Here is a 59,624-nt window from a genome sequence, read left to right as displayed (position 1 = left end):
AACCAGGCAATGTCCACCATGGTGTACCCACGTGAAGAAGCCCTGGAGAGACTGAGCCAGGATGAGATTGTCCTCAACACTAAGGCTGTCATGCAGGGCCTGGAGACCCTGCGCGGGGAACACGCCCAGCTTCTCAACTCACTGCTTGATTGCACCCAGCCACCAATCGCCCAGGAGAAGTCGGGGCTGCTCCGCAAGAGTCTGGAGGCCATTGAGCTTGGCCTGGGAGAAGCACAGGTGAGAGACCGAGTCCTAATTTTTGTTGTCTAGGATTTACTTAAGTAAACAAAGAAGCAAAGAAGAAGAAATTGTCATGTGTTAAAATTTCAGCTGGTAAAAGCCCTAATTTTATTTGTACTTTCTAATTTCTCCAGGTGATCATTGCCCTGTCCAGCCACCTGAGCGCCGTGGAGTCGGAGAAGCAGAAGCTTCGCGCTCAGGTGCGTCGGCTCTGCCAGGAGAACCAATGGCTGCGGGATGAGCTGGCAGGAACGCAGCACAAGCTCCAGCGCAGCGAGCAGAGCGTTGCCCAGCTGGAGGAGGAGAAGAAGCACCTGGAGTTCATGAACCAGATCAAGAAGTTTGACGATGACGTGTCACCCTCGGAGGAGAAGAGCCAGAGTGCGGGTGGTGGTGGAGGAGGAGACACTTCAAAGGACAGTTTGGATGACTTATTCCCCAACGACGATGACCAGGGAGCAGGTATGACATCAGCAACAGTGCTCGGGGAGATGATGACAACATGCTTGCTGAATATACATTCAGTTCAATTCAGTTTACTGTCAGAAAAGACAAAGAAAAGCAGGAAGAATTTGAGAAGCTACACTTGAAATAGTTTCATTTTTTGCTTAAACCAGTCTGAGGCCTTAGTAGAGTAATTCCTTACAAAGGATTCACATCCCAGTTTACAGGAGCAGGTGCCTGATACTAGGGGAGAGTGACCAGCAGTGGTAGACCACAGGAAGAAGAGTTGATTGGTCATGCACTGGGTACTCACAGCCATTTTGCATGGCTGACCTTTTTCCCCAGTAATAATGAACACCCAGGAGCCAAGTCGGGTGTGTTCATGTTGAAGCATCAAAGGTCGTATGTTGTAGACCCAGAAGATATGAATACACATTAAAAAAAGAGAGGGTACCCATTTATTTTGAATTAGAAATTTCTACTCCGTATGAACCTTGGATATTGTGTAGGCATCATGATACATCCAAAGCCGGTACAGTTGATTATACAGGGATTTAAGCGAAGTCACGGTTTAGGATTGAAGTAATAAGGACTGTGGATAGCTGAGAGTGTGTATGAAAAGGTCAAACCAGCATTTGGTAATAGTTTTTGTTTACAGCCATAAAAATCTTCAGAAGGTAGAAATCTCTGAAAGTCACACCTGAAATTTGATCATATCCCTTAATAAGTCATATTTTCATTGAGGTTAAAGTTGTTAAAACCATACTGTGTGTGTGTGTGTCACAATTACCTGCAGGGTAACTAAGGCAGCAGCAGGCTGAATGCACAGCAACAGAATCTGCTGTGTGCCACTCAGAGCTCAACACAGTCATGCCTTTCAGTAACAGAAATGTTCACCCTGAGCTTTAGGAGTAATTTAAACACTGAGGCACAAGCTATTTTCAAACCTTAGTTTTGATACAATCAGGCCCTTATATAAGTGGTGAACCTGCAGTTTACCAGATAGATTACTGAATTTGTTTATTGCAGAAGTTGTGGTTTGGTTAATGCAAAATGTCACTGTCTAAACAGAAGCTCAGTCAGGAAATGGATTTTTCTACTGCAGATAAAAAAGAAGGTGACTTATACAGTGCATTCAGTTTTCCTCCCCATTAGCCAGACAGTAAGTGCTGCTGTACTCGCTTCTTGGTCTCTTTAATTATTGATGGCTGAATACTCATAAAGCTTGTTCACTTTTTAATGTCAACTGAACACTCAGCCATAACATGTTCAAATATGTAGTAGACGCAAAGATCTCTTATTCTGTTATAATTTTGATATAATCTTCATTGTGACATCGTGTTGTCTTTATAATGTCGCTTTTTGTTCAGAGAGGAAGAAGTGGAGGGAAAATATAAAAACCTGAAAGTAGAGGAAGGTGACGAGTCAAATCAGAGACACCTGTGTGCCGGGGGGAGGGGTAAAACTAACAAACAGACTGGAGGAGAACAGAAAAGAGGTATGACAGCGCTTAAAAAAAGGACATTTAAAAGAGTGGTCTAAAATTAGAGTAGTACATAAGAGGAGATATACAGAGTTGCAGTTGTTACAAGAAACAGCTGGATTTCAGTGGGTAACCATGTGCTTCTGGGTGGGTGCCACGCCTTATCTTGCCTGTATCTGGTATGCAATTTAACAATTTTGATCATTTGTCACATTTCAAAGTTCCGCCTCCTCAAACGTGAGAATATGCTGCTTTTCTTTGTCTCATGTGACATTAAACTGAACATCTTTGGTTCTCATTCTGCCATTTGCAGAAAGCGAGCATCATCTTTTGCTTTAGGAAATTGTGATGAACATTTACAGTATTTTGTTTGTTTGTTTTTTATTCTATAATCCAAACGGTTCATCAGAGAATTGAGTTTGTATTCGATCATTGATCTCTTTGATTTTATTTAGATAACATTTATCTTAGAGGGTAAACAGCATGATAACAGCTAGCTAGGTTTTCTTCAGCAACAACTTCGATAATAGCAGATTCTTAAATATATTTCTGCTTTTCTCTGTTATCTAACTCTAAACTGAATATAATTGATTACGTCTCCTGGGGCTGTGAAGTTTTGACATTTTAGAAAGTCACAGTTTTCTGATTATTTGGATGAAATAAAATGTGACAAAAGGTTCATACTTCAACTTTTCCGGTTCCTGCTTTCACACAGATTTTCAAGCAATTTCTTCATTTTCGTCATTGACTCTTGAGTATCTGATTCATGTGTTTTGTGAAAACAAGTATGATGTTCAAATGTATTAATTTATGAGCATAACATGTTAATTTCCTAACTTGCAAACTAGAATTTAGACAACTCTGTTCTCAAAATGTGAATTCTTTCCAGTGATGAGTTCTTCTTCTATGCAGTAAAACTGCTCTTACAGTTTTTTTGCGATGTGTTTGTGTGTATGTTGCAAATTTCAGGTGTGTTTTGCAGTTTGAAAAAGTGTTTTCCTAATGATTGTAAGTTTTAAGTCTTGAACAAAGTGTATAATGTAAGAAAAAGTGTTTTGTGTTTTTGCAAGTGTGTGATGTTGAATTGAGAACAAAATGAAAAGTAGAAAATATGTTTGTACTTTTGGTTCCTGTGTTTAAGGCATGGTTTTGATGCTTTGGTCTAAGTATTCACTTTTAGTGTGTAAGCAATCACAAGAAACTGTAAAGGATATAATACCAGTTTTGACCTTGTACACTCTCATCCGTCCTCCAGCCCAGCGCAGCGGAGAGGTGGCGGCCCAGCAGGGAGGCTACGAGATCCCGGCACGCCTCAGGACTCTGCACAACCTGGTCATCCAGTACGCCTCGCAGGGAAGGTACGAGGTGGCTGTGCCACTGTGCAAACAAGCCCTGGAGGACCTGGAGAAGACGTCTGGACACGACCACCCCGACGTGGCCACCATGCTCAACATCCTGGCCCTGGTGTACAGGTGAGGATCAAAGTGGAGATTGTGTTATGACCTAAACATTTACAGAGGTTTTCAAGCGAAATGATTCAGATTTTGAGAAAAGTGCTGCTGTTCTGTTTTGTCCTGCAGAGACCAGAACAAGTACAAAGAAGCAGCCCACCTCCTGAATGACGCCCTGGCCATCAGAGAGAAGACGCTGGGGAAGGATCATCCAGCTGTGGCTGCAACTCTCAATAACCTGGCTGTGCTGTACGGCAAGAGGGGCAAGTACAAGGAGGCTGAACCCCTCTGCAAGAGAGCGCTGGAAATCAGACAGATGGTAAAGACCATCACCATCAGCTCAGAATATAGAGAACAACTTGTGTAAAATATTGTATCTTCAGGACCAGGGTATAAAAACTGACAAAACATCACTCACAATAGAAATGAATCAAGACACAAACGTATACCTTTTTTTAAAATTTGCAGATGCATCAAAACCTGAAAACAGAAAAAGATCTCTCAAATCTGTCTTCCTGTTGGGTCTAGGTGCTGGGGCAATACCACCCAGACGTCGCCAAGCAGCTGAACAACTTGGCTCTGCTGTGTCAGAACCAGGGCAAGTACGACGAGGTGGAGTACTACTACAGACGAGCCCTGCATATCTACGAGTCCAAACTGGGAGCCGACGACCCAAACGTGGCAAAGACCAAAAACAATCTGGTGAGGACATTATTAAGATACTGGATACTTGGTATTGTTTCTGTCTGCAGGTCTTCAAACTCTTTAAAATGAGTGAAGATGTCACTTAAATCTGATGCTTTGTCTTGTTTTAATTCAATACATTCAGTTTTCTGTATGTTAAATCCTAAATTCACGAGAAAATCTGCCTCTTCTGTCCTCTACCCTAATGATGTTTATTTAAATATGATTTTGATAAACGAGTAGAACATTTTGTCCATTTTGGATACATGGATTAAACATTGTCCGTGTTCTCCTCAGGCCATGTGCTACCTGAAGCAGGGCAAGTTCAAAGATGCTGAGGTTCTGTACAAAGAGATCCTGACCAGGGCACACGAGAAAGAGTTTGGATCTGTCAACAGTAAGTAGAGCCGACAGTCAAACTGCTGTGAGTCACTTAAAGCTCCTGGGCTGTGCAGAGAGGAGCAGGTACTGGACCAGGCTCAGATGGGTATTTCAGGTACAGGCCGGTACAAGAAATTAAAGAAAAAGAATTTAAACCATTGATAGACAAACATTCATACTGTCCAAACAAGCATTGAATGCAAAGGAAAGTGAACAGAGATTTATGGTTTGATAAATTTATTATGTGATCACAGTGAAAAATGTCCAGGAGCTTGTCTGTCAGTCTGACAGTTGCTGTGTTTTGGGATTCAGGTTTAGATTTGGCCACACGCTGATCCCTCCCAGCGCCCTCAGCAGGTCACAGGATTATTTCGTGCTATTGAAGCGTGCGAAGCAGCTTAATGTTGATGTTTCCCTCCCGCTGCCGCTTAGCCTATCAAACCCTTATGTGCTCACATGCCCTGAACGAGAGAGGGCCGTGACATGAGTTTGGTGAGAGGAAGCCATGTGTTTAAATGAAGTCACGTGGACAGAGAGGTGTCACTATGAAATTTAGATCAGTCCTTGTTATTTTCTGGCCAATTCATTTATTGATGCTTTTCCTCACTTTTTTTTTTTTTTTTGCTGCTGTTGTGTATCAAATAGTGTTTATGTGACGTTTGTTTTGTCCTTATTTTGCAGATGACAACAAGCCAATCTGGATGCATGCAGAGGAGAGAGAAGAGAGCAAGGTCAGTTACTCAGGTCGACCTCTTCCATTTCTCCCAGTGGTTGGCAGACTCCCCATTATGGATAATGGATTGGACAGTGACATAAGTGATGGACAGTAGCAGACTGTACAAATGACAACAGGGACATTTTTAATAGTCTCTCTCTCTCTCTCCCTCTCCCTCTCCCTCTCTCTCTCTCTCTCTCTCTCTCTCTCTCGCTCTCTCTCAGGAAGCCCGCAAGGACTCTGCTGGACCATACGTAGAGTATGGGAGCTGGTATAAGGCCTGCAAGGTGGACAGGTGAGTCACACAACTGACTTCACTTCAAATATTAAACTATTAATTAATTAGCATTTATGTCAAAAAATAACCAGACATTATTTTCTGTTGACAAATCTTTAGAAATGATGAATCATTTAAAGAAAGAAAAGACTTACAAAGAAATACAAGCAACAGATACAATACAATTATATGTGAGTGATGGTGCTCATCAAGTCTTAATGCCTTTTTAAAGACAGTTAAAAGAAAAACAGCATCACTATACAACAAATTGACCATTTCCTCCCAGTTTGTCCCAGGATTCTCTGTTTAGACCACATGACGGTAAAAGTCACACTGATAAAACTGATCTGGCCTTGAAAAAATGCACACTGGCCAGTATCCAGTTTTAATAACAGGAACAAGCTCTGCAGATAGGTGCTGTTTTACTGCTGCAAGCCCTAAAACCATCTTATGACTCAATTCATCGTTGTTTCATTCAAGGTGAATGGAGTAAAGAATAACTAATTTAAACAAAATCAAGGTTTTTCTTTTTCACATAAAACATTTAGTTACACACATTTAAAAATAAAATAAAAACAAATAATGTGTCTTGCTGTTTTGTTTTTTTTTGAAGCCCCACAGTGAACACAACCCTCAAAAGCCTGGGAGCTTTGTACCGTCGCCAGGGCAAACTGGAGGCAGCAGAAACACTGGAGGAGTGCGCCAGCAAGTCACGTAAACAGGTACCACACTAACACTGAGCTGAGTTACTGCTGTTAGATGAGTCGTCTGGGCTCTTTTCAGCAGCTCTTTCAGTGAAGAAGCCTGATTAGTTCTAGTCATTACAGCTGTGAGTTATTTGCACATAAACTACGTCAGACTGATGTTAAAGCTCAGTCACAAAGCTCATGTGTACATTGTAGTAAAGAAAACTTAAGATCATAGACATGCTGTGTGGGCTATTGTATAAAGGCTGTATTTTTTTCAATCCTCTTAATCACTCTCTTAATCTTTGTGTTTCTTTGTCTCTGTTCGTGTGTGTGTGTGTGTCATCTCTCAGGGAATCGATGCTATTAACCAGAGTAAAGTGGTGGAGCTGCTGAAGGACGGGGGAGCTGGAGGGAGCAACAGACGACAAAGCAGGGAAGGAATCAACGGACCAGGGGGACAGCGGGGGGAGAACGAAGGTGACGACTCCGCTGAGTGGAACGGGGTCAGTTCACAGATATTAATGAATTTTAACACTAATGAAAGTAGTAATGAGTTCATCTTGATTCATCAAGTAGAGAACATGACACAAAGACAACATAACCTTGCACACAAGGCTGTGAAAGGTGTATTAATGCAATTACTTGTAAGGATTATTTCAGACATTAATATTGAGATGCCCTTCAGCAGGGCTCCTCAGCTCTCAGCTGTAATTAAACCAAAAGTGTGGAAACCAAGCTCAGTCTCTCTGTCTGCCGAGCCTCAACAGGAAGTCTTTCATCTTTAGCGCCCGCAGTAAAATGTTTTGTTGTTTCCTCAGGATGGTAGCGGGTCTCTGCGTCGCAGCGGCTCCTTCGGGAAGCTCCGTGAAGCTCTGAGAAGGAGCAGCGAGATGCTGGTGAAGAAGCTGCAGGGGAGCGGACCTCAAGAACCTCGCAACCCAGGGTAAGGTCACTGTTATCATAGTCAGGAACCAGGTGGAGGACTGCAACTGATGATTTCCATTTTTTACTAATGTCATCAATCGTTATTAGTTCCCAGAATCCAAGTCACATTTTCAAATGGCTTCTTTTGTCTGACCAACAAACCCCAAATATATTAAGTTGGCAGTTGGTTGACCTTGACCTTGGAACTAGCTGTATGACCTTGGAAATGACAAGCTCCTCTTACTTGGATTTTCTCTCTCTGTTGATGAAGGCCATGAAATGCATCTGAAAGCTCTGGAATTTATATAGATGATCAGAATGAAAACAAAAAGCAACCAAACTTTACATGTAAGAAGCTGGAACCTGTGTAATTATTAAAATTGTTTCTGATTTAGTTTTTGTTTGTTTGACTAATCAGCTGATTAATATATTTTAGCTATAGTTTCAGCAGTGTGTTTTATGGTTGTACAGATGTTGTAATCGGTTTGTTTCAGTTTGGCCTTTTTCCCCCTCAAACGTTTTTCATTCTTAAAGAGACTTGGGAGTTGGATTTATTGGTACTGGATGTAGCTGAATATGTTAAATCTCAACTTTATAAAGGCAGTCTTTGTCTTTAGTTCTCATACACTGATCTGCATTGGTAGGTTTATGGTTTGATTTTGTTTCAGAATGAAGAGAGCGAGCTCCCTCAACTTCCTCAACAAGAGCACTGAGGAGACCACACAGGTACGCCTGCTCATGACTGCACGCACTGCATCACACATTTTCTAAAATCTTTTATAATGCATAATATTAATGATTAAACTGTGAAAGTTAACTTTAGATTTTAATTGCTGAATAGGGATGTCAGTTATCTGATATCTGGAAATGAAATACCTGACAAATCCAGGTGCTTAATCACATTAGGGCTAAATCCTGTAAATCCAGTTCTGTCATAGATCAGTCAAGCTCATTGATTTGTGGCGTCGCTCACAGTGGCATGAAACGGCCTGAGATAATAAAAAGTCGCTGACTCAGAGGAATCTATGTAGAATACATAGACAGTGTTGCCAAATCTTAGTACTAACAGGCACTGGATTGTTTTCAGGACGCCAACTCCGGACTGTCAGACTGCAGGGGACTGAGCGCCAGCAACGTGGACCTATCCAGACGCAGCTCCCTGATTGGCTAGACAGCGACAGGAAGTGGGACTGAGGAGGCACAGAGCGGCCCGACGCGGAGAGGCTGGTTGCAGCTTGGTTTGATCAAACAAACACACTTAAAGCTCAATGCAGAGATCAAACACTTGCACCTGCAGCATATTTTTAAAGAACACTGGAAAAAAAAAAAAAAAACCTCACCACACTAAACATCATCCTGTAAGACACAGTCGCTGCTGCCGTTGCCGCTTCACTGTACAAACCGCTGCCATCCATCAGAAAGAGAATATTTAGACACACATTTATCAGCATGCTGCTTACTAGAACGTGGAACGTCTGCACCTGACCGCCTCGTGTTTTAGACTCATAGCACCGTAGCAAAGCATCGTATCCACATCGTGACGAGTCCGTTTGCTCAACGTACACTCTCATGTGCAGACATTCAACCTTAGGTAGGCTATATGTACCCAGGTTTCAGTTCAGAGAGGTGTTTGCACTCTTGTATATTTCACCAGTAGCATGAAGTCTTTGCTGATGCTAACCACCCATTGAATGCATATCAGAGACGGTTAAAAACGGTACAGTCCGATTTAGATTTTAACATACAAGCAATATAAAACATACATCTTGGATTTTCAAAAAACAACAGCACTAATTATTTAAACCTCACTTTTTGCCTTCTTGTTTTTTTTTGTTTTTTTATGTATATACAGTTTTAAATTATTTGATATTTCATTCTTTGTATATAGTGCACATTGATTTTTTTGTTTTTTCTTTTTGTTTACACTCTCGAGTTAAAGAGTCTCAGTTGGAAAAAATACTACATTATCTGAAGGGGGGGAGACTGGAAAAGAAGGAAAGGAAGAAGGGGAAAAAAAGGAGTGAAAGAAGGAAAGATAAAAGGAAATATTGAATTGGGCACTTAATTAATTATATCAATGAAAAGGTCAAAAATACTGATAATTTTGTACCTCAAATCACTGAAATCTGCTGACATTCAGAATAAGCTATCAGACCATCAAGTTTCAGTCTAAACTGTTGAAAAGCACTTTGAGCATGACAGTCATGGATATCTACTGTATATCCAGCAGCCATGTTGGTATCTACAGAGCAGACAGGGATGATTTTTCACTGGATCCTCTAGTAGCCATGTTGGAGCCAAAAACAGCGTTTTTTCAAATGAACTTTCTTGCTGATTCGGGGGTCGGTCGGCAGGAGAAGAAAATGGGGGGGGGGGGCAGAAAGTTCATTTGAAAGTAAATTTACAAATAAATCAATCATTTCAAGTTTAATCAAACACTATAATCGATGCTTTCTTCTCCTCCCACTAATGATTCATTTTCAAATAAAGTGAAACAGCCATAGGTCTGAATGATACTGAAGGAAAATGTGGAAGAAATGTTAAAAATAATTTGTTTACAGTCATTACAGCAGGATGTTTGAGGCATAATCAACCCTCATTTAAAAATATGTTCAAAGCTGATGCGGAGCTTCAGCTACAATATGTTTACTTTCGTTAAGAGGATTCTTCTTCTTCGTTTTTTTGTTTTTTCCTTCATTTACTGTTGTTGATTATGTATCTTTTTTTTTTTTTTTTTTTTTTTTTTTTACAGAACAATCCTCAGTGTTGTTTTTAATTCTGACTTGGGTGGATTTTATCAGTTGACAAAAACGACCGGAGACCATCCATCCTCAGTGAATCTTGTGCAGAAGCGTTTTGAGTCTGAGCTTTTACATTGAAAGTCCTGAAAACTGATTATTTGAATGTTACGTTTTATGTGGATTGTAGGGTGTGCCGGCGTTTACACTGGATTTTTGTTTTGTTAGGAGATGAACTCCACCAAAATGAGACCAATACAAAGAAAACTGTCCACAGAATGTACACGTCGACATCAGACTCAGCCGTGATCAGGTCGTCCAGAAAATGCTTTTTTTTTTTCTTGCAACTTTCTTTGATCCTTGTTCTAAATCTTCCAATTCAAGAAAGTCAAAAAAAAAAAAAAAAAGGTCAATTCAAGACGACCTGAGTGTGATTTCAAAAATGAGAAGATGCAGGTTTGTTGTGAAGGCATTTTGTCAACGTTGGTGCATTCACACCATCGCCATGTGCCTAAATAAACCGAAGTCACTCTTCTTGAAATCACCTTCCGGTGCAGTCACATTGCTGAGTCTAAAAAGTGCTAATTCTTCTATCAGCTTCTGAATGTGCAAGGTGGCGCAGGTTATGGATTGTAATTAAGAAAAGAAAGATAAAGTAAGTGCATCAAAGGTGGAAAAAGTTGGTGTTTAAGAGGAAAAAAAAACAAATGAATGAAAGGGCATTGGAAAGACATCGGGAGAGGAAAAGTGCTTCAAGTCTCGTTCGCAGCAAATAATGTACAGAATTATTCGTGTACAACCTTTATATGTATGTTTACTGTATGACACACACACACACACCCACACACACACACACCCACACACACACACACCCACACACACACACACCCACACACACACACACCCACACACACACACACCCACACACACACACACACACACACACACACACACGCAGGAATTATGGGAAATTCCTTTAATCACACACAATCTCAACACCACGTAGTTGTGTAAAAAAACTTGGTGGAACACTAATTTGTAGTTGAAGGTCTCCAAAAACGCTCTAGAAACATCAGTGCTCCGCAATACACACAGCATAATACTAATCAATACGTCACGGTATTAATCAGTCACTTATTCACTCTGGGTTGGTACAGTGTTAGTGCTCCATAAATATATGAACATTAAGTCGCTATTTAGCTCAGTAAAATAGATGAGAAAAATAAAACTGCTGCAGTTGTAAATATTTATCTTGACTCTGTCGCAGGAGGAGTTTGATCCAAAGCTTCAAAGATTAATCAGATCCTTGTCTCTCTGATCTGCTTGTCCAAATATTTATGGAGATTAATACATGTGCTCAGAGCCATGGATGGTAAATGTTGTGAGTATGAAGGTCATGTATATGTGCAGAGACTCCTAATTTCAGCTGCTGTATTGCTGATGATGGATCTTATTGTGAAGGGGCCAACCTGATGTGTATTTTATCAAAGGTTCAATAAAAACAAATTCCACTTTTCAAACCGATTCTGTGTTTCTTACATTTTCATCCTCATAACTGACGTCAGAAACGACTGAAAGGCGACTTTGAACATGAACGGAAATGGGTTTGACCATTTCAAAGTGTGAGTGTGTGAGAGAGAGACAGTTTTCACAGCTATGGCTGGGAGTGTTAACCGTACACTGTCACAGCCTTCATATATGTGAGTGTCTCTCTGTAACTTCCTGTCTCAAAGACAGCTGAACCCCACACAAAGGAAACCAGACTCACCAGAAATGATGAGGAGAATGGGCGACACACTGATAGAGTGATCTGCTGTAACCTTGTTGAGATACTGTTCTGCGACTGAGGTGAAACATCGGAGCGTGAATGAACCAGGGTTAGAAAGTAAGATTACTCTCTTTAAGTATACTGAGTTGGTACTAAAGTGTTTTTATTGTGGCGACAGGAAATTGTCTCTCTGAAGCTTATTTATATCCTGAATATAATACTACAATGGTTGTTATTTAACATTGTTAATGAAAAGATTAAGTCATTTACCTAATCATGCTGGTGATTCCAACAATAAGAAACCGGTACAGCAGTTGGTAGACAACATATATGTAAATATATATATTGTATGTATGTACAAATGTTTATGTCCTCAACATTACTTAAGATCTCAACCATTGCACAGTGACCAAAAATGTGTTTTATTTTGAAATGCCACATTGAACCTCAGCAGCTTTTTGTCTATTTTTAATCAAAAACTCTCAAACCAGAATCTGCTCATCACATTTCCTGCTCTTTCCTATCTTTGTTTGTGTGAACAGTTTTCCCACAGGCTTCCTCTCCATGTCCGCAGTGGCTCCCTCCAGTCCCACCAGTCTCGCGGTGCCGGCTCTAGTCCAGTTCCAGCTCGGCCTGTTCAGGGAGGTGGTTCAAGTCCCTGCCAGCAACCTGAGCTACCGCCATGCCAAGAGGCTGGCTGCAGAGGTCATAGAGCGCAAGGTAATCAAAACATCTGGCTGGTGGTGAGTGTGTTGGGCATTAGACAAGGAAGCCTCAGAGGAGCCTTAAAGGGGCATTCCACTCATCTTACACATGGTGTTTAGTTTAGTATTTAGGCTTTACTGTTGCGCTGGAAGAGCGTTTCCAAAAAAAAACAAAGTTCAGTTTGAGACTAAAATTTCATTATGATGTTGAGTTGCATTATGGGAATTCTAGGATACAGCATTTTTAGAGGTTAATCCTCGTTCGAGAATAAAAGTCAGGATATCTTTGCATCAGTTTTGATCATTGTTTAAAAGAAGTCTGTCCCCCTTCTTTATGGAGGTTTGACACTAAATTTGTTGTCGCTTTAACAAAACAGCTGAGTGATTTATCTTGAAATTAGTGTCGCTGCCTGTTTTAATCTCCTTGAATGGATCTGCAACAGACGGCTGGAGTTGGTAACAAGCAAGTCACAAGTTTTGCTTTTGACAAGAATGTGTCTGGATCAAATCCCACAGCGGCAGGTAAAAATCTGCCGTTGAAAGTTGTGATGACGGCGATCGGGATGTTCTTGGGCACAGCACTTAACCCACAGCTGCGCCAGTGGAAATCTGCAGCATCTCCAAACTGACAATTACAGTGCTGCAAAAGCATTATCAGTGATAACAAATGGTAAACAAGAAAAAAAAAACAACCTGCTAACACAGTCCCACTTGGAAAATATTTTGTGTGACGTTTCGAGTTTCTCAGGCTTGTCAAAACTGTCAGGAAGTAAAGTAGATTTTGAAAAGGTCACCTCGCGCATGAAGGAGGACTGTGTAGGTTACTATGTATAGTGTGGCTTTTGAGAAACCCCTAAGTGTTTGTGCATTGATGACTGATGCAGTGTTTGAAGGATGTTGTAGTGGTTTTGGCTGATTATACACACACACACACACACACACACACATCTGATTTAACCTGCATTTTGTATAACCTGCGTTGTTAAATTGGGTTAGATGTCAGTTCAGTAAACCAGATCTGGAACGGTGGGATGTTTTGTAGTTTGAGTGATACAACCAGTTCAAACTTTCTAACATGGTGGTAACTATCGGTTTGTCAGAGCAGCATTTGAATCTACAACCAGTAATTTGAATGCTGCACTGAAACTGTAGTCGAGGTCAGATAAGGTTGGTCATGAATCGCAGGTGTTGGTGACTCTGTCAGTGTGTGCAGGTCTGGTCTTCACACTGCCTCTGTTATAGGGACTGTGTGGTTGACAAGAGCGCAGCAAACTTTCCAACCACAGCCTCTCCCCCTCCGTTTCAAGCACGCACGCACACACACACACACACACACACATTCTTCTGCTGCGCTCACACCAGCCTTCCTTTCAGCTTTGATCTGTTGTTTCCAGGCAGCAGGTCAGCGCAGTCTGAAGAATGTGTATTTGTGTGTGTGTGCACTGTACACAACAAACCCAACAACACGAGCGCACTACTGCAGATATATCACATACTGTGTATATGTGTCACTGCTGGGTGGAAACCCTGTATCTCCAATATTGATGCCTAATGTTGTATAATTTTATGATATAGACTTTAATACTTCTACCTGGGCAGAGACCTAGATCCCATTACATTCCTCTTGCTTGTCAAAGCTTGTATGTCCGGGTAGAAGGAAGTGTTACATAGAGGACAATAGATTTAACACTCAGCCGGCTGTGAAACTTCTCTCTCAAGATTTAGAGATGATAAAAATCACTGAACAACATCAGACCCAGCTGATGATGTTACTGGCTGAGCAGAGCTCTGATTCTTTTTCTGCCTCCTCACTCCTTTGTTCACAGACACGTCGTGTGTTGAACCACAGCTGACCTGCGGCACATCACCCAACAGTATGTTCGGGACCGTTTCTCAAACGTGCTGCATATTTTTGAAGCGGTTTTCTCTTTTGCCACCTTGCACCGCTAGAGATGTGAAAAGGGCAAATCATTAGTGACAGACGGACGTGACTGTGTTCAGCGTTTCAGATTGTATCATGTTTGATCTCTTTATCTTGCAAGCACTTATTTCTGTCTTGTGGAAACTGTAACTAGGTCGTGCTTTGTGATGGTTGTAGATTGTTTACAGAATCGTTACAGACTTTCTCGACATGTTGAGCTTTTTCTCCAGGTTGCTCCAACTCCATCTCTTGCTCTCTGACCAGGCAACACTGGCTAAATATTTACGCTCCCTCTTTTTCCACATTGAACAGTTACATATATTGGAACATGTGCAGTGGAGGTTTAAAGCCTTGTTCATTTTCTCATGTATTTTCCTGCATTATGTTTCCTCTTTTTTCATCCAGGATACAAACCAACAGCCTCTTTTGTCTTTTCATCTATTGATGCTCTATTTTAAATAAATATAAATAGAGAAATGATGATGCTGGAAAAGTGAGAATAAGTAATGATGTTTTAAATTGAGCTTATCTCAACCCGAGTCTCTGTGTGTGTTCAGGCTCCAGACTGCAGCGTGGTCGGCGTCGGGGAGAAGATTTTGCTGTTCCGACATCAGCCCGCCTCTGAGCAGCTGCTGCAGCGCCTGACAGACCGCGACGAGCTGCAGGATGGAGACCTCATCGAGGTCATCATCGCAGGTCAGGGGTCAACAGGAAAAAAAAAGCTTACTGTGGATTTACTATCAGTAATCTATTGGCTCTTTATCCCATTGTCCCTTTTTTATTGGCTGATTCACAGTTAATTCATTCATTCAACACTGCACATTTCCAAATCCCAGATGTTTTGGACTTTCATGCTAGCCATAGTTTTGTTACAACAGCTTATTTAGGAGAAATATAAGTCTTATTTTGGAGGGATATTTTCATAAATACTGTGAGATGACATCATTTTTCAAATTAAAGGTAATTTGTTTTCAAGTATTTCAGTTCCATCCTCCTCAGAGCCACACAGGCTGTTCAGTTATCAGTCAGTACTTCTTTATGCCGGCACACATCACAAAGTTACTGAATGTCCCTGTGAAGCTTGTTTTGGCAGGTAAACCTTATTTTCTTAAGCCTCTGGCTGCACTTCACTTCATGAAATACAAATCTGCTGCAAAACTGGGCCATAAAGAAGCAACACTGTCAAAAGCTTCATTTTAAATTCAGGCACTTGAATCTCACTTCTACTTACAGGTAATTTTGATTGATGACAACATCAGGAACAGCTGGAAATTATAATATTATGTATTTCACAGGAATGTAAATATGTTAACTTTTTAAATTATGTTTATGTTTTATTAGTAATTTATGTTTTATTCCATGTGGTAATTAAACTATAAACTATTAATTACAAAATCAACAGGGTGCAACAAGTTAAAAAAAAAAGAGATGTGAGAAGTCGATCAGACAGAAAACAAACAGATGCGATAAGACAGATGTGGACCTGTGCACCCTCCACGCTGCTAAGCTTTGACCCCTGCATGCAAGATGGTTATAAAACAGAGGTGTAGAGCACCGTCCTAAAAGCTCAGTATTCATTCTTGCCAAACAGTGTCAGTGTGAATATATTTCAGTTTTCAATCTGTCTCTTCTTGTTGATCTGACTCAGTATCAGCCTCCGTGACCGAGATGAGGATCCGTCCACACTCCCTGCTGGTCTACTCGTACCGGACTCCCACTTTCTGTCACCACTGTGGAGAAATGCTGTGGGGCCTCGTTCGACAGGGGTTAAAATGTGACGGTAAAGCTGCTCACGCTACTCGTTATTTACCTCAGTCAGCGTCATTAGCCAGTGTGCGGGTGAGACATTTTATTCATTGGTCAAACGTTTTCACCGAACCACAAGCGGCTTGTCCACCTCTGCCTCTCTCCAGGGTGTGGATTGGACTTCCATAAACGTTGCGCCTTCCAGTTGCCCAACGACTGTAGTCGAACGCGGCGTCAGGTCAGCACCAGCCTCTCCCTGTTTCCTCCCCGACGACCCCGTGTGCACTCCCTCTCTAATCAGGCGGGAGGCAGTCTGGAGGAGGTGAGGAAGTAGCCGCAGTTTATTTTAAAAAGGGTTTACAGAGTTCACACATTGTTTTTGATGATCTTCACCAATGACTTCCGCTGTCCTGTCCTTCACCAGATCAGCATGTCCAAGCCCTCATCCAGGCCTCCGTCCTGGGCAGAGCCTCCGGTGTGGCTGGGTGTCGGGTGTGGGGACAAGAGCAGGGCTCAGGTCCCTCACACCTTCCACATCCACAGCTACACCAAACCCACCGTGTGCCAGTACTGCTACCGGCTGCTCAAGGGGCTCTTCAGACAGGGGCTGCAGTGCTCAGGTGAGACGCCTGAGAAACTTTAGAGAGGATTGTCTCGTCCAATGATTGAGACTGCAGAGGCTTCTTCTTTTGCACTTTTGTGAGCTACATTTTGTCAAGAGGCTTTTGTCGGCTCTGCTGATGAACAGAGAGCCTCAGAGCCTCTTACGCCAAGACTGAAGAGGCCTCTCGCAGTACATGATTTACCTGGAGGAAAAGAGTTTTCATTTACTGCAGGAAGATTCAAAACCATGTCCAAGTATCTATTGCTCTAAAGTTTGTGATGCAGTGATAAAATTCTCACGTTTAGATTAAACGTATATGGTCAGCAAAAACTCGTGCAGCAGCAGTGGTTTCCTGGGTGGATGTTATTACATATTAAACATGTTCCTCCACTGAGGCCAGTTTTAGATGATTTGTTTCAACAAAACCTCGACTTTGATGAGTCAAAGAGCTTCAACTCTGGGCCGAACTACATCTGTAATCATTTGAATGGAGGAAAGTAAACTTTAAATCACATTTAAAAGTTAAATTCTCGCACTCTCATTTTCCATTTTGTACACGCATGAGTGTCGCCCTCATGTTGTGGCCGAGCAGCTTTTATTTTTCTGTCAGAGTTTGAACCGGCCACCTCTCCTCTCTTCATCCTCTCTTCATCCTCAGACTGCAGGTTTAACTGCCACCGGCGCTGCGAGCCTTTAGTCGCCAGAGACTGTCCGGGAGAGAGGAGAGGCGTCAACGGCGAAGGTGAGCAGCGATCCCTGGAGGTCCTCGTTTCCACTTCCTATTCCGGGCCTGACAGTCACTCTGTTAGATCATGGTTCTTTGAACAGGCCCCCGCTCTGATCTTCTCATTACGCTGTGATGAGTCAAAGCTGATTCACCCTCCTTAAGGATATTTGATAGATTCAGGACTTGGCCTGATTTTAAACTCCCAGAAACATCGCATGTGTCCAGACAGTGATGATGATTAGTGGCATGATCGTGATCAAAGCCTGTTGAGGTAACCAGGATTATGATTTAAGATCCTATAATATACCGTATAACTGCATTTGTATATTTGTACTAATGACAAAAATCTCAGGGTATGAATTTGTCTGCTCTTTAAATAATAATATCAGGAAAAGCAAGAAATATGGGCCATTAAAACAACCACTTTTAAAGCTAATTAACATCAATTCAGATTATTTGATTAATTTAAGTCATAGATCAAGAAAAATTGTAAAACATGTTTTCATTTCAGTTTCTGAAATGTTCTAATTTTGTACTTTTCTCTGACTTTAAAGAGAATATTTTCAGGGTTTGGACTGTTGGTTGAACCAAACCAAGCAATTTAAGCAATTTCACTCTATTTTTCCGAATTTAAAAACATTATGTGAAGGTTATGATCAGTCACATGACTCATATTTTTGTGCCCATGATGTCATAATGTGTTCCCAGAATCCACAGCAGCTGGTCACAGCTGCCCACCAGACCCAGACGACAATGAGTCAGAGCTCACCAGTATAACAACACTAGATCTCTCTGACGACGAGATGTCCACTGACGGTGACTCGCCGGCAGAGTTCAGGGAGGTCGAGCCAATCAGGTTAGAGGGCTGTTAGTTCATACTGATGATGTCATCCCATCTGAGAGGTGACTGCGGTGTGTGGTGGTGATGCCCTGATCTTGTCAGGGAGTTTCAGTCTAACTTGCAGCTGTTGTCGTGTACCACCTAAACGCACACACACACACACACACACACACACACACACACACACACACACACCTTTCACTGCACACATCTGCATGACAAACCTGGTTGTGGTCAGGGAACTTTTGGGACACGCTGCCCCCTGGAGGTGTTCAGGAGGTACTTTGACAAAACACAACGGCTCTGTCAGTGAAAAAAGCAAAGTGACAAATTCAGTTTGAGTCTCAAAACGATCCTTTTTTCTTCACTTCCTCTCATCGTTTGTCCTCCTTCCCTCCACCAGTCCGTGTTTCAGCAGCAACATCCCTCTGATGAGGCTCGTCCAGTCGGTGCATCACACTAAGAGGAGAGCCGGTGGAGTCCTGAGAGAGGGGTGGCTGCTGCACCACACCAACACTGACATGCTGGTGAGAAACACTTCTACTGAAACTAAAACTAAAACTCTGTGCAAATGTCTTTCAGGATGTCTCGGACATAAAGAGCTGCAGCTGTTTTGTTAGTGATTCTGTTGGTAAATCCTCTTTTATAGGGGAAAAAATACATTCACTGACTTTCTATTTGTTTTACATCCAGCTCGTCTTTATGGTATAAGATTTGTGAATGTGCTTGTGACGTTTTAGTGTGTGTGACATTAGAGTCTAAACCTTTTGATTGTGACCTGTGGAGACTGCAGATGAAAATGAGCTCTGACCAACCCAACAATAAATCAAATAAAATACTCACATGCACGTCTTTAATTATTATCCTTCTTTCAATTTTTTTAATCACACTTTTTTTTTTGCTTTTTTCTGTCCTTGTTTGCATATCTGGGAGCTAAAATACCTGTTTGTTTAAATATGCAGTAGGAGCCATTTTTTGTGTTGTTACAAGTGGTGTCACAGTTTTGTTGAATGATGTAATGAGGCCACACCAAACACTTAATCTGATCCACAGAGGTGTTTCTCAACTGCTGACGCCTGGTGGTTTTTGAGTCGATGTCTAACTTATTGTTTAAAGCTTTTGAAGCAGATTATTTCACACACACACACACACACACACACACACACACACACACACACACACACAGATATGAATGTGAGCCCAGTGGTCAAACGTAGTCAGCCACAAACGCTCAGTCAAACCAGTCAACCCAGTATGTGGAGTTTACTGAGAAGAAGCTTGAAAGTCTGTTCTGATTCTTAACTTATTCAAAGTCATTAACTTCCCACACATATGATGAATTATTAATTATTTCTGTCTTTTCTTCTCCCAGAGGAAACGTCATTACTGGATCTTGGACAGGAAGAGCATCACTCTGTACCAGAACGAGATCAGCACCAAGTACTACAAAGTAAAAGCTCTTCATTAGCAACAAACGATTCAGTAGTTGAGTCACGTTTCTGTGGCTTTATACAGTGAGATTGACCTTTAATGACACCAGCTGAGTCGCACAAGAATGAGTCAGAATGGTTTCTTTACATCAGAGGTGTCTGATTTGCGGAAACACATGTTTTTTAAACTAATACCCATAGTTTAACCACCTTTAGTTTAATCGCCTCATACAGTATTGCTCTTCCTCCTGCAGGAGATCCCTCTGTCCCAGGTGCTGCAGGTCCGAGGCCCCGCCCAGCTCTCCACGCCTTTGTTGCCGGGCGACAGCGCTCACTCCTTTGAGGTGGTGACGGCCTCGCTGGTGTACTGCGTGGTGGCGGGAGAGGACGGGCCCGCCTGGGAGAGCGCCATCCATCAGGGTCTGATGCCCGTGGAGAGCAGCGAGGGACACGACGACAACCGCGGTGAGACGAGAATAACATCAAACATAATGAGATTATATAACCAACTATGTTTTGATGAGGATGATGGAACATAAACTCAAACTTTTTAATAAGGTTAAATAACAAACAAGCAATGAATCATATCAAGTGTTTGTTAGACAATAATTATTATTATCTTCCATCTGTATGATGGTATCTGTCCTCTTCTGTTTCCAGATGATCATTCACACAGAGACAGCACGGTAAGCATCAACTGGTTCACTCCTGAATTTCCCGAAGAGCTGTTTGTCACACCTCACCGTGTCACTTTGTGTTTCAGGACATCAGCTCGGTGTACCAGATCTTTACGGACGAGGTGCTGGGTTCAGGACAGTTTGGAGTGGTGTACAGAGGTGAGCTGGTTTTAACCCCATGGTTAGATCAGGAACAATATTTAAAAGGATACAAATTATAGGAAAAGTGGAGAAAAGGTTTTTGGTATTTGTTAGTTTTTGTTAGTGTTAAGCAGTTTTTTTTGTTTTTTTTGGCAGATTTTCTAATTAAATCTTCTTTCTTTATTCATGATGGATTGTTTACTTCCTTTTAGACAGTCTGACACTGTTTGGATATTCAGCTGACTTCCCGTGCACTGATGAAAAGACTCTATAGGCAGCAGTTAATGAAGAACACGAAGAAATGAATTCATTGAAGTTTTAATTAAAACCAAATTCATTCTAGGAAACGTCCCAAGAAGCGGAGAATTATGAAGCTGTGAAATAAAGTGACTCCAAAATGTATTCATGCAGAGGAACTGATTGGTTTAGAATGAGAAAATATTGAAACCCAGGCCGCAGAGCTGCACCTAAAGTGTTGTATCTGAGTTCCTTAATCTTAGTGAGGCATTTTTTTGTTGATTAAAGTTTTATTAAAAAAAGTGTTTTCTCACTCCTCAGGTACTCACAGGAAGTCGGGTCGGCCAGTCGCCATCAAAGTCATCGACAAGACGCGTTTCCCCACCAAACAAGACAGACAGCTGAGGAACGAAGTGTCCATATTGCAGGTACACATACATTTTCATTACATGTGTGCGTGTTGGCTCTGTAGTGTTTTTATTTTCTGTAACACGTAATGCGTGTGTGTGTGTGTGTTTTGTCCAGAATCTGTCGCACCCCGGTGTGGTTCTGTTGGAGGGGATGTTCGAGACCGTCGAGCACGTCTTTGTCGTCATGGAGAAGCTCCATGGAGACATGCTGGAGATGATTCTGTCCAGTGAGAAAGGACGACTCCCTGAACGCAACACTCGCTTCCTGGTTATGCAGGTATCAGATCCAGCACTGATCATTAAACACTCATTACAGGGATGGGATGAGTCCATGTCTTTACAGTTTACTGACTCTTTCACAATAAAAGTTTAATAAAAGACAAAGTTATGTTTTATAAATTTTACTTAAATTCTCCTTCAAAAGTTGCGAATATTTGAATAAGAAATAAATTGAGTAATTTTAGTGCTGACAGCTGTTCCTCAGTCCAGGGACCCAGCACCATGAGAACAGGAATGTTTTTCTGAGGCTCCTCCTGCATGAGGCTGATAAGTACCGTCTCCTGCTTGTGTCTGCTGCAGATCCTTGAGGCTTTGCGCTATCTGCACTTCAAACATATCGCTCACTGCGACCTCAAACCTGAGAATGTTCTTCTGGCCTCTGCAGACCCCTTTCCTCAGGTGGGACTTTATGATTTTTATTCAAATTCCAGCAGAAGCAAGTTGTCACAGCATCTTCCTGAGTCACCTCTGCTCTCCGTGCTGCAGGTGAAGCTGTGCGACTTCGGCTTCGCCCGCATCATCGGCGAGAAGTCGTTCCGCCGCTCGGTCGTGGGGACGCCGGCCTACCTGGCGCCTGAGGTGATCAGCAGCTGCGGCTACAACCGCTCTCTGGACATGTGGTCTGTGGGCGTCATCACGTATGTGAGCCTGAGCGGGACGTTCCCCTTCAACGAGGACGAGGACATCAGGCAGCAGATCACCAACGCTGCCTTCATGTACCCGCGACAAACCTGGGCCTCCACCTCACTGGAGGGTAACAACTTTGTTTATTCATATTTTTTAACCTCCTATCACTCATTTTCTTTCCATTAATCAGCATGTTCCAGCTCCTCATTGCATTATTAAGATGTTAACAGTGAGTGAAACATTAAAAACCCTGCACTTCATGTTTGTTTTGACTGCATCATTCAAACCGGTTGAAATATTTAGCATGTTTTAAATATAGGGTCACCTGTTTTCTCCTGTTGGCCACTGGGTGACTCCAGTGCACCACTTTTAAAACAACTTCTTTGTCTGTGTGTGTGTGTCTCTCTCTCTCTCTCTCCTCTCTCTCTCTCTCTCTATCTCTCTCTCTCTCTCTCTCTCCAGCGGTGAGTCTCATCAATAACCTGCTGCAGGTGTCGGTGAGGAGGAGGTTCAGTGTGGGCAAAGCTCTGGGACACACCTGGCTGCAGGTCAGATACATGACACACTGAGGGCATATTCATTTTATATTACTTTAACATCCCAGTTTGATTTACTGAACGCACTGATGTTGGCAAAGATATCGTTCATTGTAAAAGCCATGTATGTTATCAGTCTATTCATTTAATAGAATTTAATTTTCCTAATATATTTAGATTGGATTATTTCAATTTCAATGTACACCAGTATTATTAAGAAAAATTAGGGAACAAAAACTGATTTGAATTGAAAACAAATTTAGAGAATTATGTGTTAAATATCTTTTAGGATTTAAACATTTTATTTTAGACTTGACGCTGACTCGAGAACATTTCCATCATGTCAGCTCTCCTTCATCCTCTGTGTCTCCCCTGCAGGACTTCCAGCTGTGGTGCGACCTCAGGGAGTTCGAGCAGAGGATGGGCTGCAGGTATCTGACACACAAAGGGGACGAGGAGCGCTGGATACGCTATGCCCAGGAGAGAGGCCTGAATTTCCCCTCCCACCTCAGCTGACACGTGACCTCAGCACAAGGGTTTAAAGGTCGGACAGTTTTTAGTCTGTGCAGCGTAGATAAAACCAGAAATGAGACACGCTTCATGCTCGAAATCCTGAATTTGTGGGAGAGCAGGGAACCAATTATAGTTTTCTTAGCGTTTGTAGGTTGTTAAACATCCCAGTTTTCTGTGGTCACCAATGTTAGAATTAAGGTGTTTGTAGTGGGAACAGGAAGATAAATGAAAGAATCTGCAGGAAGCTCAAGTGGCCACAGCACAATTATTTCTACTTGTATGCAGGAGAAAAAAAAATCACAGATCAGTCTTTATCTAGTTGTAAACATAATGAAAAAACAACACAAACAACTGCTGTTTAGTAATATAATTTTCCTTTTTTATTCCAAGTTGTAGTTTTTAAACTTGAACTGTGTGAAAGTGAGTTTTTGTGGCGTCAGTGAATGAATGAGCTGAGGATGAGGAGAATGGAGCACAGATAAGAAAAAAATCATCGCGAGTCAAATCACACTGGTTATCATGGCCGACCTGTCATTTAAAAATGGGACCAAAACCCTATGAGCTTCCTCACTGACATAGGCCTGCCATGGTCCCACGTACAGTATCGATTCTTCTTTAGTCCACAACTTTCCTGATGCCCTGTCTCTCACTGCTCGACACCTCTCTCTGTCTGTGTCCCTCCTCCATGTCACTTTAAATGTAGCTCACGGAGCGTGGATAGAGAGGGGAGAGGTGTGTGGGATCGTTCTCTCTGGCCATAACAGTTTGCCTTTCTGTCTTCCTTCTTGAGTCCCCCATCCGGCCATGGCCCTTTCTTTGTCTACATTTACCCACAGTGCTTTGCTTTGAGCTGCTCTCTCTGTTTGCAGTCTTCATTTTAATATTCAGCGCTTCGGTTTAGGTGCTCTCATTCATCCTCCGTGTGTTTCTGAGCTTCTTAAGGGTTTGAGATCTCCAGGTTAAATTTAATCTTTGCTAACGTTCAGGTTTCACAGTGCTGAGGTTTTTTTTGTTTTTTTTTTACAGAGTGAGATTTTTCAGTGTTCGACTGGCTTTGTAACATTGTAGCACCTGACTCGACTCGCTTCGCTCCTCTGCTGACTGAACTGTTAACAGGCTACTGACGATGTGGTTTGGGTTTGTGTGAGATTAAGGAAGAGTCAGAGACTCACAAAGACATTTGCATTTCTAAACTTCAACATAGCATGCATCTGCACAAATACACAACCAACCAAGCCAACTGACCAACCAGCTTTTTTATCATGTTTTCTTCTTTAATTACCCTTCTACAAAAAAATATGTCATCTCAGAGAGAGGGCGGAGAGCAGGAGGCTTTGCTCAATGTAAGATTTTTTAAAACTTCTTTCTCCCTCATCACCACCTTCTGTTGAACATCTCCTGAAGGCAGGTATGTTATATGTATGCTGCTTACATAAGTTCAGTGCAATACCCGCCTCACTTCTGGTTTTTAAAGGCACTTGAAAAGAAATGAGGGACAGTCCAAACATAGTTTCTAAGATTTGAGCAGAGTCTTCTACTCTCACCCTCTCTAGGCAGTGTTTACGGGGGATGGAAAGAGCAGGGAGAAGGATGAGTAAAGGGGGAGGAAGTTAAGATTTGAAAGAGGAAAAGATGATAAGAACAAAGCGTATAGAAGGACAGTGGAAGGGTTTAAATTGCTCTCTCCAAACAGGAGAAATAGGGGGAGCTGGGAAGAAGGGATGAGAGGAGGAGGTGAAGAGAAGCAGCTGTGTTTATAAGTCGCTCTCTCCGTAGAGGGCGCTGGAGAAGGAGATGTAGTCCAGGGCGCCGGGGGGGCTGTCGCTTCCGATGTACCTGGTCATGCGGCTGATGCAGTACTCGGCCTGCTCGGGTGGCAGCTCCCTGCGCAGCTCCTCCACTGTGATGTAACTCTGGAGAGATTTATAGAGGCAACAAGTTGAAGAGTTGTAATGGCCCATAGCACAAACCCACTGATGCATCAGTGAGGATTAGATAAGACCAGTGACTAATGTTGACTTGGCCAGGAGCTGAGGGCCTTCTCTCAACTGACATTTCCACACACGCTGAATTTTGCAACGGACGTACTTTAAATTTTAACTGCTCATCATTTAGTTACCAGTGTTTCACTCTCAAGCCAAAACAGCAACTGAGAAACTGATATCACTCCAGATTTAAAGGGAAATGTGGCATTTTTCTCATTGTTGTTATTATGATGTTATCAATGATTGTCTTCAAATCCTGCTCCAACTAAATCTTGTCTGTAAAAATGTAATTACTGTTTATATGTCCGCTGGAAAGTTGTTGGGTCTGATTATTAGCTTAGATATTCCTCGGTGTGAAGCTAATGGGACGCTGTATTTGGCGACTTACCTTGTCTGAGGCCAGAATCTTGAAGGAGGCCATGACCTGTTCTGCGGTGTCCGTCTCAGCGGTCTCGCGGGTCATGAAGTCGATGAAGGCCTGGAAGGTCACCACGCCTGTGTTGTTGGGGTCCACCAGGGTCATGATACGAGCAAACTCCACCTCACCCTGTCAGAGAGAAAGGGGATGTATTACATCTTTCCTATATAATTTAAACAAGTTAGTCGGTACCATCAAGGACGTGACCTTTAAATCTGATCATTTTTAATCAGTGACTCCAGGTGAAACTCTGTCCTCCCACTATTTCATATCCACTCAGTGTATACAGGGGGAGGCAACCAAGATTTTTTAAATTTCTTAAAACAAAATTAAATTAATATCAAGCTAAACAAGTCAAGTTGATATTAGAGTCATTTTCGTTTTGTAAATTCAGACTTTGCACTAACCAGATCGTAACCCATGGAGATGAGGCAGGCACGGAAGTCGTCTGGGTCCATCATGCCGTTTCTCTTCTGCAAAGGAAAAAAACATCTGGATTAACTAATGGAACAAATAGATATAATACAGCAGGATCTCTGGTGCAGGGGCCCACGTCTTCATTTTTTATTGGTGCTACAACACCGAGTGTCAGGATCCTAGTGATCCTGACACTTCTAGAAAAGGGGGAAAAAAAGACGTGTGCACATCTGTCAAACTGATTTTGATGTTTAAAAAATAAAGGCGCTTTCCTGTTCTTTATGTGTTGCTTCTTATTATTACTTTCAGTACCTTTCTACTGACACTAGCACAAACTTGAAGTCAGTGAACACCTCACCCTGTCGAAGTGGTTGAAGGAAGCTCTGAACTCGTTGAGCTGTTCCTGGCTGATGCCCTTGGCGTCGCGGGTCAGGATCTGGTTCTCCACCTCGTTGATGGTTCTGGCGATGGTGGTGAGCAGCTGCTCCCAGCCCACGCGGATGTGCTGCAGTGGTGGAGGGAGAATAGATTAACACCCCCGTTAAACAAGAAAAAAGATGGACAATGTGAAGTCAGGTGGTTGAAGTTTACTGTACCTCCATGGTGTAGTTGGTGTGCTTGTTGTCGAAGATGAGGGACTCCTGGCTGAGCTGGTGGTCTCCCTCCAGCTTGTCGATGTTGGATTTGTAGTTGATGATGTTCTGCTCGTACTGCTTCAGGCTGTTCATCTGTTCCTCCAGGGAGCCGGCGATGTCCACTGACACATGGCTGATCTCCTGCAGGTTTGCAGAGACAGGAAACAGAAGGAGAATATGTCAGTGAAATCAAGTCCTGAGATGCAGCTATTTAATACATGTTTTCATATCTGCAGTTAGACGCAGCACCTTACCTGTGTGTACCTACATGCAGTCCTGTTGCTCCTGTATAACAGGACCCATCAAGACTAACTTTAAGTTGTTTGACAGTTACAAACTCATAGGAGCATGTGTTTACTGTGTTGCTTTGTTCTATTATTTTGTGTGTTTTATATTCTGTTTATATTCTATTGATGTGCCTTTAATGTCTGTTTTCCATGCTCGACAGTGTTTCACCACTAGAATCAAATTGTCATCTTATAATAAAGCTACAAAAGTTGTCAGTATTCTATATGCACCAATATCCCAAATAAATATTCAAGTGCCTTTTATAGTATTTTGGCAACTGCAGCGATTCCTTCATGTCGAATCTGACATCACCTAACATGAGGTAAAACTGGAAACAGAAACACCGTACCTCCATCTTGGTTTGGATCCAGGGTCCGATGATGTTGGCCTGGGCAGCAAACTGGCGCCTCAGTCTCTCGTTGGCCTGCTGTCTGGCCACCTCCTCCTGGAGCATTTGGTCTCTGAGGGGCACAAGGTGCTTCACCTGCAAAACACAAACACGTTAAATAGTATAATAAAAATCTTCCCCAGAGTTAAGCACAGGTGAAAATGTAAATGACAGCCCTTTAATACTAAAAACATGCAACCACTGTGTAACCAAGCTACCAAAGGTTTTGATAAATGTGCTTCTTGTCCTCCTAGTGCAACTCTTAAGACGCAATTAAAACCATTTACAACTTCAAAAGATATTTTAGCAACAAGTTATATGCGATTGATAGTTTAATGTCATCACCAGACGGTGCAAATCAAGTCTTTTCTTTCAGTAAAATATAGTAAACATAGAAGCCATAGAAATTTAGTGATGTTTTCAGATTACGTGTCCTTTTTTTCCAGTCAAGCTTGTTGAGTAATGAACCAACTAGTTATGACATGATTGTCTGATGTGTGTCAAACTGCAGCTGCACTGACAGGTTGTGCTCTGCAGCTATTTTGATTTCCCCTGAGGGCTCGCAGCCAGCAGTATTCAGTGTCGCTATAACCTAAATGTACTGTACTATTTCTGACTTGTCGCTATGTATGTACTGTACTTATTAGCCAGATGACCAAATACAACGCACAGAGTAAGTTAGCTTGACATTTCCTGTTCACATAACGTCAATGTACACAAACCAGGAATAAAAGCAAGTTCGAAGGGCTATGTCTTGGATAAATTATCCTCTGCAATTATTAATTTGTTATTTCCCATTGTTGCTCCTTGACTGTGAATACCACATAATGATTCTTGGTTGTGTCCGATTCGACTCACAGCGTCCCATTTATTGCTGATGTCCTGGGGGCTGAGGTTGGTGTAGGGGTTGATTCCGGACAGCTTGATGCCGTAGGTCTGAGCGATCTTCAGGATCTCGCTATGGATGCCCATGGTGGCCATGCGCTCCTTGTCGGCCTCAGGCAGAGTGGCCTTGAACTGGTCGTGAGCGGTGATCAGACTCTGTGCGGGAGATCAGAGGAAAGGAAAATAAACGGTTAGACAATGAAGATGCAGTATTTGAATTTCCAGTTTCTTGTGCTGTTATTTATCCCATGGAGGACAGTAAAATATTCTCTAAGTCTGCTTTGATCAGCGTTTTCATACAGGATTTATGTGTCCTCATGCAACATTTATATTTTGCATTATATAGCATTTCTTTTTTTTTCTTTCAAATTGACTGGGAGTAGTCCATTTATGTGCAACTGTACAAAATGGAAACATTATTTCCGAGTCAGAAGTTAGCTCATGAATTTAATCTTGAACTGCAGCCGACTATCACGTGTCAAATGCCTGAACTTTCTGACCCTTGTCTGTTGGGGACTGACACATCAAATTATTAATCTGCCAGTCGGGAACACTGATGTATTGTTTCAATTACCAGTATTAATAGATTCCTGTCAGTGTAAATGTGAACTAGTGTTTAAAATTTTTTATGCTTTTCAAGGCAATTCAGATTTAGTGCAGCAGGTTCAAGGTTTCTGTGTCAATTAGAGAAAAGCAGACCTCAGACTTGAATTATTTTCTATGGATAAAAACTGAATATCTAAACCTGAACAGAACTGACAGCACAGTAATTACAAATGAAAGATAAAAACTACATATATTCAAATGTAGTGTGTGTGTGTGTGTTCATGTATGCATGGTGCTGGGTTTACCTGGATCTCCTCAATGCTGTGGACAATGAACATGTCCTGCAGGTCCTCCATGGCTCCGTCCATCCAGTTGTTGAAGGGTGCCGCCCTCTTGGCAAACTCCAGATACAGCTGGTCAATAGTTTCCCAGAGCTTCTCCACACGCTACAGACACAGTAACACAAACACACTCATAAGCGAAGGTGTGGGCAGTTGCAAAATGAGTTATTTGGACTGTAGTTTGTGGTCACCTGGGCATTTCTTTTGACATCTCACTAAATGATTTGGTTAGATTTCTTTCTTTCAAATCTAACTCTACTAATTTCTGAAAAATTTTATGTGAATACAGATATGTGAACATATAATTAAGTGGAGTTTTACAACCCAAAAACTGAATATACAAAGCTGAGTGTGTGTGTTTTACCTCCAGTGAGTCCCTCCTCTTCTGGGTGAGGGTGCCCAGGTTGTCCCACTGGTCACAGATGCCCTGGCAGCGGGCGTTGACTGTGGCAGCATCATGGTAGTCCAGCTCACTGGAGGAGACGGGAGAGTAAAAAGCACCGTTGGTGATTTATGACAGACTGTCAACCAGATTTCTATCTAATTTATATTTATAATGATTAGGTTCCTGTCCGACAGGAGTTGAAACTGTATGTGAGAAACATGGACAGATTTTTAAATAAAAGTAAAAATGTCAAAGTTCGGGAGGTTTACAGCTGTTATGCCTGAAGTTACTCATATTAATTTTACAAATATCTGTAATCACACTACATTAGAATAGTTAATGCCATTACACACTCGATTTTTACTCTTTCTTGCAATTGAAGGGTCATCTGAGAACATTTTGCTTTTGAGGACATATGTTTTTAAAGTGGTGATAAATTATGGGTGGCATGCATTCATATTCAGCATCATGGTGCTGAACAGCTCATATTATACTGTATGTAGCATCAAAGAGATCATCTCAAAACTATGTGTGAAAAAAGCCCAGAGGAGTGGTGTGGAATAAGGAAATAGTGAGATCAGAGGTTTCTGCTCTTTCATGAACCTTCCTTTCATCTTTTTATCCCTCTCATTAATATGCTTTACACTCATCTGTTGCATCTTTTGTTCTTCACTGTTCTCCTATCCCGGCCATTAGGACTCCTGAAGCACTTCAGGCCCTCTCTTCCTCTCGTCCTCCTCCTCCTCTTCTCCTGTACCTCCTACAGCTTCCAAATCAGCCCTTTTGCCTAAAATTAACATAATCTCTCCTCTTATTTCTCGTTCCCTCCCATTTCTCCTGCTCTCTATTGCAGTTATTTCATGTTTCTCTCCACAACCTTATCATTAGAAAGCCCCCACCCCCAACATGTCTACTTTATTTTTCCACCAATAAAATACTGAATACAAATCCCAAAGAACACTGAACTCCAACGCAAAATGTGAACTACTTCTTCCCACTACTTCTCCCAGCACACAACACTTTCAAACACTTGCACAGTTCCCAGCCTCCCTCCCCTCGCCCCTACGTCTTACTTCAGCTCCTGGGCGATGGCAGCGATCTGCTCCACTCTGTCCTGGTGAGCGGCGAGGTCGCTCTCGAAGGCCTCGTGCTTCCTCATGAGGGCTCTGATCTCCATCAGAGAGGCTGACTCATAGTCCTTTTGGGACAGCAGGTCCTCCTTACCTGAAACACGCAGATGTTAGCGGTGGCAACATTTTAAATTGCTCCTCTTCATAGGGAAAAGGTGACGAGCTTTTAAATTTGTACAGCTCTCACATCTTCCTCCCTCCACTACAGTTACCCTGTTTCTCTGAATCACCTAGGCATTTCATTATCCCCATAAATTACTTTATAACTCTACAACATTTGAACCATGTAATTTATCATGATTTTATCTGTTTTTTATGATTATCCTGTGACATGTTTGCCTTATTAGACAGTGTAGAGTGACTCAAGACTCAAAAAATGGAGGTGATATGAGGGAGGAAGAAGCTACAAAAGGTCAAAATTCACTGGAATACTATTTAGGGTGACAGCAGGAAGATATGGGCAGACAGGAAACTACTTTTGGTCTCACTTGTCTACTTTTAATTAAAGTCTCCTTTCCATCTGACTTGCATTTGTTTGGCAAATAGAGAAATAAGAGTCATTATGAATATGAAAGCTCCAAACAGAAAGAGCCAAACATCCTGAAAGTTTCTTCTTTCATGATTTTATTTTGTTCTTACCTCCAGTCCACGACTCATGCATGGAGCACTTCTGCTTGAACTTCTCAGCCAGGTGGTCAAGTCTCTCCAGACGACGGATCTCGGTCAGCAGCCACTCCTCGTAGCCCTTCTCCACCTGCTCCAGACCCTTCCAGGCGTTGGCAATATCCTGGAGGAGACGGACAGGTTTTATCACCACTCTGATTTACTGAGAGGAAGAATTTTCACCAGTTTTTGGCACCCGTTAGAGGGAATTAATGATTTGGAGGTTGACTCACTGACTTGAAGTAGTATCTTTTTAGAATGTGATTAATAAAAATGTATGCCTTCAGAACTTTTTCATATGTATGTAAATCACTGGGAAATTAGAAAAGATTATTCTATTATGAGCCAAATGAAATCATGCTTCTATTTGCATCTCAGCTGAATTAAAAGTGAACTATCTAACACTTTTCTTTTTGTCAGTCTTTCTAGCTTTTTTCTATTTGATGACTTTCAATTTCTGTTGTTGGGTGAAGACTTTGTGTCTCTGTGATGTCAACTTTTTAGGAACTAAGAGAACAGCCTTACTTTTGTCGGATGACAGCGTGGGGGTTTTGAAAGGCTTTTACAAGCTTTAAGGGATGGAAAACAAAAGAGGAAGTAACCCTCCACTGATGTGGAAGCCTGTAAATCCACAATGACGCTGTGCAGCAACAATGACACTAAGCTAAAAATCTGTCCTGCTCACCGACACCATCTTGCCCTCGGAGGGCATGAAGGCGGGCCTGTTGCTGAGCCTCAGCTTGGTCTGCAGGGTGTTGAAGTTGATCTCCAGCTGGCATTTCTCCTGCACGCGGGGTGGCTTGTGGATGCGACGGTAGTCACGGAAATCCTCCAGCTTCTGCTGCATGGCGCGCATGGTCTGCTCCGCTGCACGGTTCTCCAGCCAGGGGATGGTGCGGCGGATCCATTCCAGCAGCTGGAGATGCCGGAGAGATGTGAGGATTATTCAAATGATTATTCAGAGAGTTTGGTTTGTTCTTGTCTTTATAACCTGTATAGAGGATTTTTCTTAAACCCTACTGTCCTCTCACTATCACTCTATATTTAGTATTTTCAAAATTACACAAGGATTACAACATTTTCTCTGTCAGTTGGCTGTTGACATTGATCTTTCTCGAGGTGCAGAAATGATTCAGTCAAGGGAAGGAAAATGAACAAATGTTGATAACTGATCGTTGAAATGTTTCAGTTATTTACAAATCCAGAAATCAAAAAAACTGCTTCACAAGCTGATATCACACCATCATAAAATTTAACTGTTTGTGTTCTTTGGCTATAAGTAAGACTGTATACTGTGTATGTATATTGCTCTCGGCTGCTCTTTTAAAGTTTCTGTTACTGTGACACTTTGGTCTTTCACTCATCATCACACTATTGATTTGCCTGCAGTGATTGAAGAGCCGTGTCGTTTAAAGTTAGTAGGAGGATCAGAAAGTTTAGAGAGAAGCTGTGAGTTTAACCTGAGGGAACATTAAAGTGTTGTTGCAGAGGAGGATGTGCAGTACAGACTGAGAGTGGGAGTATTTGGTTGCAGCTGTTTCTCACCTCGCTGGCCAGCTTCTCGTACTCCTCCATCAGTTTCTCATTCTCCTGGTTGACGGCCAGCACCTTGCAGATACGGTTGGCAGCTGTCTCAGCCTGAGAGAGAGAGAGGGTAGCAACATTTATTATAAAATTTACAATGCAGAATAGAAAAGAAAAGAAAAAATTCTAATATTTCTCACATTTATTCATTAAGACTGCTCTTGTATCATCAATTAGAAAGGGATTGCATATCAACATAAAAGATTAAACTCAAAGCAACAAGATCAAAATACCCCACAGTGGGATTAAAATATTAGACACTAAAAATATTAGTGTAAGAAATAAAAAAAATGAAATACTCTCTGACCTGCTCAGCACCGGCGAAGGCGTGGTAGAAGCAGGACACGTAGGTCATGATGGCCTTCTCATCAGGTTTGGGTGTGTTCACAATATCTGAGGGCAAAAAATATCAAGGATAATATTAAAATATTATAAGAAGTTTTTGAATGGCCATCCCTAATAAACTCAAATTATTATTATACCTAATTATATCTTATTATGTACAGTGGAGTGGTCTCAGGTCAGGACCTCACTGTACTTTTGTTAGTTTAGCTTTTAAAAAAGTATAAGTAAGAAATACAATGATTTAAAATCTATCTTTGTTTGTTTATTAATATAAGAATATAAATATAGAATGACACATAGCATAAAATAAAGAAGATTATGATTTACTGTTGTTTTTATGAATCATAGGAGATTTACCTATAAAATATCTCTGAGGTTCAATAGATGCTTTTAAAGTGATTTAATATGCATTCAGTTTTTTATGCAGATAAGTTCCAAGTAAGAAGGACCTCTCGTCCTTGTACCATCCTCTATCATGTACTGTGCTGCAGTGGAGGCTGTCAGTGTGTGTCAGTGCTAATACCACAGAGACGAGTCCCTCCAGAGGTTTTCTCAGTCTGATTGTTGTTTCAGGATTTTGTTTCAGCCTCACCTTCAGCGTCAAGCATCTTGGGGATGTCCAGGAACTTCTCAGCCACCTCGAAGGCAGTGTTCAGGTTACCAATGGGGTCATCCTACAGACACACACAGGTACTGTCAAACACGGCCACACAAGAATCACAACAACAGCTAATGTCACCATCCGCACTGAGAGGAAGGAAGCTGAGATTCACATACTGAACTGACAGCTCCAGAGAGATTTAACAAAGCAACATTTCAATCTTAAAAGATTTTTGGCAGCCAAACAATAAGCGCTGTTGTTGTTTGTTCCGTTGTTTTGAATCCAATACGTCAAAAAAATTTTACATGGCCGCTGTCATCTTTGCTATTCATCCACACAGAAAAGGAACACAATTCTGGACAAAACGAATGCTTTCCTTTTTGTAATATTTTTGTAAATTGTCAACTGGTATTGACATCTAATTAAAAAAAAACTCAATATGGGTTCAACAATAGAATGATATATTTCTTACACTATTAATACTGCGGATATGAACCACCATATTTAAAGTTGTGTTTCATATCTACAAAAGATTTGATATTGTGACATTAAGTGCTGCAAAATACTAGACTGCATATCTTGCAGAGATACAGTTAAGAGCACAAAACACAGTATTGAAATTAAAGACGAAAGAGCAACGAACAGATCGAAGATAGAAACTATATCAACACAGGAAGAGAAGAAGGCAGGACAGGGCACCTTTCTCAGTTTGGAGTAGTCAATGAGGTCAGGTCTGTGTCTGTGGATGAGGGCGCACAGAGCCAGGCCATCCTTCCAACTGAGCCACGAGAGGAGGAGGAGGAGGACAGAGACAGCAAACGTGAATAAAAAGTGTGAGAAACACCAGGAAAGAAGGTAAAGAAAGAGAAGAGGAAGTTCCAGAGAAGAAGCATGAAACAAAAGGATGAAGATAAATAAAAACAAGGAAAAGCAAAAAAGGTAGATAATAAACTAAGGAGGAAAGAGGAAGGCGGTAGGAATTATCCAAAAGTTAACACAGAGATGGAAACAGAGTTTAAAAAGAGAGGAAAGAAACTTGCTAAAACAAAAAGATAAATGGCTGCAGTTCCCTGGTAATGCCACAGTTCGGTGTTGTAGACCCACCTGATGTGGAAGTTCTGCACGTTGACGTTCCTGTAGGGGGCAGTCTTCCTCTGGCACCACAGCAGCAGACCCTCCTTAGCAGAGGTCTCTGCAAAGAGTAAGGGAGGGAGATGGTGAGCATTTTAGAAAGACATTTTATTCAAACACTGTTCTTAAACAAGGAAGAGAAGTCGTCTTTTTGAATCATGGCAAGTAGAGGAAGACTATGAGGGGGAGCAGCAGGATGAAAGAGATAGTGACAGGTTTAAACTAATGAACGAAGACGCATCAGAGGAAGAAGCGGGCAAGTTAAAGGGTGAAAAGTGGATATATGATGTACAGAAATCTTAAGAGATGGAAAATGGTTAAAGGAAGTCAGGTTTTTTTTCTGCTTACAATAAGCAACCTTTATTTTTCAAAGTCAAGCTAGTGCAGCTGGTGGTTTATAGATACTTTCCTTGGAATGATGCATTATGACAGGTTAGGAGGGGGTCGGTGGCAAAGGGAGTCAATGTATACCACAACAGAAGATATTGAAGAGCAGGAGCAATAAAAAGTGAGTGAAAGAAGACGACTTGAAGGTGAGGGTCGGAGGTATGAGGAAGGACGGTAAACAAGGTCTTAGGTCTTTATAAACAAGGATTTATTGTGAATTGACCTTCAGGGAAGTTCAGGGAAATTTAAAAGAAAATAATGTGATTTACTGCACACAAGTGTACAGTAAATCACACAGTGCAGTAAATAAACATCAGTAAACTCTGAGGGCATGCAAACCTCTCTGACCTGAGATGCTGTTCAAACATGTGACTGATGTATGAAACTCTATGTGTAAATAAGCCGAGTGTGTACAATATGAATGTGTTTTTGTGCACCAAGTATTCTGTGTTGTTTGTGATGTTGGTCCCTGAAGTATGAAATTTCTTGACTGTTACGCTACTTCAAGACATAAGAAGTCTTCAGTGTGCGTTTCTGAGTGTAAAAAAAAAAAAAAAAAAAAATCAAGTGAAAAATTGACTTTTTCCCCACGTTAGTGTGTGAAATTCTGACTGACACAGCATAGAGAAACTGGGCGTGTGTGTTGTGCTCATATGACAGACATGGGAATGATAGTTGGCCTCAGTGGTGTGTATCAAAAACTGCCTTCAGTCATAATCAAAAATGCTACGAATGCTCTCAATCTCGTGTCGACTAAATCTGATACCACCCTCTTATCTGTCTGTTAAATATGAACAACCAGCAAGCAGTTAGCTTAGCTTAGCATAAATCACCAAATTAAATTGAAGTCTTTTTAAGACCTTTTTAATACCACATAGAATACAATTTAATACCTGTTTCAATCGACACTCATTCTGAGACAATGAGCTTTGTAGCTACTGTAGCTCACAGTAATGACAGTGTTTGCTACAGGTCTGATGGTGCCAACTCGAACTCCACAAATAAAGGATTAAACCGCCTGTTGCAGCACAATCCGCTGTCAAAACAATCTTGCTTTAAGTTTATAAATATCTAGGTTCTCCTGACAGACTGCAATCGGACATTAAAACATTATATAAATAAAATTACTGCCATCAGCAGGCAAAGCCTTTTGGGAAACCTGAATTGAATGATTTTAAAGACTTTTCTAGACCTGCAGATACTCTGAAACTCACATAATCCACCTCCCAGCACCTCTATAATTCTGTACAAAAACCAAAGGACAAAATGATAAGTTTCACCTCGGCTTAGGTGCTGGGCTATTTCTTTAACCATACAACACAAAAAATATGCTGCATGTAACGCGCTGAAGTTGTTTTTAATGCGAAATGAATAGACTCATAAAAATTAGCGTTAGTTTATGTAAACACACACCTTCCACAGAGATGTCCTGGATGGCGAAACGCAGGATGATGGTCCAGATCATACCAAGGGTCATCTTCACGTTACCGTCAACAATTTCTGCAAAAACACACACACACACACACACACACACACACACACACACACACACACACACACACACACACGCAACCCATACAGAAGACCATTATTAATCACGGCAAAAAAGACTAAACAAAGACTAAAATCAGACCTTTCACTCATGACTCTCTCCGAGGTTAGAAGTTTAATTATATGCTGTTAGAAGGTATTGCTGTTGAGACAAATTGAATTTCACGCAGCCTGAAGGCTCAGAAGAAATCTTGACTGCAATTAAAGTGCAGAAAATTGAAGCCTCACAAAAATCCACTAACTGCTTTTGAAGTGCTGCGATGTGAATGTTGCACAAGCGAACCTCGCAGCATGTTTTCATGAACTCTCAGTCTGAACACTTTTTGCCCCGCTGAGCGTTTAGTCAGTTTAACCTCAGAGTCAAACAGATTCAGATGGTTATCACACAAAATCTGCACATGAAAAGATGATTTAAACAACAGCATAGAGCATTTACTATCATTATTGTTGTTTTTTACAATAACGTTTTTATATTTACAGTTCTCATAAGCTAAGGTATCCATCGTCTAACTTTAACATGTCCTTCATTTCCCTGTAAAAACATCTAATTCTATTCAGTAATAAATGTTTTAAAAGCTAATATCAGCCTTTACAGCGTGTTCTTATTCTATCAAGGACACAGTTTCCATAAAGTCAACAGATTTTATACAGTCATTTGATAAAGGATAGCTTCCAACATGTATTGTTACTTACTTACTAGTAAATTAAAATATTTTAGAATAAATCAGAAACACTTGTGTATTGCAGCCAATTCCCCATCTTTGTTCCCAGTTGGATGAACTGTCGTTTACTTTCCTGTCACTGCCAGCTCATCTGAATTCTCCTGACGCTGTAAACTTCACCAGCCATCTGGTGCTCAAAAATAGGTCCAAGAAAAGCAAATACTATGTGACGCTGTTATATTAATTAAAAGGAGAAGAAAAGGGGGTAGCAGAGGGAAGAAAATCATGTCAGGAAGGACAGGACTCACCCTCAGCACCAATAGACACCAGCTTGACCCCCTTGCTGCAGATGAAGTCCAGGGCTTTGTTCACGTTGGCGATCTTGTGGAAACGCATCTTGCCTTTGTCGGGTTTGGGCAGCCTCTCGCCTAAAAGGCAAAAAAACTTTAATAATCAATTCAAAAGAAGATAAACAGGACAGTCATTATTCAAAGCCTTCATATTTACATTTTCATCAGGGTTTTTGTCCTTCAGTACATTTACAGTGTCCTGGTTAAACTAAGGTTTCCAGATTAACAGCATTTCACAAGTGAGTTTGTACTAATTTCTATTTTCACCATCAAATGTTTTTTTTCCCCCAATAACTCGATCAAAATGATCCCCTAAAATGAATACAAGATGAATAAGGAATAAAATATGAAAAAAAAGACACTTCATGTTTCATTATGTCTTATGCAGTTGAGAAAACAGGATGATAACAGTGTATCGTCAACAATAGTTCAATTAGCAAACAAACCTGTATGTGTGTGTGTGTGTGTGTGTGTGTGTGTGTGTGTGTGTGTGTGTGTGTGTTGATGAGATCCACCTGAAATGACCTCCAGCAGCAGCATGAGTTTGAGGCCATTTCTGAAATCCTCTTCAATGTTCTCAATCTGTGTCCCAGCCTTCCTCAAGTGGGAGTTGCACCAAGCTGTGAAGGTCTGAGAGAGACAAGATGAAGAGGGGTTACACTGTCACCTATTTGACTGTGTGACAAATACACTCACAGTAACTGACAGGAAGCACCACAACTTTACCTACTACACACACACATACACACACACATAATGTATACACAGCTCAATGCTCCCCTTTTGAGAGCAGGGTCAAAACTGCTTAGCAAGGCCTGAACTGTCCACTTCCATTTGTGACCTTGTTATAACTGTGGCTGCTGACGGTGGGAGCGCACATACTCACTATGACATTTACGTCAGTCTGACAGCCACTGTTGATTCAACAGTCCTGAACAAGCTCAAACTGACTGCTGGTTTAGATGATCATTTAATTTAGTTTATTCATTGTCCTTTTGGAAAATCATTCTATGCATGTGGACTAATAAAAAAAGACTATAACATTACAAATGTCTTTTTGTTTTAAAAGTACAACACATATTCTCCTCATCAGCTGTAGCCTGGACTGTCACATTCACAAAGTATTCAGTGTAGAGTGTTGAGCAATTAATACAAGAACAAGAAATGCAAATGAATTACCAATCATATGTTCCAAGCATCTTCACCAGTACTATAAAGAGATACTCATGCAAATCCGTGTGTATTAAATTGCACACACCTTGGCACTTTGGTATAGTCTGCCCACGATAGATGAGTCACATAAAAATGGTTGACAATTAATTGTTTGTAATTGTTTGTCATTTATCGAGCAAAATGGCAAATGATTTGGTGCTTTTCTCCATTTCATGTCATTGTAAATTGAATATCTTTGGGGTTATGGACTGTTGGTTGGACAAAATATGATACTTGAGGATTTTAACTTGGGATCTGGGAAATTTTGACTGTCATTTTTCATTATATTCTGACATTATGAAAACCTATCAGCTAGTTCATCCAATAATAGAATGAACAGACTTAGCGATAGGAAAAATAAGTATTTGTTGCCGCCGTAATGTGTTCACTTGAAAATCATTTACTGTCTGGAGTTGGTTATTTTCCTTATCAGTTGTGAGTCTATTTGTGTAATGAGTCCAGGAAGGTACCTGCGGTAAAGTCCCATGTTTGGCCCCTCAGTGTTGTGTCGAGCATTTTGTAAGAGTAGGTGCTGCATCTTTGAAAAGCCGGAGATCTCATTTTAGAAACCAAACTGTTCATTAGGTGAGGGCGCTGTGCGTAATGGGCAGAAAGCAGACAGTGATGTAAATGGCTCTCAGCCACTGAGTGCTTGCTTTTCGTCTGTCTGGAAAATTGCCTAATGGCGTCAGTCATGCACGTCGGGGACAATTCAATTGGTTCCATCAGGCCATTCAATCAATCGCTGAATGGCATTTTGAGAGGCTTTCATGGTGTTTAGCTTCAAATGTGGATATGGGAGGTGTGTGTTGATCCTCAAGAGAGTGTGTGTGTGTGTGCGCGCGCGCGCGCGTGTGTATGTGTGTGTGGGTGTGTGTGTGTTTTAGGGCTACTACTGTAGAGCCAAAACTTTGCCAGGGTTTGGAGCATGTGTGGGTGTAGAAGCAGAATAAGTACATGAGCTGAATAACTAACTACAGATGATAGTGTGGGCGGAGTGAGGAGAGAGAGACTCAGCAGTGACAGAGAGAGAGAGAGAAAGATGTATAAATTAGCAATGAAAGAGGGTTTGTGCTCTGTAGGTGAGAGCATACATTTTACATTACAGCAGAGTAAACAAATCTAGAAATGAAAATGCACATGTCCATGAACAGTATGTGGGTGTATGTTAATAGCCATGTGTGCTTCTACGTCTGTTCCTGAGTGTGACTGTAGATCTACATGGGTGGACAGAGGAGGAGGAAAGCACCAGAGACAGACTGAGTGAAAGAAGAGAGAGAGTATAGAAATAGGAAAAGATGTTTGCACTTGACATTAGAGAAAACATTAACTCAATTAATCCATTCGTAGTTTTTTGGCAGAAAATCAATTAGAAACTACTTTGATAATCACTGAATCATCAAAAGGTATTATTCAAGCAGAAACACCCAACATCACCTAGTTTCTCAGTTCTGCTGATTTTCTGCTTTTCTCCTTCTCTGATATGAAGCTGAGCTTTATTAGAGGGTGATCGCTTTTTAGCACAGTATGTGCACATGCACATGCAAATAAATGTTGTGATGTACAGAACTGTACAAAAGTCTTAGGCACTTTAAATGTTTAGATTAATGATTAATTTGGAGGCAGAGGGAGGCGTCTGATTGATCCCAAATTCATTCTGCAGCGTGACAACAACCACAAACATACATCCTCTTCTCGTAAAGAACTACCCTCAGAGACAAGAAGAGTCCTAGCAGATGGTCTGACCTCTGCAGAGCCTTGATCTTAACATTATGGAGCCAGTCTGGGATCACATGAGGAGACACAGACAGCCGAAATATTCAGAACTGTGGTAAATTCTTCAAGATATTTGCAACAACCTACCTGCCCAGTGCCTTGAAAAACTGTGCACGTTTACCGAGGAGAACTGCTGCTATTGGGTGTTTTTTTTCCATTTCCTTCACTTTGTATGAAGTTAGCTGATAAATTGAAACTATTCATGCCATTCATTTTGAAAGCATCCTCACTTTACTTTTAGTCCCTAAAACTTTTGCATAGTACCATTACAGCAGCCATACGTGCTCCTCTGATTTTGTAATCTTCTCTCTCCCTCTTTGTAATAACATTTGAAGAGCAGCTTTTACTTGTGATACTTGGTGCATTTTTTATTTGATATTCATGTACTTTTACTTAAGTAAAATTGTGAGTGCGGGACATTTATTTATAATAAGGGTACTTTTATACTGTTGAATTGCTATTTTAATTTAAGTCAATGGTCCGAATGTTTCCCCATTGGCTAGTGATTAATGGAAACATGCTGACTTGCATTTTTTGGAGACTTTTGTACATTTGCTTAAAAGTTGCAAAACACTGGGACCTTCCTGTGAAGCATTATGAATTCAAGCTGAATTTAAAGGCCAAAGAAAGACACTTGAGGAAAGAGAGGCAGCGAAGTGAGAAGTGAGAGGAGTGACAGGAATGCCCAGGCCCTAGTGTAATTTGATGTACGGGTCTGGAGAGAAGAAGAGGCCGCCTGTCCAACCAAACGGGGTCCCAGCAGGTGCTTGTCTCCTTTGCCATGCATGACCAAATTTAGACAGACTCCTAATCCAGCACACACAGGCCACCGGGCCAAGTCGGAGAGGAAACAAGAAGGTGTGTGAAGGAGGAGGTAGAAGGCCGAAGGAGCAGGGAGGAGGAGGGAGGGGGCTAAATTAGGTAGAGGTGGAGGAGGAGGAGGAGGAGGGAAGACTGAAAAGTGGAGGGAGGGTGGAAGAGGGCAAGAAGAAGGAGGAGGAGGAGGCAGTAGAGGCTAAATCGGGTTGCTATGGGACACCACCGGACAGCTGAGAAGGCAGGATTCCTGAGGTGAACCGTAAGCGTCCAAGACGGAGAGAAAGAAGAGGAGGGGGATAAGAAGGGGAGGAAGGAATGGATTCAAATAAATGACGAGATATAAAATAATGAACTCGAGAAAGTGTGTGAAACATGAGGGGTGAAGCCTCGCCTACATCAAAGGAGAGCTCTTAGAAACTAAACTCGTGGTAATTGAAATCAAGGATTCACTTAACTTAATAAAGTTGGAGATACAAATGTAATCCCAAATTCATTAAATGCAAAGTCATTAACGGAGCGCAGCAGTATAAAAAACACAATTATCTGCCATACCTGTGATAGCAGTCAAAGGGTATTATTTCTATTCCCCTGCATCTGTAATGCTTTATTATCTCAACCCCTGGGTTTGTTTTAATGCCTGTGGTGGTCTACAGAGTCCACTGGCATGAAGTCACCCCCCATCCTGGCATCACCCCTCCTCCCTCCTCTCCTCTCTCCTCTGTCTGTCCACACCTGTCGGTCTGGTCTGGCTCAGCTCGGCCTGGGCCTCTTTACAGGTCCTTCTTGTAAAATGAGGTCACGGTAGCCCAGCTGAATGCCTGTCATAACTACGCCCTCCCAGGGGGAATCAGGGCTCCTGACCCTCAATACAGCTGACATGCACATACACACATGCTCCTACGCACACACACACACACGCACGCACGCACCATTTGAACTGGCTCAGAGCTCTTAATAATGTCAGCTAACTCGGCTGTCCATCAAAGAGCTGATGCAACCACAGCATTGCCTGGAGTTACTGCTATCGGCCTCAGAGGGGAAGACATGGGTAAGATACATCTCTGAACAGACCTGGTCAATATCTGCACTTCATATTTCATCTCAGCAAAGCCCTGATGTAGTTTGGAGTGTAGACACTAATATCTTAAGGTCAAAAAAACTGCTTATGTACAAAGGACATGCCCAAAAATGTATTTTTTCTCAAATAATTTGTAGTATTTTCAAGTATTAAAAAAATTGGTTTTGGTGATGATTTACTTAATGAGATCTTGATAAGTGGACAGCCTTAAATAAAGGGTAAATTCACAAGAGAAAATGTGGTAACATTTATTATTAATCATTATGTTAAAGAGAAGAGTTGAAGAGAAACAATCCAGATGACTGCTGGATATGTCCCAAAAAACACCATCTTGCAAAAAGGTAAGCAAAAAGTGAAGTACATTGTAGTTGTCTTTGGAAAATTATGAGCTGAATGATCAATTATCAACAGTTTCTTTGAATTTATCTGTCTATAAAAATGATGTCATGACTGAATTGTGGTAATCTGAAGCATAATGTGACACGTCCAAACTAAAATAATTCTCTGCTCTATTTTATTATGAATATGTCTTCTTGTAGCTTTGATCACGTCTTGTTCTTTTTGGGCTTTGATTAAGGTTTCAATATAAAGTCAAGGCTACCTGACATAGGAGACATAAACTAGGATATGTTGCATTTACCTGTGACATGACATGACATCTCTCCACAGAGCAGACACAAAATGCCTCCCACCGCTGATCTGACTGTCCTTCTGCTACAGTATGTTACAGGTATGTGCCTCTCACCCTCTATTGTGCGAATTCAACACATCATACACACACACAGACAGACAGACAGACAGACAGACAGACAGACAGACAGACAGACAGACAGACAAACACACACACTTTGAAACCACACTTCAGCCATGTCTGACCTGATAATCAGCCCAGAGTGAGTGTTACTCCAGCTATATCAAGGTGCTCTTTACACTTGTACAGCTCCATTTCTGTCTCAGACCATCCTTTGACAGAAATAAAACATCGGGCCTCACACTTCTGCTAATGAGATGAATAATTAGACTTTAATTTACACCTAACCTCTTTGAAATGTTCCCTCACTGGTGTCCAGTCTTTGTCCATAGAGGAGTGTGCAGATTTAATTACAAAAGTCTACAGTAGCTGATTTCACTAATTTGCACCTTCAATCAGAGACGGCTGATCTTATTAGGGGAATACGCTGCTGTAGTGTTTGTGTGGAATGAAAATACTGATCTGGCTTACAAGGAACACTGCCTGCACTTAATCCCTTAATCTCCGTACAGCTTTACGCTGAATCGGTCAAGATTTTGTGTATTTTTTACCCAATGACACAAAGCTACCGTACAGTAAAAATATATGAGGACTGTGATGCAAGAAATAATCAGAAGACATAGCTTTTAAAAACAGCTAACTCTGAACTGCATGAGCCAGAAATGCAGCTAAAAATCCATTATAATCCACTTTATGAAGCCTATGTTATTGTATAGAGGTGTCTTAAAGAATCATGGTGAACTAAGACAGGACACTTTTATTGGACCTTTGAACATCAAGCCCATAACCTCATTCTTTCAAGTCCAATTAAGTTTAAATAAAAGTCCTGATGTAGCATTTAAGATGCACAGGCAGGTATTCTATTTCATTCTCTTCGTTTTGTTTGTCTCTTTTGGTTTGTTTTTTCCCTTTGGTGTTGTTCTTTTAATACTATTTATTTTAACAATCAAAATATTGATAACAAATAACAAAACGAGTGGTACTTTTAAAGCTATTTCCATTTCTTAGAGAGTGCTTGAGAAAGAATGAAAATCTTAGTAAAAATGTTTAATTTACAAAAAAACATTAGAAAATCTGATAGAAATCTGTTTTGTCTGTCTCTACCCACTTCTTCTCACTTAACTATCATTTGTAATATCTGATACCTTAATATAACACAGGTATTTATGTCTCACTGCTGGTGTAAAAATAGTCTGCCTGCATGGCTGACATGGTTGACTCCATTCACACCTGTCCACTATAGCCACCTTTGCCACACACCTGTTCAGCAGACATGTCCTGGACTCACACACAGATCCACGCATGCCACATAAACAAATCACAGACCACTCACATGCACTCACAGCGAATACAATAATAGCCAGCACATAAAAACAGTGCTCTTTTGTTTATGAGGTCACTATGTTTGTGATGCACGAGGACGAACATATTCAAACTTGGACCAACTAAGATCCCAAATACATAAACACAAGAAAGTATTTTTAAAGGTTAATCTATTAACAAAGCTGTTTCATGTTAGATGACTGCAGTGAGTATGAATAATATCAAAATATAAACCTACTTTCAACACAAACTAAATACACTAATCTCCCAAACCTAAATCATCTAAGTTTACAGATGTAAAAACTGTCATTTTGAACCATCGCCACTTCAGTCCAGTCCACCTGTCTGACAGTAGTAAGTGTTTGCACAGAGAGGAGGATGTGCATCCTTCCCCCACAATAAAAAACCGGCAGCTCCCAGTGTCAACAAACCACAGGTCAATAGTTATTAAAAACTCAGACACAAAACACTACTGCTCTACTTGCTCATCTCAGTTACTGGATTTTTAAACAAGAATCAATTTCATCCCAAAAGGACCACATCCACATCCTTCATGAAACTATTCCAAATATGAATAGTGCTTATAGACACTGAAAGCAATTTCAAACTACAGTTTAACATTAACAAGACACACTGTAAGTCTCATTTTAAGTATTCATTCTCAGTGTAATTTACACTGTTGGCTGATACAACTTTCACATTGTCACTGGCCAAGTCTTAGTAGGACGCTATGACTGAATACAGCTGCCTGACAGTGTAAAAATGTAAAAAGCTGTCCGCATGCAACCGAGTGGAGGAGAAGCTCATTTGTCAGGACTGGTGGAGTAAAACTGCTCCACTGCTGAGCTCTACTCATATCAAACTCAAACATAAAAAAAAATAAATAAAAAATTGGAAATCAACATATTTGAGGCTTAACATTAGTGAAGTAGTATTTGATGTTCACATTGGAAAAAAAACAAAGATTTGCACAGATAAAAACCGTGTGGAAAACCAACCCTGTGACAGCACTTATGCAAGTCCTCAACCTTAACACTTCTGACAGATGTGAACAGTCACCCTTGAGCCATATCAGCTCTGAGTGGACAGACAACACTCACATCAGCACTTGTCATCTCAGAGCAAGTGTCAATGGTGCTGTATTTTTTTTTTTTCTTAGGTTCGCTATGTATGTGACTTTTCATACTCTGACCTAAACTGTTAATTTCACTATGCACCTAATTTATATAAAATCTACATGAACATGAACCAAAATATACATCCAAGGGAAGAAAACACAACTTTTTGATACTTGGTGCAACAGAGACCATACAACTACCGTGGTTTAAGACCAAGGCCTTTACACAACAGAACAGCTGGCTGCTTCCTGTTGCAAAACGGACTCAGTGAGGAGGCAACATTATTTGCATCACTCTCAAATCGTCACGTTTGTTCCAACTGACTTTATGTGTGACATCACTTTCTCGCGTCAGGGGTCTCTTGTAAACAACAATCACGCTGAATTCCTCCTCTAAGTTTAAACAGCCGATGAAGTGAAAGGACAAGGTAAAGAGAGACGTAAGAGTTACAACACAGAACAGGTGTAGCCGACATTTAGGAGCCACTGACCCCACCCCTACCCCTCTCTCTCCCCCAACTCCTCCTCTCCTTCCCCTTGTGGGCTTTAAATATCCCTCCTCAAAGAGACCTGGAGCCCTGAACTTGGGAGCCACAGGGACGATTTAGGACAATGACGTAAGAGCCGAGAGCTGACACCCCCACCCACCCTGACACACACCTCTAATAGGCCAACCTGAACTCTCCTGCCCCATGGACTTACCTCTTACACCCCCTCACATTATGCCTAAACAACCATTACACATACAGTAAGAAGCTGCTGCCAGTAACATTCAACCAACTTCCTCTCATACACTACAAATGGTGACATCATCTCTGTAGCAGCAGAAAACCTGTTGTGACATTTATTACTGTGATTGAATATTTTAATATCAGCAGCAGAATACATCACCACAATGACATATCTCCAAAAATAATACTAGCATCTGTATAAACTGAAGAAAAAGTTAAGTTAACTTGCAGTTTTCTTTTCTAAGTTATGACTGCGTTTATGCAAGACCTGAGAGAGGAAATAAAAAAAACCATTTCTGCTACATGAAAGTATTTTTTTCCAAATTTTTCTTTAATTTTTTTTTTTTTATTGTATGTACTGGCTAGCTTAACATCTTTGTGCTTTTAAAAACATCAAATTAAAGGGGAGAAATCACTTCTTGGAGTTCTTTCAGCTCATAGATATACAGAAGCTCTGACTTAAAGATCACAAGATAAAACCGCTGGGAAGAACATAGATTTATCTCAGACGTTTACAAAGAGGGGCTATAAATGTCATTCACATTTTGAATGCTGCTGTTGCAGCTGTAACGATTATTTGATTAATTGATAAGTCAAAAATAAACAAAAGACTACAACTATTTTCATAATCTATAAATTGTTTTAGTAGTCTTTCAAATAAAAATGTCAAACATTTAATGGTTCTAGCTTTTCAACTGTGAGGATTTGACTCTCTTCTTCTTCTCTCAACTTTTTTAGGTTTTGGACTGTTGGTTGAATAAAACAAGATACTTAAATAGATTACCTTGGGAAACTTTTAGACAGAAGCAAAAATATAATAATTGTCAAGAGTGCTGTACTAAAAAAAGAAACAATTTTCTGTTAGCAGAAGAGGAAGCACATGCAAAGGTCATCAAATTAATTCAGAAATAAAGCGCTGTACAAGAATAGCATAGCATAGGACTTAATGTCAGTTCTGGGCATGCTGAATTCATTTTCAGGCACATATAATTTTAAATAGTAGGAAACTTAGAAAAGTATAAATAAATAGGAATGTTCTTTCAATTCAGATAATAAATAGAGAGGCCATCTCATATCGAATCAAAACCTGGGTGAATATTATTGGAACAGTAGTTTCAAGTTACACTTTCAGCAGGCTGAACTGTAAGTGAATCGTTCCCCAACATCAATTTATCAACCTTGCTTTCCTCCTCTTCTCTATGTAGGATTAACAGGCTAATATCCCAGAGACCCTGTTGACAACAGGGCCACCACTGGCCTCCAGTGCAAGGCCTGAGTCCAAACCGATGGATTTATGTCTGTGTTTAGAGGATAAAAGGCCTAGGACACCTCCTCTAGTCAAAGTGTGTGTGTATGTGTGTATCAACCCTTGCCAGATGCCAGTGAGATATACTGTAGGCACAGGGGATTTTAGATGGTGAGAGAACAGGTGGAGCAGGTGATGAAAGACGACAGTCCTCTACCCACAAACACAGTAAGAGCAATGCTAATGTTTTAAAGATTTAAGGAGTAACGAGTTTTGCACAAACAGAACATATTAGGCTCAGCTCTGAAATAAATTTATATCCACAATGCAAAGCTGTTTCCACATAAGCTATCCCTGAGCTAAAACATCACCTGTAGCATGTTAATGTGGAAAAGTCTATAAAGCCATCTGATTTTGATTCAACACACAAACAAGCAATGGCGTGTCACTGTGCTCTAAGAAATAACAAAATAACTTGTGCTACATGGAAATGCTGTCCTGACAATCCCGTACCACATCATCTACAAGCCAGGTACTCCATTTATTTTCTGTCCACGGCTCTGTTCCCTGAACAACTCAAGGGAACGGATGGCTAACCTGGTTCAGTCAATCACTTGTTTTGACAGAGCCATCTGTCTGAGTGGTCATATTAATTGCTTGGGCTTACTGTGGGGAAACATTGTGTCCTGCTCTGCTCCATTATGCTGACTTACATTATGTTCCACTGCCACACGGATCCAGGTTGATGTGCCACCAGAATGATGATGCCAACATGAAATACCAGCCAAAACTATATACTATAACAATGTGCCCCTCCAGCAGTGTGTATATATGTGTGTGTGCACATGCGCAGAACCACACATACTGACTGGAATCGAAGAGCAAGAACACGGTGACATGTTTCAAATTTTTAGTTGTCTCAATGATAGAGTGACAGATGTTTCTTTTATTTGATGTCATTTGAGCTCACAGAGGATGCTGTGAAGCCTCATTGGATTGCATGCACAAGATTGTAGTTGCACATGATGGGAGAGATAATTCAAATATTTGTGATTCAACCTTTGATGCAAGGTACACCATGATATAATAGCTAACAAGACTGAGTGGCTAGAGCTATACTAGCCGCTCTGTGAGGCTGCATTTAGTCACATCAGTGCTTTGAGCTAAATGCTAATGACAGCATGCTAACATGCTGACATTAAGCATATGTAATGTTTATCATCTTTGCTATCTTGGCTTAGTCTATTACCAAGCTAACGTTCATTAATCAGCACCAAACTCAAAATAAAATTGAGGTTGATGGGAATGTCATTTTGCAAGTAATTAGTCATGAACCAAAGTACTGGACAAATTGAAATTTTGACCTGATGGTGGCGCTAGACAAAATGTCTGAGATTACCAAAGTTATAACAATTCATCCTGAGGGGGTAAGACTGTCAGTGCATCCAATAGTTGTTTAGACATTTCACTCAAAATCATAAACTCGTGGCGGCACTAGAGCAAAAGTCAGCGGATCACCAAAGTCATTAGGACAAAATTTCATGAAAATTCATTTAATAGCTGCTGAGATATTTCAGCGTGCACCAGTGATGGACCAACCAATACACGTCCCTAGAACCATGCTGCTAACAAGCCATCCTCATGACTTTGTTTTTGATGTAAAAATACAAGAACATATTTTTTTTTTCTTTTGCATTTTTTGATATACTGCTGTGAACAGTGACTTTGAAAACAAGCCAACAAGATCAAAAGTCATTTTTCATGCCACTGTGACTTTAAATTGTCAGTATGTATGCAATAACCCTGTTGTTCTCCTTGTGCTGCAACACACACAATTACACACACAGCATCCATATCTTTCATTGTTCACTCTGAGCTTTCACCCTCTTTCTTGTTACACAAGTCAACAGATGAATTGACTGACTGCATGATCGATGGTGGAGAATAAAGGTGAGTGTACCGGTTCATTGTTGGCAGCAGCAGCATGCTGAGTCTTTTGTTGTTTAATGAGCTCTGAACGCGGAGACTGACGATGAGGGAGATAAATTGGTGTAAGTGGTTGTGGAGGATTTATGACAGTGTGACTGGCCTAAGAGGGAGAACGGGTTGTAGGGAGGAGGAGGAGGAGGGTTGTGTCTAATTTCAGTGGGCGAGTTCTTTCTCTGAAATAAGAGGCAAAACTGTCCAGGCAGATCTACGGTCAGCTAATTCCATCAACAGGAACCTTGACCATGAGGGCCTATGTGTGAAACTGATCTAAGGCTGTCTATAGTAACATGCGACCCAGCTACATTTCCCAGCATTCATTCAGCCAAAAGAGCATGTCACTGTCGACCTTGTGATTCCACTTCTGCCTCAATTAGCGAACCACAAAAACGTCATTTAATCGTTTAGTCAGATGATCTTGCAACTCTGATTTCATTTTGTTATTTGTAGGTTGTGAAACTGAAGTGGCTGCAGACTGACCACGTGACTGCTGCTGTATGCTTCGTCATTCAGGAAGTCCTCAGTTAGCATCTGCTGAGAGCTGCAGGCATAAACACCTGTAGCATATCTGCTGTAACAGCTAATAAACATCTTTCGCTTTGCATGAAACAGCTCAGACTATAACAATCGCTTTCGTTGTACACTGACTGCACAAAATCTTAATATGACGGTAGGGTGTCTAATCAAAAATACATAAAATTACATCTCAGGGTTAGATGAAGTCAAAGATTATTATATTCTGCTCACAATTTGATATTTTAACTAGAGCTAGCAATGCTCTGGCAGAAGACTGCAGCTTTTTTAAGCCATTATAAAGTACATAATGATATCCTCCTGACCTCAGACCTATTATAAGAGACCTATCATCTCAGCAGACGTCCAACTGACGACTGTAGCTTCTGCTACCACTAACCTATAAATATCTATTGCATGCAGCCAACATTCGGCCATAAAATTATGAGCTTAGTTCACTTTTTATAAAAACAGGTTCAATGTTCAGTTTGTCTCATTACTACAGGAAGCTGAATGATATAAACGATGCATTTGAGTCTGACACCATTAGGACCCGAGGTGACATTTTGTAGATGTTCGGTCATGTATCCTCTGTGTGTTATTTGCTACTGAGGTCACAGACTTGGCAACTTGTGGCTCTTCCTCATAAACACAAGTCTCCATTTTCAACACCAGCACTGAGTCTGAAGAATAATAACTAAATCTGGGATGGTTGCTGCTTTGTACTGCATCACCTCAAACATGGTTTGGTTCAGATTTGTTTGCTTGCACACACACAAAACTGCAGACATATCTGTAATTGAGGTAACACCACTGTCAACCAGGTAATTTTCTATAACTAATCCAGCTTTTTATTCTATTTACAGACCCACAGGACTGCTCTGATCAGATCAAGATGGTTGCTCTCAGAGCCCATCATTCATCATTTTCTACTTTCACTCGGTAGATTCTGACACCACTGATGTATCGTGTGTCTGCTTTCGCAATTACAACACTCTGCAAGAACTTTTCTGTCTTCAAACTGCGTCCCAATTCTCATAAGAACTCACTTGCAAACCTCACTGGAGACGTTACTTTCATGCTAATAAAATACAGTGTATATGAAGAATATGTCACACGCGTATGCACGCAGACACACACACACACACTCCTTAGCCCTTCCTACGGCCTCCCAGGGTTCCTGCGACTGCACTAAAGCAGTTTATAGAAGCCTCCCTACATGGACACAGCTTCTGGAATAGCAACTGCTATTTGATCTGACTGCTAGCTCTCTCACCTCTCCACTTACGTTTAACCCTCAAACACATACTCTATACATGTATCACACAAAACAGTTACAGAGCACTGCACTAATTAATCCCATTATTTTTTACACAATTCACCTGGGATAAACATTAAAATTTTGCCAACGTTTAAACGTTTGTTTTGTATATGTCCTATTCACTGGACTGTAATGCTGAGGTGAGACTTTACGAAAGTGATTCATGAAAAGAATATTCTTGCTTAGACATGAATTAATACTCTCTCATAAAGTAGTGTGCACAGGAAAGGACAATAAGGACTCTTAACTTTACCCTTTTTGTTTTGGGTATAAAAGTGGCCTTGTCAAATTTTTTCTCACTTTTTACCTCATTCAAACATCTGCTAAAAAAGATTCTTTAAGTATTTTGTTACTGTGAGTTTTCTCTTTTTTATTGTTCACAAAAATATTCTAAATACTGAAATTGGAAAATCACAAATAATCTTGCTTGGTAGACTCTTTTTAGTCCCTGAAAAAACTGTATGTGCGCTTCACTGGTCGAGTGAGTGAAAATATGCTGAGAGGACCAGAGACCAGCTCAATAGGGTAACTGTTCCTGCACTGTGATCACATGACCCTGACAGAGTGAATCATGGGAAGGAATTTAAGATTCCCCGCTCACCCAGTTGCATTTGGGGATTAGGTACTGTAGCCCAGGCATTCAGCACAGTTTAGTGGAGCAGGCCCAATTCTGTGAATTACAAAACAATTGCAATTTCTTCATTAATGGTCCCAGTGGCACTCAGTGAAAAATTCCTTTCTATTGTCCTTTTGTCCACTTTCATTAAAATCACATAATTTCTAACTCTAAAAAAAAGACCTGGATGAATACATCCTATCTCCGATTAGAGAGAGCAATTTACAATGCACCATGATTATGAAACACCATATCTTGGCTGTTAAGGGAACACATGTCAAATTCATTAGCACTGGTAATGTGATAATGCATTTTCAGTTAGACTGTCCACTGGCTTGATGTGCAGCTCACGTACATTTTTAAAAACATGTTACAGTTTTATTAAGGACCATAGGAAGATGGAAAGGGTAGAAACCTCCATGTTATCATGGCTAAACCATTTTGTTGATGCACTTTTTTCCCACCAACTGCAGCTGACAGTGCTACCAGTTTATTGTGCCTGACGGCATTTGGAAGGATCTGAAATATGTGTTTCTATAAGCTGCTGTTAACCATAATCATTATCAAATGAAGAAACCAATGTTTGCAGAGCTAAATTTATTGCCAATCACTTCTTCAATATTACCTTCGGAGAGCCAGTGTTTTAGTATTGTCTCACAAAACATCAGGTAGGAGGTGAAATCAATGACCCTGTCTGGCTGCTGCAGTACTGGCTGAGTTGTTAAAAGTGCAAAATGAGATTAGACGAGAATAGATTTGATTACGCAGCACCCTAAGATCTCTCCTCGCCCACACAGGGGGACATTACATTAGGTTGAGTGGGTAAATATCACATTACTGAATATGACTTTATAACACCTGAATCTGATGATGATCACTCTTTTGGCCACTTCATTCATTTTACACCCTGTGGAATAGAAGAGAATCAAATAGAACAGAAAAAGGGAAATATATAAGTTTCAGTGCAAATCTCTTAAGAAAAAAAGCATGGAGGAAAGCATGGAGAAAAATGCTTGAAGGCACCAATGCTTTTGAGTTTTTACAGAATAAGAATGCATGAAGACTCCTGTTAATCCTGGGAATAAATGTTGATAATTAGGCTTTGTGCAAAAAAAGACAACTTAATCTGCCCCAAGAAAGATGCATCAGTCCCATTAACATGGTACTTACACATGAGACTGAGTGATGACACAATATTTTATCTTAGCATATGATTGTATTGTGACAAAATTTGCATATTACTTACTTGAAGTACATTTTTGAAAATTTGATGGGAAGAAGATTTTGATTAGTTTTATAAATATAATTATATAGCAAAATCAAGACAATAGTGTAGTAATTATCACAATATTAATTTAGCATTTTACCACACAATGTTAAGTATAAAACCAATAATGTACAACACTTCCATATAAATTGCAAACTTGAACATGAGGGAGGCCCTGATTTCCTATGTGTTTGTGCATGTGCTTATGTATATTCTAAGCATTCCTCATGGGGGTAACAGGTCATCTGAGCCAATAAGGCTGTTAATAATCCTATGTAATGGGTATTTATAGGTTATTGCTAGCATAAGCTTTGCTAAGGAGCCAGTCATTCACTTAGTCAGTTAGCAGCTGAACTCTTAAACTATGTGAAACAGAAGATGAACTTAGTCATAGTGGTGAACATTCCTGGTGCATTGAGATTTTCTATTTAGTTTTAATATTTAAATACATTATACAAACAAAAAGTAGCCAAACTACAACATATGAAGGTTATTTCAAGTGCTGGCAGTAAGGTGTACCAGCATACAACCATGACAAACGTAATCCTCCTTTCTCTAATGAATAGCCTCTTGTTCAGCATTACACATGGTCTTGTGAGCGCAGTCCTCTGCAGTGAGTTAATCTTTAAACAGGTATTGATCCTGCTTAGAACATCCACTAGTTTTTGTAGATGTGCTCAAGTAAGACCTCTCCAGGCTGTCAGCCCCACATCTAAGTGAAGCAGACATCAATAAGCTTTGAGAGTTCATGGAAATATCTACTTCTGTCCTCAGCTGGCCTATTCGCCTAATCTCTTGAATCAGCCTGACAACCCAGCCTTTCTTATTTCTAGGATTACAGTTACTTTGATAAAATGAAATCGCAAAGACAAGATGTAGCCAAATGTAATCACTCTGTCCTTTCATAGCTCATTCCATCTGACACCCTTCACCAGATGCAATATCTGACACGATATTTGCCAACTCCTATTAAATTAAATTCGTGGTCCAAAGCAAGCCATGAATCATTTAGCTAGCAATCCACAAGCGCTGCTTCATGATAAATATAAACCAATGTCAAGATGTACAAAGATTCAAACACGCGCATGGGCACCACACACACACCAAGCACACACTATTTCTAATGACCAGTATCAGATTCGGGCATCACTGTGTGTTGACAAACACTTTACTACTGCGCAAGTGGTGAGCAGCTTTTTCCACTGAAATTTCAAGGACAGAAAAGAGAACAGGTGGAGCAAGGATTTCCTTTCATATTCATTACATTGCGAAATGATGCACTGGCTATATTTATGGGCTGATATCAGCTCCTTAAGCTAGATTTTACATGCCGAGAAGAGCAATGGAGTACGATGACTTACTCCCCTGGGAGGTTGAGAGGTGACGACTAAAGAGAGGGGCTTGCCTGGCCCAGCAAGGTTTTTTTCAAGGCCTTTATATATCGTCTTATATATTTAAAGATTGACAGGTGCGAGACAAAAAAAGTGAAACTATTCTAATAGACAAAAGACAGAAAAACAAAACAAAGTGTGCCATGGACACACAAAGAGGTGTAAAGGGATGTTTCAAAAAGGGTGGTGAGAGGAAGTGTTCAACCTGACTGGAGAAAAGACAGAGCGACAAGAAGAAAGCAAGAGATGAAGGTAGGGAGGGAGGGAGCGAAGTTGGAGCCGAGCAAGTTGAAAAGTATTTTTAGGAAGATGTTTATTTGTAGGTCTGTGAAACCAACCCGGGGTGTATATCTACCAGCCTTGCCATCTCTCTCTTTCTCTCTCTGTTACCATCTGTTGAGGTCTCTCAGCCTGTCACAGTGTCTCAGCACTATAGGTGGGGGGACGTTTTGCATTGACAGAACTGCAGATTCGATGCAGTGCTGTCTGAATATGCCATGCTGCATTTGTGCTGGTCTATGATGTTGTATACTACAAAAATGCAGATTAGGTGTTGTTAGATTAGATTAAATTAAATTATATAGATTATATTAAAATTATCCCTGTGGTTTTGGGACAAGAGCACTAAAATGTGATACATATAAGAAAAAGGATATAAATTTGATTCAGTACACTTTTGGCATGGATGGATAAATTTAAATAGTGTGATTATTTTTAATATTGATATGTGACAAACTGTGAGATAGCCACAAAGTACATAAATTAGGAAGATAATAAGGAATAATGACATTTTTAAATCTTAAAAAGCCGGGCAACTTTTGTTCTGCTTATTTACTTGTTCAAACACTGTACAAAGAGTATACTGATGCCTGTATCACCCTACTTGTACACAACATTTAAAAAGCATGCAATCATATAATAGCAGAGAAAATGGCAAGACACTTAAAACCCAACTGTTAAATTGTATTAAGTAGAAATACACAAAAAACGGTCTTTTGGTTGGCTTTTCCTCAGTTTGTGCCTCTTGTGTCCAGTTTGTTAATCATGATTTTGCATTTGGGACTTTTTCTCTAATAATTACATTTAAATCTAAAACATATTTTGAACCTCTTTTGACAACACTAACTGTATCAAAGACATTTTCAAATTTCTTAAAGACTGTTATATTATATTATATATTATATTCGACTGGAACAAAAAATATTTCATAATAATGGTAGCCAGAAGTCACTATTGTATATCTTCTACAACTTGATCCTTTATTAGTTGCATTTATTTATATAAATGTTATTTTTTAGTACTGTATACTTTCATACATAATTCTTGATTTCTTTAACCACACAATATGAGCAAGTGCATAAGTCACTTCCGAAAAAGTTTTTGGCTTAAGATTTCTTTCCTTTGTGCCACTGACTTAATATTTTTTATGCCAGCTAGATAGAAGAGTTAAATTATATGAAAATATGTTCAATACAGGCTTATATTTGTCTGTGCAAGTTCTGGGATTTGGGTGTAACGTTTCCTAGCTACCTTAATTTAATCATCAATGTGTAAATTTCAAAAGTAAAAACAGAGTAAACTTTGGCTAGGCTTCAGGGTTGAATTGTATTACATATTACTCATTTAAATAAACGGGCATTTTTTTTCACAATAGCCAGGCCTGAAATACTCTCTAGACTTACTTTAATATCATAAAGTTTGATACTGACAAAAAAGTTATAACTTATTTGTAATGCTAAAACATAATAGATGATCTACCTGACATTGTTTTCAGCTTGAGCTCCAGGAAATCTGTGGTGGAGGACGAAGACTCTGGTGATTTCTTTGAGAAGGGTTAACCAACATGGCGTCCATGGCGTCGGAACCAGTAGAACAAACGTTTAGCTAGCCGACGAAGGACTATAAATATCTCTCCACTTATCTGAAATATTGCGTCGACAGGACAGGTTGTATTAGGTGAACATTTAGACAAGTGATAAAACTGTGTTAACTTTTACGTGTGTCGCTTCTGTCACAGTTTACCTGTGTCAGTTGTCTTTCAGCTCCGACATTAAACGCACCTGTCAGGCTCGTCCACAACGTGACCAGGCCAGCTGGTTGCCCAGGCAACCGGCTGGCCTCCTCTCCCGGCTAGCTTAATGGGGCTAATAATAACAGGCTAAAAAAGACTTCTTCCTAATATTTTTTTCTAATTCTTGTATTTAAAATTAGTCAATAACGTGGAAAATGCTATTTTCTTTTGAGTGTATATTGTTAACTTAAAACATGGACGGAATAACCTCCAAGGGGGCCCCGGGGCAAAGATTTGTTGTTGGGCCCCCACTGACCTCCACAATACAAGGCATCTTACTTCTCAAGACACCCAGAAACCAACCAGTCCTTTAAAGCTGAGATTATTAGTTGATCAATTGATTAGTTGATTGACAGACAATTAGTTGGACATCAACATCTTTGGGTTTTTGACTGTTGCTTGGACAGCAAAAGCAGTTTAAATACATTAACTTGGGCTTCAGAAAATAATGATAGGCATTTTTGTTTACTATTTTCTGACAAGGAAAATCATTGTCAGACATACTGATAATGACAATAAATGTTGGTTGTACTCATACAATATTCCTGTGATGGAATGGTACTACCTTTGTCTGAAGTTTTCTGTGAAAATGAAAGCAATTTGATAAAATATAATGACACAACACATGCACTCAATATTCTGACCATGGGTCAAAAGCTGAAAGATGGAGGACCTGATATACGATATTGTGCTCCATGGTGCAAATTTATATACCCTTCACAAATTGTGATTAATCAAATTATGTGCTAATATAGAGTAAACATGGATCTTTTGGGGACCCCAGGCAGTTGCACACTTTGTCCAGTTGATAATCCTTAGCCTACTTATGTGGCCTAAAATAGCAAGTGAACTGACTTAAATCAAAATGACTGTAGTTAAGTTTCTCTCTGTCTTCTCTTCAACCCTGCCTATGCACTCAGTGTTGCTCTAAGTTGGTTTAATGTTGTTAAAAACCTGATAAACGTGTGTATTTTATAAGTTATGATTCAAATGAAGGATGAGGACTAGGGAGGGTGGTATTATATTTAGACAGTCTTCGCAAGGCAATCGGGGGTAACTGAAAGACAACACTAAGAAAGTTCCACGGCCTAAAATATCTGCCCATGCAGCTTCCAGCAGGACTGAAGTGCCAGGTGCGAGGACAGCTACAGCACAGATGCCCAGTATCATGTTGGTCTGTTATAGACTTTACACTCTTATGGGGAGGCCAGTGATTAAAAAAAAAGAAAAGAAGAAACAATCCTATTTGTCATGTTAACATGCTAAGATGCACTTGTTAACAATGTGAGGACATGGGTAAATCTGTGCGTAATTACGCACGGCGGCACAAACGTAGCCTGCTGATCCAAGCCTCCAAATCCAAACCTACCTTCCTCTGCTGCTTCTCCCAGGCAGGGTCCAGCAGCAGGTCCCTGTCCCAGTCCTCCTCTTGGGTCATATACGCATCTTCATGGGTGATCGTATAGGAGTTGCTGTATGTAATATGGGTTTCGACAGCTGTCATCGTGCCGCCTTTGTCAGGACTTCTCACGTCCCCCTCAGCTTATAGTAACAAAAAGTATTCAGCGATAGAAACGACGACGACGCCGTGAGGGCAAGAACCTCCTTGAGACGAGGGGTCTCGCTTACAGGGGGAGAGACAGTTAGGGGCTGCAAAGACCAGACTCCACTGGTGCGAGGTGCCTGTGCGGAGGTGGTGCTCCCACTACCAGAAGACCCTGCTGGCCGGTGCTCCTTTCCTGGTCAAAAGTGGCACACGTGACCGCACCCCAATAAGTATGGGAACCGACAGCATGGGTATCAGGTTCTGACCCTAATAAGGTGTAAAAGGCGGGGTAGTCTCCCGCGAGCAGGGTTAACAGGCTTCTGAATGGTGGGGAGGGATGTCAATTACGCCCCCTTACCCTAGCGAGGTTTTTATGGCCTGTGCCATGCACCTGTTGCTGTTAGTGATCCTCAATGGCAAACCCAGGCCTCTGTAGTTGCTTATACCTCTCCCAAAAGAAAGGACTGAATCATGTCTTTTAATCATACATGATTAAAAGACAATCTAAGATATTATTTTTACATTACATTATTATCTCACTCCAGGAAAAACAGACCTGGACTTGCTTAACTGCTGCAAAGACTGACAGCAACTCAAACCATCTTATTCCACACTGCTGAAGATAAGGCTGCAGGTAAATGCATAGTTTACACTGTTTATTTTCTATCATAAAATAGACTGCAGGGTATCGAACAATCTATCAAGAGCTATTCATGCCATTGTATAATGTAATTACAATAAAAGAGATTCAGGCACTTATATGAGCTAAAAATGAATTTATTCATGATTTGCATGCAGATTGAAAAATGCCTCAACATTTTAAGAAATACAGGTTAAAAGGCATATATATGCAATCCACAACCATACAATATAATTTGTGTTTATATCAGGATTTGTCATTCACAGTAAACATGTTGACGCAAACATTTCATCTAACATTCATCAACTACAATCCCAGCCCCCCAACCCCCCATCCCACCC

At 40.7% G+C, this 59,624-nt stretch overlaps 3 protein-coding genes across 3 annotated transcripts in view; 2 read left to right on the top strand and 1 right to left on the bottom strand.

The window, feature by feature from the left end:
* Positions 1–8,549, top strand: part of klc2 (kinesin light chain 2) — a 10,926-nt gene extending 2,377 nt beyond the window's left edge. The window contains exons 2-14 of the mRNA XM_022764134.1: positions 1–237; positions 375–702; positions 3,423–3,639; positions 3,748–3,937; positions 4,147–4,320; positions 4,600–4,699; positions 5,365–5,414; positions 5,623–5,693; positions 6,289–6,397; positions 6,715–6,867; positions 7,183–7,307; positions 7,957–8,014; positions 8,376–8,549. The exon at positions 1–237 is cut by the window's left edge and continues 9 nt beyond it. Of these exons, the coding sequence (XP_022619855.1) occupies positions 10–237; positions 375–702; positions 3,423–3,639; positions 3,748–3,937; positions 4,147–4,320; positions 4,600–4,699; positions 5,365–5,414; positions 5,623–5,693; positions 6,289–6,397; positions 6,715–6,867; positions 7,183–7,307; positions 7,957–8,014; positions 8,376–8,459 (1,887 nt within the window). The 5' untranslated portion in view covers positions 1–9 and the 3' untranslated portion in view covers positions 8,460–8,549. The remainder of the gene's footprint in view (positions 238–374; positions 703–3,422; positions 3,640–3,747; positions 3,938–4,146; positions 4,321–4,599; positions 4,700–5,364; positions 5,415–5,622; positions 5,694–6,288; positions 6,398–6,714; positions 6,868–7,182; positions 7,308–7,956; positions 8,015–8,375) is intronic.
* Positions 8,550–11,839: 3,290 nt separating this feature from the next.
* On the top strand, positions 11,840–31,321 carry LOC111235582 (serine/threonine-protein kinase D3-like). The gene is made up of 20 exons (XM_022764075.1): positions 11,840–11,911; positions 12,337–12,514; positions 14,977–15,115; positions 16,068–16,199; positions 16,333–16,487; positions 16,590–16,785; positions 17,428–17,511; positions 18,205–18,352; positions 18,741–18,864; positions 19,710–19,787; positions 20,022–20,232; positions 20,428–20,453; positions 20,531–20,603; positions 21,144–21,250; positions 21,348–21,509; positions 21,812–21,910; positions 21,998–22,265; positions 22,601–22,686; positions 23,053–23,218; positions 31,293–31,321. The coding sequence occupies exons 2-19, from the start codon at positions 12,359–12,361 to the stop codon at positions 23,188–23,190; spliced, it is 2,382 nt and encodes a 793-aa protein (XP_022619796.1). The 5' UTR covers positions 11,840–11,911; positions 12,337–12,358; the 3' UTR covers positions 23,191–23,218; positions 31,293–31,321.
* Positions 23,608–58,601, bottom strand: actn3 (actinin alpha 3). Its single transcript, XM_022764074.1, has 21 exons — positions 58,467–58,601; positions 38,395–38,509; positions 37,838–37,957; positions 36,730–36,816; positions 34,903–34,990; positions 34,498–34,576; positions 33,790–33,871; positions 33,160–33,245; positions 32,814–32,906; positions 31,954–32,184; positions 31,245–31,392; positions 30,549–30,699; positions 29,455–29,563; positions 29,055–29,195; positions 28,177–28,359; positions 27,280–27,414; positions 26,604–26,783; positions 26,366–26,512; positions 25,998–26,063; positions 25,561–25,719; positions 23,608–25,100 (listed from the first exon to the last, which is right to left on the bottom strand). Exons 1-21 carry the CDS (start codon positions 58,599–58,601, stop codon positions 24,942–24,944), a joined length of 2,694 nt encoding a protein of 897 aa, XP_022619795.1. The 3' UTR covers positions 23,608–24,941.
* Positions 58,602–59,624: the final 1,023 nt, after the last annotated feature.

The sequence above is a fragment of the Seriola dumerili genome, unplaced genomic scaffold, assembly GCF_002260705.1.
Source record: "Seriola dumerili isolate Sdu_G_001 unplaced genomic scaffold, Sdu_1.0 BDQW01000531.1, whole genome shotgun sequence".
NCBI lineage: Eukaryota > Metazoa > Chordata > Actinopteri > Carangiformes > Carangidae > Seriola > Seriola dumerili.
Note: the sequence above shows the minus strand (reverse complement) of the source record. Positions and strands in the feature narration are given on the sequence as shown.

Coding starts and splice junctions, on each gene's coding strand:
- LOC111235582 (XM_022764075.1), top strand. CDS start 12,359: ATGTCCGCAGTGGCTCCCTCCAGTCCCACCAGTCTCGCGGTGCCGGCT. Junction 17,512..18,204: donor GAGAGGCGTCAACGGCGAAG/GTGAGCAGCGAT, acceptor ATGTGTTCCCAG/AATCCACAGCAGCTGGTCAC. Junction 21,251..21,347: donor ACGAAGTGTCCATATTGCAG/GTACACATACAT, acceptor TGTTTTGTCCAG/AATCTGTCGCACCCCGGTGT.
- actn3 (XM_022764074.1), bottom strand. CDS start 58,601: ATGACAGCTGTCGAAACCCATATTACATACAGCAACTCCTATACGATC. Junction 34,577..34,902: donor GTGCAGAACTTCCACATCAG/GTGGGTCTACAA, acceptor CTCGTGGCTCAG/TTGGAAGGATGGCCTGGCTC. Junction 33,246..33,789: donor CAAGATGCTTGACGCTGAAG/GTGAGGCTGAAA, acceptor TTTTGCCCTCAG/ATATTGTGAACACACCCAAA.